General features: G+C 39.1%; 1 protein-coding gene across 3 annotated transcripts; it reads right to left on the reverse strand.

Moving 5' to 3' along the window:
- Window positions 1-3,678: 3,678 nt before the first annotated feature.
- On the reverse strand, window positions 3,679-52,910 carry LOC124616756 (eukaryotic peptide chain release factor subunit 1). Of its 3 annotated transcripts, XR_006979880.1 has the most exons (11): window positions 52,478-52,910; window positions 52,104-52,279; window positions 50,572-50,699; window positions 49,187-49,337; window positions 48,841-49,031; window positions 27,744-27,873; window positions 27,410-27,630; window positions 26,638-26,785; window positions 26,106-26,213; window positions 8,786-8,813; window positions 3,679-4,564 (listed from the first exon to the last, which is right to left on the reverse strand). XR_006979880.1 is itself a non-coding variant. In XM_047145151.1 (10 exons), the coding sequence occupies exons 1-9, from the start codon at window positions 52,576-52,578 to the stop codon at window positions 26,134-26,136; spliced, it is 1,326 nt and encodes a 441-aa protein (XP_047001107.1). In that variant the 5' UTR covers window positions 52,579-52,910; the 3' UTR covers window positions 3,679-4,564; window positions 26,106-26,133. The 3 variants fall into 3 exon arrangements, 2 of the variants coding, with proteins under 2 accessions (XP_047001107.1, XP_047001097.1); XM_047145151.1 differs by lacking the exon at window positions 8,786-8,813; XM_047145141.1 differs by lacking the exons at window positions 8,786-8,813; window positions 26,106-26,213.
- Between the last annotated feature and the right edge of the window lie 19,179 nt (window positions 52,911-72,089).

Consider the following 72,089-nt stretch of genomic DNA (forward strand, 5'->3'; position numbering starts at 1 on the left):
GTTTTGCTAATTCAAAACAAGAGAGAAGCAAATTAGAACCTGTGGAAACAGCCTATAGTTGTGTAACATACAATACACAGTCTGTGATACATTTTTTCTTTCTAAGCTCATAGTAATTGTATATTAAGCTCACCAGACAATATTAGACACCGGCTTAAGAACACACTGGTTGCTTCAAACCACTGTGGATTATGCAGAAATCGTAATGTAGAACTGCTCCCAGGCAGTCACGTAACCTGCCACTGCAGACACAAGTCATGGCAGTAAAGTGGTACGTGCCAGTTCCTTGTATAGAATGAGTGCAGTTCAGATAGCTCAACAAGGAGACATGACAACTAGGAGCCATCATACTGGGACACACATGACCACACTGAATGAAGTTGCCCAGATTCACTGGTGTAGCAAGACAGACTACCCATGTCAACAAGGAATTTTATACCACAGGCAACCAAGTTGCAGTGTGGGAATAGTGACCATAAAAATATCCTCACCAACAGACCATACGCATACACCTGGTCAATAACAGTTTCAAACCCTACAGCAATTTCCACCACTGGTGAATGCAGTTCATCTGAGATCAGTCTATGAGAACACAAGAAGGTTGTCTGGTGCCTCACAATAGGCCACTGCTCACAGAACAAAACTGCACTGCCTATGTGGTCCAAATATGGAAATGGACAGTAGCTGGTTGGAGGCATGTACTTTAGTTCAAAGAGTGACAATTTTGCTTCTCAAATGTAAGGTGTTGAGTGCAGTGACAGCCCAATCGTGCATTAAATATGCTGTGAAGGGTGTAGTTCAGGTAGGTCTGTGAATTTTTTGTTCCATGACTAGGCCATTCATTCGGATAATCAAGAAGGTGAACCAGGACATTTATTTCAACATTCTTTGTGAGAAAGTGTTGCCCTTTCCTCTACATTATTATTATTATTATTATTATTAGGCTTTGGACACCCCCCCCCCCCTCCATCTTTCAAATTGTTGACAGCCACGCTCACAGAACTGCACTTATACATTCCTGTTTTGACTAATACTGGGGCAACTTATTGCACCTTGACTGGTGCAGCCTTCCCAGGCTGTGAACCTTTTCAATTATACCGCAATACTAAGCAACGATAGAAGTGAAGCAGTCTTTAGCTATGTAACATTATTATTTTTTGACTGTTTCAAAATTTCTTCGTTAACTTTTTTAAACAAATGCATATTCCTACAAACAAATATCTTGATCTCTGGCATTATGGTTATCATCGTAGACTGACATTGTATTGTGAAGAAGCACTTTTAGTCTCTCAAACAAAGTGACTTTATAGAAGTTTTATTCATTAATTACAAATACAACAGATCAAACCCTAAAAGAAATTCTGTAGTCCTGAAGTTTCAGCACCAGCAAACAGCAGAACCTGACTAGATATTTTCTGCTCAGAGGAAAGTGACAAGACATAAAAGGAATTGATTTCCACAAAGTCCAACTGCCTTCATGCAGAATACAAATCAGAAGCCCCCAACAACAATAATGTGAAATGGGTCTGCATAAGCTGACCAAAAACCTACAGAATATTTGACTACTTGGAACAATGTTTGAAATCTGGCAACCACCTTTCTTGTTGTGTGCTGGCTCTTTGGGATCTAATCATCTATGGGCTGCTTCAGCTGGCCACTGCATACCTGAAGAAACTTGAAGGGACACTGCCTTTCCAAACTGAAGCCATTATCAAAGCTACAGCATCTCATCTCATAGTAATATCAACTGTGTAATCTCTCTGTGTTTCATAATTTTCTTTAGGTCCTCCTGTTCACTTCTTCCTGTAGGAGTTTACACCACATTCATTGTGGTTTAGGCTGTAATTTAACTTACCATAATCTGAATACAATTATGTAATGTTCCAAATGGAATATAAATAATGGGAGGAGCTCTCAATAATATCTAAGGCACAGAGTGATCAATAAGCACATAAACATGCATCTGTACATGGGTGAGCTTCAGCAACAGTACAATGTAGTTGTGCAAGTGTATGTGTGTGTGTGTAAGTATAGGTATTCAGTGCTATTTAGCTCTGAAGTATGTTGTCACCTGAAAGCTTAGCAACATTTTCATAATATTGCTTACCTTGCTGTTAACAAATATTTCATTTCATACAAACAGTACATTACAGATTTATAAAAATATACAAATAAAGGTGTTACACTTCTCAATAATCATCTCTTGTTCCATTATTACAACGAAGACAGTATAAAAGACCATCCTTTTGTAAGCCCCAATTTGTTAAAAAGTAGGTTGCACGAGTCTAGGAGTTAATGTTGAAAAGCTGATTTTTGTATTCTGTGATTGCTCCCAAATTGTTAGGGCAAACTACTCACAGAGCATACTGCATAACCTATACGTATGATAAAATTTCCATTCGGGTACATTTTACCACAAAAAGATAACATTTCAGGTCTTCGCACACTTTTAAAAAAGAAAAATACACCTAAAAGATTATTAAAAAACATCTAAAAACTGCAGCAAAACATTACAACACTGTTGCACAGCACAATATTTCTATCATCTTTCTACAGGAGTTCTTCATACGTGCGAAATCATTCTTCATGGAAGGAAGATTGCGAGTTAAAAAATCCAGCTGATGTTGAGGTCAGTAGAGGTTAAGCAAGCAATGAATACATAAGGATAGTGAAAAATATCTGAATCTTCTTAAAATGAGCCGAGACAACACTTAAGTTGACTCATTTAGAGAAACTGTAGAAAACCCAAATATGGCTCAATAGCAAGCAATTTTAACTCCAGTGCTCCAGAATGGGAGAGCAATGTCTTAACCACTGTACAACCTTGCTTGGCAACTTCATTCAATGACATTCAGAATCTCGAAAACATCTTGCTGCCAGGCATTCTTCCCCCCTGAAGTTTGTACAATGAACAAAATTACTTCAATACACACAAATGTGTGCAACGTATTTTCATCTCAAAAATTTGTATGACGTTTATGCCACTGTTCAGAGCACAATGCCACACACACCAATTATGTTTAGGCTGACTCAATGCGCAAAATTTCTACAGATGCTGTGCAAATTATGCATGGATACATGTCACTAATTGCTGATTATGACTGGATCACACACAGACCATCAAAATCTCAATTAGACATTTATGAACTTCAACTTTCTGACACTCACTTTTATTCATATGCTTCACTCAATAACAATGTTTTTAATTTCTGGTCACTTGGAGCTGGTGGGAGCAACTGCGAACATTTCTATATCACTTTCCAAATCAATACAACAAATCAAGGAATACTTTAAGTTTCTTTGTGATTAGCCATATATAGTTTAACTGCATGTCACTAATAATACCAGAAACATTTGTCCCCACATCAAAAAAATTACAGTAGTGCCAGAAATCACTCTGTATGATTTATTCTCATCTTACTCAAAAATTTAGTACAGAGTGAAAATGGGTAACAGATCAGCATTTCAATTTGCACCTATGCTTCATACTGTAGACGAAATGAAACTGCTAATTTCATACAAAATATATATTAAACTGTTGACAAACAGAATTACAAAAGCTTTTATGTACCGATTACTTCTTTTACATAGTACAACCCCATACTCTAAAACAATTATAAAGAAAGTCTAGTATCATTTATGTAGAAGGATCTAATATAAATAAATAAAACAAAAGGAGCTCCATCACATGTTTAATATTAAAGTTGTGCCAAAATGCACAAAGAAATTCATTTCCACAATATATATGTATATAGTGTCAGAAATTAAACATGACAATACTCTGCAATCAACATCAATTTACCTCCACTATCAATGGCAGTTTACAGGTTATTAGTTTAAAAACCTTAACCAATAGAATCTTTCCATAAACAGGTTAAAATAATTATCCTGTGCATTTAGAATCAGTAGAGCCTATTTCATTTGCAACACCAGAAATTCTTGAACTTTCTGATCCACAGAAATTTCCTGGTGTGTTTGTATAATAGAGCAGCTTAAATCTCAAATTTACAGCAGTGAAAGTGAAGCACAGGTACGAAGGATGCTTATCTTGGAACATTTAACATAAATAACTAAAATGTATAAACATAACGGTACGAAAAATTGTAAATAATCGTAGAATAAACATTTTCATTGTGTCCAATTCTCTGTTACAACCAAATGAAAACTCTTTGAGAAAGCACTTCAGGGTCTTAAGTCAGTACCTTGAGCATTTCATTTGTTCAGTGTAACTTGACAGTGAAGTCAACTCTGTGGTATTTACTAGAAATTTCTTATTCTTTGTCCACATGGCAGTCTTATTTTAAAGTTCCTCCACCAACCATGTTTTTAAAGACCTGACTAATGCACTCTTCCAATCAGTATAAAGGCATTCTTTATAATCACAAAAACTTTAACATTCACAAACATCAAAAACATGGTTCGGAGAGTTGGCCACCACATGCAGACGACAGTTCAGATAAAAACTATGTTACAATTGTTTCCTAGTAGTCATCAATGTCATATAGATCATCTTCCAACTCATCACACTGCATACTTTGGAAGTCTACCTTGTATCGAAGTAAACCTGTAACAATAAACAGTATTCATCTTTATGACATTCAAACAAAAGCTTCACCAGCACTCCAAGAAACAATTGTCATTTCTGTCTTACATAGCTTGCATTTTAGGTTACACTTTCAAAGTCATAAAATGAATCTCAATTGACATAATGGGCTTTCGAGCTGCCTACTGAAACAATATCATCACACTAATATCCCGTTTTCTTCATTTTAAGGTAAGGTATGAAATAGTGGAGCATATTAAACTCACAGTGAAAACTATCAGATTAGAAGTCTGAGTTAGAGAACAGCTTTTTTTTGCTGTCATGACATCGGCTAATTTCCTTCTGAAATTTTAGATCCTTTCTACAATTAGAGTCCAAATGATGAATTTCACAAATAATTCACAGATGAGACTGTTCCACATAACAGCTTTCAAGTAACAGTTAACAGATATGATAGTAATTTTATTCCCTGAAACTTCCTTGAATAAACAAGTGTTGGGAATCGAAGGAGCAGGAAACATAGCAAACATATGGAGCATCTAACGCAGATTAATCGAATAAAAAAGTTAAGCAAGTTAAGACCCAGTGACTGCAAAACTCAAGTTGATTACATTTAGGAATAACGAAAGGGAAATTCACTGCACGCACAAATGTGTTAATACTGGGTGAGTCTACAGGACACAGAATTCTGGCAAGAAAACAGCCCCAGATCACAAATAATGGCATTGGAAGCAGGGAACTCAACAGATGGCACTATGGACATGATAAAAAATCTTGAGAAATTTATACAGACACAAAAGCATCAACATGTCACACCTACTTTACATGAACAATACAGAATTGGACTATATGGATATTTATAGTGGACAAAAAAGATGACAAAAAAATTTTACTCTACTTTAATAAATCTGTATAAATCTTGCCCCAAATTTTGTATCCCATAAATCACTGAAATTTTCTAAGCAGTGGTAGCAGAAGACAAACAAAAGAAAATGTGCAGAGAATTTGGTATCCTTACTGTGATTTACAATGTTTAACTACAAGAGGAGAAACTGTTAGATAAAAGTAGTTGATATTCAAAAAACTACGACAAACTTACCCCTATATCAGTTTAGTGTTTTATCTGGCTTTAGTTTTGGAAATGGAACCATTACAACAGACTTCTCCAACATATTGTAAATATGGCTTTTGACAGAGACCACCAGGGGGCAGAACTTTAGCCTACTTAATATCAAAACAATAATATTCTGTGATAAAAATGAGGATTAATCTATTTTAAGTACTGTACTTTCCCAAAGGTTAGGCAAGTGGACCCTGCTACAATGCTGTGTAGCCTTTCAAATTGTTGCATGTTTTTTTGCTTCTAACTCATCTGACACCACAGTTATAGGGTACTACTGTATTGTTTGTATTGAATAAATTAACAGAGCCACTCTTCGACAAATGATACTTAGAGAAGCCCTTTGCCAGGATTGGTAGCAACTAAAACTACTGCTTTATATTTCTGGCATTAACATTTACAAGGAAAAGGTTTGCCCATTACTGGGCCAATATTGCAGGAAAAAGAACTGCAATTTCAGCAGTAAATGGAAAAAGATTCAGAATTTATCGCCAGTGATGGATGGTCAGATCAGGGGAAAAACGAATCGGTATTCTACCACCATTAATGGAGAGAATTTATCAACTGATGAAGAGGTTGTGCCATTGTTTAAAGACATTAAGTTAACTGACAAGGAGGGAATTTCTGGTGGACAGTTGTAGAACTGCAACAGAAGTGATTTAAATTACAAAATATTCCCAACGAAAATGACTGCTTAAAAATGGAAGCTGTGGTACCTGGATACAAGAAAAAGCATTTAGTTACTGTACTATACCAGCTTGCAGTGATTTATCTGACAAAATTTTAAGATTACATTAATAGAGAAATTGTGGAAACCTAGATCTTTCAAAAACCTAAAAAACAATCATTACTCCTACATTATACTCAAAAAAAGCATGGATGAATTCAGAAATTCTTTGAAAGCTGGTTCCAAAATGAATTTGTACTAGCTGTAGAGATATTTGAAAGACAATTTACTGCGGCAAGCTCTACTGTTGCTTTTAACATGCCTTCACATCATGCCAGTAATAAAGTCACAGATGGAGATATCAAAGCATTATTTTTACCACCAAATATGACAGCTCTTTGTCAGTTGATGGACCATGGCATACTTGTAATGTTAAAGAATAAGTATTGCCATCACCATCTCAGTTTGTCAATATCAGCAACTGATCATAAGACTGTAACCATAATGAAGAGGATTGATTTGCTAGATGTCATAAGGTGGTTGGCCGAAGCAAGGGAAGATACTAACGCATCACTAGTAAGGTCTTTGAGAATCCTTATAGGCAGTGATGATGAACATTATAACTTCGAATCCATGTGTGAAACTGAAGACAAAGATGAAAACGATACCATTTTGTTGCTCAAATACGTACTGTGCTTTGACCATGTCGATGCAGAGGAAGTCACAGAATAGATGACAAAATGAACAAGTTAGTGAACTAACTGACAACAATACTATGGAAATCGTGATGCAGGGGGAAGTAACACAAAAGGAGAGGAGGAGGAGGAAACAGATTTAGATGACATGAGAGATTTGGATGGCATGAGAAATCTCATCCCACATTCAAAAGGGTTCAGGATGACAGGCAGTGCTGCTGTGCACTATTGAGCACGAGGAAGCAATACCAACTGGTATCATCTATTTACATAAGTGGAGCAATATTTCAGAATGAAAGAGCACTAAATGAGGGGAAATGGTCATCTATCAAAGACACTCTTTAAAACTTCAAACCTGTACATTTCATCCTTTTTGTTTGGCCTGGCTTTTCACATGTGTGATCATACATTCAAGCTTTATAAGCACATCAGTTTGTTTCCCACAATCATTTTTTAGGGATGCAGCTTTTACTTCAACACTTTTAAATAACATGTATTACAGGAGAAGTCAGAAATGTTAATAAAATTGGGTTTTGGTATTAAAAAGGTGTTTTGAATGGTACAGATGGAGTCAAAACAGAGAAAAGTTATAAAACTTCAGCCTATTTTGCTTTATCTTCTGTCACATTATGCTGGATAATCTAATTTGAGGTATAAGCATTTTCTCGGTGCATGCACATTTTCACTTTTTGTCTTCTGCTTCAACTGATATCAACAATTTCAATAATTTTTCTGCTTCAACTGATATCAAAATAATTTCAATAATTTTTGTTTTTTCTACATGATGCAACATTCTGAATCAGATTAAAATTGTGTTTGATTTGAAATTTCATAAATTATTCACTGTAAATATTTACACACACACACACACACACACACACACACACACACACACACACACACACACACACACACACACACATTTACATCAGATTTTCTCACAGTATTACACCCAGAGAGGAAATCTTATTTCTGGATTCTGCTATTTCGGAAAGTCCAGCAAGTGACACAAGATGTAATGAACAGGCTACATTAGAAAAATCAATCGCATGCACAGGTCACATGTCTTAACTGAAGACCAAAGAGGAATATATATGAAATATTCTGCAACTGGATACAGTCAGGATTACGCTTGGATGAGTAAGTGTATGACAAAGACCTATTCTTCAAGAACACTCACAAACTTTTACAAAAGATTTTTCACAGAAATAATTTTGAAAGTGATACAACATGAAAGTTTTATTCACAAAAACATGCTCAAAATATCTGATACCAAAGAAAACAAATCTATGGGATTCTTCAAACTGGCTCAGCAGAAAAGCTGTAAATTTAACAGCTTTTACCATCACAGTTAACAGAAAAATTGCTCGTAACTGGTGCTACCCTGAAGATTGAATGCAGCTGACATTTCTACTTAAACATGACTAGTAAATTAGTGTATGTCATTTCACAAAACAAAAACCATCATAAACTAAATTTAGCATCAAGAGCAACGAACATTTAGAAAGGGTAATATTCTCAATTGCAACATCACATTCTGAACTTAAGACTTTCAGCTCAGACATGGCAACTGTCACACAGTAATGAAAACATGGAAAATAATATTTTTAACAAAAACTTTGGTATTTATGACATAATTAAAAATATTTTACACAATTCTTCATTGTCTTCATAATGTAAAGAAAGAGTCCTGGTTCTCAGAAAGTGACAAAATAATTGAAAGAAGCTATTTAGACAAAAACTAAAGAAAGTAAACTCACCTGTTTTGTGGGCACTTATATGAGCAAGCTGAATAATAAAAATTAAATTTTAATACTGTATAAATGTTACACACACACACACACACACACACACACACACACACACACACTTCGCACTACATCCACACATGCATAAAATTAAATTATGTCTAAGAAATGTCATTAAACACAAATTTTTCAAGTACGCATTATAAAGAAAGTACAAAGCTGATAGTTAAAACCTTGGAAATTCTCCACGCGAGTACAATAAAACTGACTTTCCTATTTTCTCAAACAACATACCAAAAACATCAGTAAATTGCCTCTGAAAAATACAATAAATTTCAGTTCATAATGACAATAACCATACCATTTTCTCTTTAAAAACTTATAAACTGCAGTTTTTATCTATTAAGAAATTTCAAAGTACAAGGAGTAACACACCAATGCAAAATGATAAATTTCTTTATAACTTCTGTCTATCTTTATAATGTTCGCTAACTGTTTACTACAACTGACAACGAAACAATAAGTAAGGTATTAGAACCAATTACAAATAATAGCATTCAAATAGCCAAACATTTGTGTGTATTGCAGAAAGGGGGCTTTGTAAACCAAGAAAACCATTTTTTTCAATAATTTAGGCACATAACATTCCAGCTGGACACAAAATGCTGGTATTGCAGTTTGGCAGGTGAACTAGGATGGGTAGCTGTGTTAGACACATGAAACTTTCCTAGCCTCCCAAAACCTGAAACACCTTGTCTAGTTCACATTCACTGGTAGCTCCATAGTATTGCCCCAGGGCCAAGATACCCTAGTGCCATTCCTCCACAACCTCAACACTTCTCCCCGTATGCCTTACTTGGTCCTCTTCAACCTGTATATGATGGCACCATGCACATGTCTCTGTATACGAAACCTACCAATACCCAGCAGTACCTGCATTTTGGTAGCTGCCTCCCTTTGCACATTAAAAAATTAATCCCTTTTAGCCCACCACTTGTTGACAGTATCTGCATGCTGAAGGTCTCAAAGGCCTATCCCTCAAACCTAGTGCCCAGATTTCTTGCACACTCCTAACTGCACCACCACAGCCACCACTCTCCAAAAAAAAAAAAAAACAACAAAGGAGCCCCCTCCCACTTATCACCCAGTACAAACAATGACTGGAGCAACTTCACCACGTCCTTTGGCAAGGCATCGACTTACTGAACATGCTGACCAGAAATGAGTAGACCACATCCACAATCCTTTCCACCCCACCTAAAATAGTGTTCTGATGTCTACCCACCCTACAGAACATTCTGGTCCACCCATATGCCACTTCCACAAGCAACCCCTTGCCACATGTGAAAGACCCAAATGCAAGACCTTCCAGATTCACCCAGCCAACACATACTAACTCCAGTCCAGTCACAGGTTTATCCTATCCCATCATAGGCAGGGCCACCTATGAATTCAGTCATATTGTACCAGCTCCGTTGCAATCTCAGCACGGCACATTTTACGTGGGCGTAACCACCAACCACAATGCATGGCTACTGTCAAACTGTGGCCAAAAAGTTGACCTCCCAGTGGCACAACAGGCTCTGCTGACATGACAGCTTCACAACCAGTGGTGTCTTGGATCCTCCCCGTCCCCCTCTTCACCAGATTTTCTGAACTATAGAGATGGGAGTTATCCTATCCACACACCTGCTGCCTCTGCATCCTGTTCTACCTTGCACACCACCTGCCTCCCTCCGAGCCTTCAGCCACCTCCTTTTAACACCCCCCACTGATTCCTTCTCCTTCTAATCTCCTCACCCAACAACCCTCAGCCCCCAGTCCACACGTGCTGTCCTGTTATCGCAGCACAGTGTGTTTAAGCACCTTTTCATTCTTTTTTGTCAGGTGAGGTGATTAGAGGGAGAAGGAATCAGTAAGAGGGGGGGGGGGGGGGGGCGGCAACACCCCCTACTGATTCCTTCTCCCTCTAATCACCTCACCTAAATACCCCCCCCTCCCCTGCCTGTCCCCACCTGCTCTCCTGTCAGTGTGTTTAAGCACCTTTTCATCTTTCGTGCATCAGACAACAAGTGGACTCCTTACACCTAAATTATTTATGCAGTTTGTCAAATAGTGGAATCAAGGACCTATCACTGATAGTGCAACAGCAGCCATCACATCTGAACCCCAACTGTGTTACAGAGAATGCTATCCTACTCTGGCTACAGAAAGTGCTCTGATCTAGTTAACAACCGTCAATCAGTAGCTAGCAAGCATTATAACCAAAATAAATCCGTTTTTTTAACTATCTTGCAGTAATCCATTTGTTAACTTTCAAAACAATTGCACTACCTTATGTATAGATCAAGTGTGTAGTTGCAATACATCCACTTCACCTGTTCACTGTGACTCAAGTAAAAGAAAACTGTCTTAAACCAATAATGTGTAAGTTTGGTTTGAAAACTTATGCTTTACTAGTCATGTTCCTATTACGGTGCTATTTTGTCACTTTTTCACGTTAGCAAGTATATGATGTGAAGCAAGCGGCACAAGAAGACCATGTATGAGACCCAACACAGAATTTAACCCCAGAATTTTGGAATTTTAAGCCAGTAACTACCCTTTAGTCACCGACCCATCCTCAGTGGCTAATGCCTTACTCCATGGCAAAGACAGCTAATTCATCCCATAAACATTGCAGCTAGAAAGACTTAGTTATATTTAATAATATGATTTCACAAAAAGTCAAATGCTTTTTTTCTGTTAGAACTGATTATATTTGTTGGAAACAATTAAGACATGCGGAGGCATTACAATAACGTTCTTGCTTTACTTCATAGAAAATGAAAAACACAACAAAGCAATACAACAACAAAATAATTTACATGTTATGTGATGAAAAGGTGTACAAAAACCCAACTTTACGTAATATCCATCATGTTACTGGATCCCAAACAAAAAAGTTTCTGCACCTACCCTTCAGCTGGATGATAAACGAGGGAAGCCACAAAGTGGTATGGATCAAGGCAGTGCTGTCGCAGTGAACATCTGAAGTAAAATTTTATCACCTCACAGAATTCCAGGTTACACACATTTGAGTACATTAATGATATTGTATGAAGATCCTACTTGAAGACTGTTTAAGAGTGCACAAAATAGTGGCCATACAACTCTGGACTGAGCAGCAACAGTTTGTTCTGCAGTGGAGCAAAAATTTAGAACAAGGAATCTACAGTATGGATAGTGAAAAGAAGCTGCATCATTTTGTATAATTGGTGTTAGAGATTAAATGATAAAGCCATTTCTAGACTTTACAATCAGCAACCCCTCCCCCCCCCCCCCTCCCCCCTCTCTCTCTCTCTCTCTCTCTCTCTCTCTCTCTCTCTCTCTCTCTCTCTCTCTCTCTCTCTCTCTCTCACACACCACTGTGAACTTATAATTCCACCATGCATGAAATTAGCATCAATTTGAAGTTGATATCCAAAGCCCCTGCATCATGGGAAAGGTGTGGAGGGGGGGGGGGGGGGGGGGGGGCAAGGTGCTGAGCTACATAGCAATCATACATTTAGTTGCCAGCAGAAATACCTGTTCAGGGTAGGTAGTCACTGCACGTGTGTTTCACAAACATGGCAACAATTTTACAGCTGCACAACGAGAGTTTCGGCAACACTAACCAGATCCTAAATTTGTAAAAGGATTGTTTGTTAAAGCACTGAAGATGCGAACTTCATTTAAAATTTCTGGATATGTTATGAAGCCAATTTTCACTTAAGTGTTTTGTCAATAATCAACTTCATAGGAACCGTTACACAATATCAGAGTTACTGAATGATGTTCATTTCCAGGCCGTGGAGTGACAAGTCGTCTTTTAAGTACGAATGAGGTGCAGACGTCACTGTGACAGCTGATCACGATGTTGACACCTTAGCAACTCCTGGTTTCAACAAGACAGATCCACCTCACACACTGCCAGACAGTCTATGGTAGCAGTGAAACATTTGGGCAACTGGGCCAGTCTTTCAATCAGACTTCTTTTTATGGAGAAGTCTGGTGAGCATCATACATCAGATTACACCAAAACACTGGCTTACCTCAAACTACAGACGAAATTGGAAATTGTCAAAGTCCCTGGGGAACACAGTGCCGCACTTAGCACAACCCACTACAATGACTTACTGGCTGTGTGCGCAAAATGGTCAGCATCTGACTGACGCAATTTTTAAAATGTGGTTTCCAGTCCTGAACAACATTTTGAATCTTGGATGAAGTTTAGTAATACTCCATTTCTGTAATTATTTCAAATTTTTTTGTTTCTCTGCAGCACCTTATATAATGTTCAGAATGATAACTACATCTGCACAGAACAACTCAGTGATGACAGTTGACGACCTGTATTCTTAGCAGTTACATTATGATTTACTCCTTGCTTCTATTATTACCACAGGCACAGATTTTCTACAGGATCACAACAGCTGGTGTTCTTATGTGGCATTGTTTGATGAAGAAGAAGAAGCATATTGAAATTATTATAAGACAGAACAAACAAATTTAACAAATATTGAGTTCAAGGAGGACACTTAAGAATTACATAACTTTGAATCCCACATTTATTTTACAATACCCAGTAGAATCAATCTTTTGTTTGCACATTCTGTGTGATATCTGAACAATAAATGCAAAACACAGTTGTGCATGACAATTGTTGACTAAGCAAGTGCACAATACTGACCCCAAAACAGGCAAACAAACAACAACGCAACTTAATGACATCAAATTTTAAAATTCCACATGTCTACTTTTGTGCACTGTCTAGACAGAAAATGTGAAAAAGAATAAGACGTATGTGATATTGTAATTTTAAATGAAAGTGGGATATGCTATTACTAGCTGAGCAACTGGGGAGGGAGAGAGAGGGGGGGGGGGGGGGGAGGGGGGGGGCACAGCTGGCACAGCTCACCAGCCTCTTGAGGTTATCACCTTAATGTCCTTCAGGCCTGAAAATCATGTTAAGCATCACAATGAAAAACTCAGGAATTTAACAGTTGTGCTCACAAGCACAACAATAGCAGGTTGAAAGACATGCCTTTTACGATAAGAGGTTAAATCCAATATTTTCGTCTTAATTCTCAGTCCCTGAAGACTGACGGCTGCTGGCATTCCGTAATTGCTAAACTGAAGGGGGAAGGGAGTGAACTATTTAGTCTGTATCTTTCAATCTTATCACAACAGTAAAAAGAGACGGGCTTGAAATACTTTCCAGAGTAAACCCATTCTTCAAGACAAATTTATTTGAGAGGAAGAGCCACTGTGAAGAAAAAGTGAAGAATGTTAACAGCAACAACTTCTGCTAAAAAGTTAGTTTAGAGTGTAATGTTTTTAGGCAGTGGTAGAACATTTGCAAATATCTTTTAGATATTATGGGGTGTTGCTTAGAAAACTTTTGTACATTGCCATTTCCACCCTTGGTAACATAATCCAAAAGGATTTTAAGAACCAACACAAAATTACTATTCATCATTTATTCAATTGTGTTTGATGAACAGCTTGGCTAGATAACTCTACAAAAACAATTTTAACCCTTTCACAGGCACATTTTTGCTAGTGACTCAGGTCAGGTTAGCTTTTTTTTAACCATATTCGAGTTGTAATCAATTTACTTTTTTTGTAATTTTGTTTTTGTGATGCAGGTGACCAAAACCTATTGTAGGAAGTATTCTTCCCACTGCCATTCTGTGATCTGTTACAGATTGTCGTTACACAAACCTTCAAAATTCTGTTTACAACACTAAACATCCACATGCTATGCCGCAGATTTGAAAATTGTGTGATTTCCATTAATTTCCCTTAGTATGCCAAGGTACAACAAATCACTGTAGAATGTAATGTAGAAACAAATCAATGTGTTCCAACTTCATAAGTGACATTAGTAATTAACTCACAACAAACCAAAACTGACTGCCGTACCAGTTTTCATACACCTTGCACAGCGTTCTACCCCAAAATGTCAAGCACATCTTGAGGAGATACGTCATCTTCCCATGAGCATAACAAAACAATTTGGCTGGAAGTACACTTCCCACAGCCCACAAAAAGAAATATTAATTTTGTTGTTAAGTATATGTCCTATGTCTCAGGGAATAACTACTTTGCCTTTAAACTTCCCAATGGCCTTGTTATTTGGTGGTATGAATATTTTCAAAAACATCAAATGCACAAGAGACATTTGGTGACAGAATTTTTATCCCAGAATGAAATTTTCACTCTGCAGAGGAATGTGTGCTGATATGAAACTTCCTGATAGATTAAAACTATGCATCGGGCCGAGATTGGAAATCGGCAAGCTTTGCCTTTCCGTTCTATCAACTCAAAGACCGAAGCATGACGACTCAGGATTCCTCACAGCTTTATTTCTGCCAGTACCAGAAGTTCGGTAGGCAGGCGATGAGGTACCAGTGCAAGTAAAGTTTTGAGGATGAGTCTCGAGTCATGCTTGGTATCTCAGTTGATGAGCACTTTCAAGCAACAGGCAGAGGTCCCGAGTTCAAGCAACAATGTGGCGCAGGTTTAATCCGCCAGGAAGTTTCAAAATCTATGTCACAACAAATGAACTACAGCTGGTGAAACCAACAACCATTAGATGTGAGGAGCATACAGAGATTTGAAGAACTTTACCACTGTCAGTAAAGGGATCAAAAATGGTCTTTGCACACACTAAAAGAGATTCAGAGCAAATTTTGTAGACTATGTTGAAAATAGATCTTTTAAAACTACATTGTATCTTATATATTATTGTCAGTCAAGTGAAATTTTTATGGCTATATTCCTGGTTTAAAACCTGATTAAAATTTCTTCAAGTTTTAACATCTTGGAAGAATAATCTGAATGAATTTTAATTCACATGTTTTTTAGGAAAGCATACCAATGACATGTAATTACTTAGGAAGTAATACATAAAATGCAAACAATGCACACCAAACCCTAGGAACACCAACTCTTGAGAGACAGAAGAGCTCCATGTTCAACTATTTAAGAAGTTTCAAATGATGATGAAATAATGGGGTAGGGGGAGGGGGTGTTCAATTTCAAAATGTCTGCATTTGAGGCAGTTCAAAAGGGGCGATTTCAAGAACAGAATTTGCCTGTGATTCCATAACATTTCAATCCACACTGCTCTGACAGTGGTGAACAACTGGATACAAGAGGATCATATGGGGCAAAAGAGTGACTACTGAGGCAAGCAATGCAACCAGAGCACAGTGTGACAACTGCTTTGTGTGCAGCAGCATGAAGTACCATAGTACTCTGACATTCCTGCCAGCTTGATGCTGAAGCAATGTGTGTAGATCTCTCTGCGTCAACAATTCTGCACTGTAGTTTACACACACGCGCGCGCGCGCACACACACACACACACACACACACACACACACACACACAAAAGCTTTCACTGGTTTCCATGTTCTGAGCCTGCAGGACCTTAGACTGAATTGAACAATGTCACTGGCCTACTGAGAAGCAAAACATACAATCTGAGAAAATGTATTTAGACAGCTGTTAATGCACATTAATAAAGGGTCACCTGTATGACATGTTTAACTATGCTGTGGACACTTTCAGTGTGGTGTCTGAATGTATATGGAGGAACAGCAGACCCTTCTTCTGCAAAAGTCGAAACCAGAGATGGGAACAATGTTGGATGCTGGGGCCTGGAACAAAGTTGACATTCTAAATCATCCCAAAGATGTTAGACAGGATTAAAGTCAGAGTCCTGGCAGGTCAATCCATTTCAGGAATGCTACTGTCCACAAACTATCGTCTCAGTGATGCCATTTAATTACAAATTGTGTTTTATGCTGACATGAACAATCACTGTCTACGAGTTGTTTCTCAACTGTACACAGAACATAATGCTGTAATACACGTTTACATCCTACTGCATTTGTGTTTCTCGTGAGTGCAAAACAGGAACCACATATTAACCATCTGCAACACCCCCACATTGCAACACCACTCTCTTCGTACTTCACTGTTGGCACTGCACATGATAGCAGGGGAATTTCTTCAGGCATTTGCCAAACCCTAATCTCTCCATCAGATTGCCCCAGGGTAAAGCACCATTGATCGCTCCAAGAACAGTCATCCACTGTCTAATGACATTGCTCTTCACATAACCTTAAGTGCAACTTTTAGCACTGACTAGAGAAATGTGTCACTCATGAGAAGCTGCTCGACCACTGTACCCCATTCGTAACTCCAAATTCACAGTCATTGTGTTAACTGGATTACTGGTAGCACTTTGAAACTTGTGCAATTCCTTCTGCTGATTAATGCAATCTTTTACAACCACCCCCTGTAATGTTCAATGGTCCTTGACCGTCTGTCAGCACATGAGGTCTGCCTGCTCATGGTTTAGGTGTTATGTCCTTTGCATTTACTTCTAATGACCACATCACAAACAGAAGACTTGGGCAGCTTTAGAAGGTTGAAATGTCCCTGATGGATTTTTGCTCCTAAGACAACTGATGACTCCTCCACATTCGAACTCCCTGAGCTCTCCTCCTCCTCTATTAACAATACAGTACTTCCCACCACCTTTTATACAGGGCAGTTCCCCTTGTGGCACTACACATCCTTCGGACAACGCATCATTCCGTATTTCAGATGGCTAGCACCCAGGGGAATATGCAAGCATGTTGAGAAAAATTGTCCGTACCATGGTGTCCTACAGCCTCACCTGACATGTTGCTCATCAGAAACATTTGAAACCAGGTTGATCAGCAACTTCGTCATGGTCTTCCAGCAACATTGTTTACTTTTACACACAAATGAATCACAGGGAGTGGCATTCCCTATAAACAAACACTGTCCGAATAGGCTTCGAAGGTCCAACAGTACCGGGTGGCCACCATGTCATCCTCAGCCCTTAGGCGTCACTGGATGTGGATGCGGAGGGGCATGTGATTAGCACACTGCTCTCCCAGTTGTTTTCAGTTTTCGTGACCAGTGCCGCTACTTCCCAATGAAGCAGCTCCTTAATTGGCCTTAAGTGCCAAATTCACCCAGCTTGTCAACAGCACTCAGCAGACCGAGACAGTGAACCACCCAAGTGTGAGCCAAGCCCGACAGTGCTTAACTTCAGTGATCTGATGGGAACCGGTGTTACCACTGCGGCAAAGCTGTTGGATTTTCCCTATAAACATATCCCATGAAATTCAGAAACTGATGGAACACAGGGGATTCACACTGTAAAGATATCTTTGAAGCCAAATGTATAGTTCTGTAATCCCAATCATTCTTTTACTGTCATATATCTAAATTGTGGTATTAAGTCAGTTTACCTTAAATTACCCTCTGATACTCTTCGCTAACAGTAATTTTACTAATTTGTGAGTGGCATGTCATATGCATATGCTATTCTATCTCCAACTTTACTATAACAAGGGGACAGCTAGCTCACAAAGAAATCACAGTAGTCATTGCCAAGAACAGAACAAAACTCTCTTTTCTTCCTGACTAGAAAGAAAATTCCTTAGGTTCCTCTCTCCAATGAAGCCCTTCTTTTAAGTATCACTCAGTAATAGAAGTGTGTTTACAGAGTGTTGCACCCTGAACAATGAGATGCACAGTAACTGTGTCTATTGATAGAGTATTTTGGTATTACAGAAGATGTACCTACAGGAGAAGAGAAAGTTATTTATGAACAAATACAGCAACAGTTGACACAAGAGGATAGCAGAGGTTACTACACATAATAGATTAACAGGCATCAAGTGAAGAAACTGACAGTGAAATGGTAGTGTGGAATGAAGCTATTTCACCAATGGCTGATTTATAGGAAAGCTGCAGCTCATCTTGTGAGTCATCTCTTCTAAGAAAATGAAGTTTCCAGAACATATTTGGATCAAGCGTACAAGATATGGACAAAGAATAACCAATGGAAAAAGATGGAAATGTTGATCCTCCCTGTCTGCATTGTCTTGGACTAGCAGCTGACACAAAACCGTGCCTGAAAATTACAAGTGTTGTCACAGAAAAGAAACATAAAAGCAAGACCGTAACAAAAGTTTGAAAACATGCTAACTCAATGTCATTCGTCAAACCCAAAAATTCTGCAAGGTATTATAAATCGTGAATTATGCGAGAATTCTATAGCAAAGAGACAGGAAACCTCAATAAAACATGACCACACCTTGAGACTTTAGGCACTGAAAATGAAGATAACCCATCCCCACAATTCACTGCAGTTCAAAGCTTCCGCTTGTGGGTAACGAACTTAAATGTAAAAATAAAATCGTCTGTTACAAAATAGCCCACAAAGTTAGCAAGCTGTTGGCTGAAATGTATGCCGACATTCTAGATACAGCTTACCAGTTTGTGAGAGAAATCAGATCTCTCACCAAAGAAAAGCACCACCTGTCATCATATCAAACAATTAACGCTGACCAATCAAGGTTCGATAAAAAGTTACAATCTGGACAGACTCTTGCAGTGAAGGGAAGCAAGTACATCTTTTGGTGCAATTGGATTCATAGTGGCCCGCGGCGCACACACACACACACACACACACACACACACACACACACACACACACACACACACACCACACACCACACACCACACACGTGTACAATAATGCCTGGGATGATGAATGATACACTGCTACCCCATTTGCATGCCTGTATCTGGGCCCACCAGCAATTTTCCTGCAAATATTGATACAAATTTACCAAATATCAAAATACTTGCTACCAAATCTACTGTAAGGCGTACAACTTTGCTTACACCATCTTTTTCCCCAACATTTGGGGCTTAAATGAAACAAATTGATTATATGTGTATCATTCGAAGTATTTTCCACAGCTGGCCACTACTTTCTCCCACCTTTAGGGCAGTGTACGAATCCTGCGTCGAAAAAATTGTTTATCTTTTGACGCGATCCACGAATCAATCCAATTTATGACATCTTCACGAGGTTGGAAGTCTTGGTCAGCCAGGCCATGCGCCATTGAGCCAAACAGGTGCTAGAGGGAGCAATGTCTGGAGAATACGGTAGGTGGGGTAGGACTTCACATTTTAATGTTTCCAAGCACATTTTGACCTCTTTTGCAACATGGGGTCAAGCATTGTCGTGCTGCAAAATCACTTTATTGTGCCTCTCGCTCTACTGCAGCTGTTTTATCTTTTAATGCTCTGCTCGAACGCATTAATTGCATTCGATAACGAGCACCTGTGATTCTTTAGCTTTGTTTTAACACCTCGTAGTACACGACACTGAGCTGGTCCCACCAAATGCAGAGCATTATCTTTGAGCTGTAAATATTTGGTCTGCCTGTCAACATGGGTGCATGGCCGGGATATCCCCATGATTTTTTGCATATAGGGTTATCGTAATGAATCCATTTTTCGTCCCCAGTCACAATGTGATGCAGAAATCCCTTCAATTTTTGCCTCTGAGGCACCTGTTCACAAACACAGCTCACACGGGACCAAAGTTACTTCTTTCTGAATCGTGCCCATAGCCTTGAGACGTTTTGAAATGGCTTACTGTGTCGTGCCCACTAATCGTGCCAATTCTTCTTGAGTTTGATGTGAGTCTTCACTCAGCAATGTCTCCAATTTTGCATCTTTGAAAACATTCTCTCTTCCACCACTATGCCAGTCTACGACGTTAAAATCACCATTCTTGAAGCATTGAAACCACTCACGAAACTTACTATCACTAGTAGCGCCCTTACCGTATGTACTTGAGAGCATTCAATGAGGCTCAGCCACTGTTTTCTTCATATTGAAACAAAATATTAACACTTCCCACAAATGACAAGAATTAGGCTCCTAAACTAACATTTTCAATCAAGAACAGCTTTATGATGCAGACACATATTGAGTAATGTTTGAAGGAGGTTATGTTGACCAAGGTCCAAGTTAACTGCCTGACATCTGCAATCTGTTTCTATTGACCACTACTTATGGTTGTCGCCACCTATTGGCAAAAGGTGGAAGCAAAGTTTTACACCTTGTAGTATGGCGAAGAGGGATTTCAAAATCTTCCTCCTAGTAGTAGTAGTAGTAGTAGTAGTAGTAGTAGTAGTAGTAATGTGGAAACAAACACAAAAACACTCAAGCCCTTCTTTTGGTTGACTCCTGAACTACATAACTTTACAGTTTCTTAAGGCATTTAATGCATGAAGAAGCTGATTCCAGCATAGTGCAATGTGCCAACATTTTCTTCTTCCATTCGTGCAATAATTTTGTGAAGTTTATCACAGATACAACGACGGTATATTCTGACATTGACATTAATATGGCAGAGAGACCACTTCTTACACCTGCAATCATATTTCCAGTTTTCAGCAGCACGATTCTCCAACTTAATCAAATTAGTATTTTTTAAATGTTGCTACAACAAAGACTTTCCTGGTGTATTTCCAACAACCTTTGAGTACCGTTTCAAAGACAGATTAACAGGAGAGTGTTTCCATGAGAACTGTGACCAACATGCTTTCATCAAATGTGCACACTGAGTGAACTGTCTATGCACTGACCATGCTGTTATTGCTGACTCACATTTTTTTTGTCTCCAATAGAGAAGTAATCTTTGAGAGTTTCACTGCATATAATTGACTACTTTTCTCAATTCATTTGTGTAATAAATCATTCATACACACAGTATTCTCATGGTAAATTTAATGACATCTCTTGCTCTAATAGTCCATAGCAGCTACCATTTTTAGAATGTATGAATACAATTTGCGTGACAACATACTGTGATACTTCCCTTGTCGGTGCACAACAGCTGAAAAACACAGATTGCTTGCAGTCATAGCATCTCTTCTAAAGCTACCCAGCAACTTCTGAAGATAATGTATCAGTCTTATGTAATAACATGCGCAACTGGGCAATAAGAATTTCCTAGTCCAGATACTAACAGAGTCTGAAAATTTACAGCAAGTCTCACTTTTAAGTGACTATCACATTTATGAGATTTCACACCTTCATATCCCAAGTTTCGAGAACTCTACACCAACCTTGATAATTCACTCAGATTATGTTATGAAAGGCTGTCTACAATTAGCTAATAAAGTCAAACAATGGAAAATCCAGGATGGAATGTAATAATATGAGAGAAGGAAAGTTGTTACTCACCACATAGCGGAGATGCGGAGTCGCAATACGCACAACAAAAAGATTCACACAATTATGGCTGTGTGGTTTCAGTTGTCATACTGCAGATATGAGTGCAAGTTGTGTTCGTGTGTGTGCGTGTGCGTGTGTGTGTGTGTGTAGCTGACAAAGGCCTTAATGGCCGAAAGCTGTCATCATCATCATCATCATCTTGGACAGTTTCCAGCCACTGGCTGGGTCTGTCGGGAACACAAGCCTCTCCATTGTGTTCTGTCTTTCCACCATTCCCCCTCTTCCACCTTCGTCCAGTTCTCTCCTCTTCTCATCACACATTCCTTCACTCCCTTCACCCATCTATCTCTTGGTCTTCCCCTGGGCCTCTTCCCCTCCAGTTGCAGATCAAACATCCTCTTTGGAATTCTTCCCTCATCCATTCTCTTCATGTGTCCATACCACTGCAGTCTTGATTTTTCTATCCTGTCCTGTACTGGTTCCTCCTTTAGTCTTTCCCTCACATACACATTTCGCAATCTGTCTCGTCTTGTTACACTCAACCTGCTCCTCTGGAACTTCATTTCACTAGCTTGTATTCTACTTTTGTCGCTTTTGTGCATTACCCATGTCTCACTTGCGTATGCCAATATGGGGACAAAGTAGGTTCGGTATATAATTCCCTTGGATTTCTGTGGCACCTCCTTGCTCCAAATAAGCCCCCTAATGCATTTGAAGAACTGCCCTGCTTTTCTGCACCTTTCATTTATTTCCATTGCGTTTCCCCCCTTACTTTCAATCATGCTTCCCAGGTACTTTAAGTTCTCTACCACTTGTAGTTTTTCCCCTCCACAAGTTATATCCACATTTGGCCTATTCTTCTTCCTTGTTGTGACAATTATTTCACTTTTCTTTGCAGAGAAATGCATTCCATATTGTGCTGCCGTTGCCTCCCATACATCTAACTGCTCTTGCACCACCTCCTCGCAATTTCCCCATAATATCAGGTCATCGGCAAAAAGCACTGCTTTCATTTTATGATCTCCAATTGCATCTGATACTTGCTGTAGGATTTCATCCCTAACAATAATAAACAATAAAGGCGAAAGTGCACTTCCCTGTCACAGCCCATTTTCCAGCTTGAACCATGCAGTACGTTCCCTCCCCACTTTCACACAACTCTCACTTCCCTCATACATTTTTTTGACTTTTCGTGTTATCTCTTCATCTATCCCTTTTGCGTTCAGCACATCCCAGAGCTTGTCCCTATAGATACTGTCATACGCCTTCTCAATATCTAAAAAGGCCATGATTAAGTCCTTCCCGTACTCATAGTGCCTTTCCTGCAGTTGCCTTACCGCAAATATGAGGTCCGTTGTTGATCTTCCCGGTCTGAAACCATACTGCTCCTCTTCCAGTCTACTTTCAATACTGCTTCTTATTCTCTTCTCCAGGATCTTTTCATAGAGTTTTCCACAGTGGCATAGCAGGGTGATTCCTCTGTAGTTCTCACATCTCCTTTTATCCCCTTTCTTGAAGATCAGGACTATAATTCCTTTCTTCCAATCCTCAGGAATTCTGTTCTCCTTCCACACCACCCTCAGCACTCTGTATAGCCACTGGGTTCCTACTTCTCCTGCTGCTCGTATCATATCCACTGTTACTTCGTCCCAACCTGGTGCCTTGCCCCCTTTCATCCTCTTTATGGCTTCTTCCACTTCATTCCAAGTTAGATCATCAATTTCCCCACTATTATAATCATCTGCTGCCTTAGGCTCTCCATCGCTGTTAGTTAAAGCTGTAATAGTGTGAATCTTTTTGTTGTGTATCGCGGCTTGGCCTCTCCGCTATATGGTGAGTAGCAACTTTGCTCCTCTAATATTATTAGCTAATAAAATTCAGATTAAAAAAATAACTGGAGAGCTCCATCTTTTCTTACATGTTTCCCTTCAGAATATTTGAAATACTACAGTACAACAGATTACTGATTAATTAAATCTAGTATTACCAAGTCTTGAACATCCAATCGGTATGCTGCTTCCAACATACCATTCCAGGTATCTCTAAGCAACAAGGAAGTTTTTCCATTCACTGCAGTCACAAGATCAGACTTTCCCCACAATTTTTTCTTGCCCTGTACTTTTGGTGAAATTCTTACAACTAGTGTCAGTAATACACTAAGTGTTACATTTTAACTGTTTGCTAAATGAACTATTTGGTATTTTTTCTCATCCCCAGGCTGTGGCTAAGCCATGTCTCTGCAATATCCTTTCTTCCAGGAGTGCTATTTCTGCAAGGTGCGCAGAAGAGCTTCTGTGAAGTTTGGAAAGTAGGAGACGAGGCACTGGTAGAATTGAAGCTGTGAGGATGGGTCGTGAGTCATGCTTGGGTAGCTCAGTTGGCAGAGCACTTGCCTGTGAAAGGCAAAGGTCCCAAGTTCAAGTCTCGGTCCGGCACACAGTTTTGATCTGCCAGGAAGTTTCAAGTTTCATTTTTTCTCACCGTTTTCATCCCACCTTACCTCCTACTACAGTCCCATCACAAGAAATTTAGGAACTATAAAATCCAAAGCTGCTCCACATTATTATGTCACTTAATGATTAAGTTCCACAACTGTTCAATGCAATGCTTCTGTTATTTAATATAAAATCCTCAAAACCATGTGTTTGTGTCTTATTACTACAGTTTGTAATTTTTCTTGTTCTCAGTTTTTGTTGCTATGCATACCATTGCTTTTCATTATTAATCAGTGCTCAGAGAGAGAGAGAGAGAGAGAGAGAGAGAGAGAGAGAATTCATCGACTTCTATTTATGGCTCATTAATTCCCTTTTAACAGTTGTTAACCACTCCTAATGCTTATTAAGAGATCAGTGCCAAATTTTACACACAAAAGCTTTATTGTGAATGACTAAACACAACTCAGCAGACAAATGTTGTCAGTTATAATAGCAGCATACTCCTGTTTTTTGATAAACAATATTCGCAGAAAGTAATTACTTTTCTTGCTGTATAACACACACAAATGTTGTTTATAACAGTTCAACATAAGTTTTGCCAACAAACAACTACATTCTACAAAATTCAGTAAAAGAAACAGGAAGCAAGTGTATCTCGAGTGTGTATATTGCCAACTAAAACTACACACTACAGATACAAGTCTACTTTATGTTAATTACAGATTCTGGGAATGACAAAAGGAATAACAAAAGCCACACTGCAGGGCAACACAAAATACTCCCACACTCTAAAAAAACTACACCACTATTGTAATAACAGCAACAAAGGAAATGCTGTCAGCCAACAGACATAATTGACATACTATCTTTGTTGGAAACACAAAAACCCACATTAAAATAAAAATACTGACTGAAGACAAGGACAGTCTGTCCACTGATTCTGAAAGGATATAGCATCACAATACAGATGGTATTTGCTTCTGCTTTGGATTAGTCAAGTTTAATTTCATAAACAACTTACAACACATACAAATAAGTCAATCATTTGTAAGAATATGTTGAATGCTTTTCTAATTTAAGAGACAAAATGCATTGAAAATGGAAATACTTCAGTCGTGCTCAACGGTTACAAAATGTGATCTCAACAAATCTATGAACCATGCAAATATAGCATGCCATACTAAATAACTCAGAAGCTTCCAACCAAAAATGAGTAAAGGACTGCAGACTAACTCTCCCCTTCAAGAAAAAGCATGTAGAAATTTGGTTTAGTCAGAAGTAAGTCCCCAGCCAAGTATCAGAAATTTAACAGGAATTACTGAAATGCATTATCAAAAGTAACTTTTTTCTATTGCTTTGAACTGTCATTCTGATACAATCATCCTGATTAAATATTTAGTGATTTGGAAGACTACTATACTTTGATAATTCATGTAAAATATTATTACAGGAGCTCATTGTCTACAGGCAAAGGATGAACCGCCCAGTAATATACTGAACATCTAAAATGACTGCAAAATCTGTAAAATAACTGAAACCTACATTCTCCAGCTAATCTGAAGTAATCTGATCTTAATTCACTGAACATTCATTTTTAAGACCAACTAACAGAAAATTTACACATTCTCATTTATATGTATATTTATAATACAAAAATAAAATGAATTTAAGAAAACTAAAAGCACAAATGCAAAAGTGCAGAAACAACAAAATGCTAAACTGTGGCAGTACAGGCAGCAGAAACTACAGCAACTATCAAGTGCGGGGCACTGCCTTAACTACCTTATGAAATGTGATCTGCCAAAAGATCTTAGTAATCATCTAGGTCGACATCATCCAAAGGCTCATCTGCCTGAAGAGACTGGAAGTCAACTTTGTAGCGCAGAATTCCTGAATGAAAACACAACATTTATCGTGACCTCAACAACTCTTCAATTTGAGCAATCACAAGGGAGAGAAAACAGTGCAAAGGTACATATTGCACTGTCAAGTCCAATAAAATTCACTGAAGAGCAACCCACTAAAAAGTGCAAAACAGACCACCTGACAAATATAAATGACAGTCCTTTAATTATATTCAGAAGTTTGTAGTGCAGTCCCTAGCTGGGCCCTTGTTTACAACTATGGAAAAATATATTAAGATATGCAGTACTATGCAGAAACCATTGTATTTTGCACCTTTTAGCTCAACACTAAGCATCAAACTTAAAGATGTGAATAAAGAGGAGAAATAATGTTATTTATGGAATTTCATTGCAATGTAAAATGTGTAATTTATGTACAGTTGTTCTGAGAAAAAGTCATTTACACATACCTCCTATGCCACCAAATCCTCTGACAAACTGAGAACCCTCCTGCGATTTGTCCGTTATAATTTCGAGTGTAGCACCAAAACTTTTGTAATTGTTTGCCAGCCATTCTAAAAGAGGTTGGCATTCTACTAACTCGAGTTCAACTCCACTCTGCAAAATATGAATGATTATATAATTACAAGAAAATTTCCACATCCTGAATGACACACTAAATATATTACATATTTACAGACATTACACAGTATAGAACTACTGCTATTAGAATCAGTGAAAAACCAGATTGGAATTCCCCATTGAAGGATCTGTCACAGCTTAACGGTCTTGCTGCTGTACGCAAAATATTTTCTGGATTTCACTCCTACAATGCTACAGGCAAGGAAACTCATTTGTGCACCATTTTGTTCAGTGGCACACTCCTGTTGCCATTTATTGATGTCTACAGTGAGTTACATTTTCAGTTTTCACTTTACAATAACACCAGACACAAACTTTTGGCATTGTTCCATCTGTGTTTCCCATACGTAGGAAATGTCCTCGACAAAGTCTGTGCACCTAGTGTCATGCCATCAACTTCAACAAAGAAATTGCCACTAGAAAATGTATTGTGTGGGCTTGTTTTACTGAATAAAGGTACATACCAATTGGTATAAACAAAATTGTTCCTCTTTCATTACATTTGTACAGCTGTACCCCCCCCCCTTCCCCCCCCCCCCCCCCCCCCAGGGTGGAATATCTGGAAGTTCAAATGCATTCTGTAAAGGAGAAATATCTTACCTCTCTGTCAGTGAAATGAGTCTTGTCTTTCTCTTGTTCTGGAGTTAAATGCAGTATTTTCTCCTCTGAGGTCACATGGTTTTTCAACACGTATCTCTGAATATCTAGGTTTTCCCAACAGATCAGAGTTTCTACAGACCCCAGCTCCAACGCTCTTAAAGTGTCTTCAACACCAAAGCAATATTTTCCAGTGTCTTGACTGATCTCATCAAAATAACGTCCTGTAAAACACGAAATACTGAAGAGCCGCCATGAATTTTACAATGGATTCCAACTTCAAGTACATTTTGAAAACCCAGATAAAAAGTAACATTTATTAAAAAATACTACATACCAATAAGCTTCTTTTCCTGAATGAATTTCACATTCTGAAGAGATTCAGCAGCTAACTCAATTGCTTGATTAAATCCATTCTCTCCTCCATATGAAACATCAACTAGCTTTATGATTTTTGCTTGAAGTCTCTGAAAATAATGCCAAATTATAACACTCGTACAAGCAGTATTACAATCACTACTTAATGAACAATAACGACTATGCGAAATCCTGTGAAACTTCATTTAAAAGTTATTGTACCTCTAATACTTTTCAAATGTTCCAAAGCATTTTGAAAGGAAGTACTGCTTTGTTGCTACTTCAACCTGAGACACCACCATAGACTGATGCCACACGTACTGGAGTCTAGATTTGAGTTTCTTGGGCAGCTGCATATCTGGAGGTCAGAATGATTCCAAATGGCAGCATAAAATATGAAAATGATTTGGATAGTCAGAGCAACATCACGCAAACAAATGATTGGCACTAACACGCTCTATGTACAATGTTCCCGGCTGATTCAAGAGTCCTGCAGTCCCATGACAGTTTAAAGAAATACAAACAGTTTCATAACACTCATTTGCAGGAGTTCTCTACGGTATGATACTTTATACGACAATCCATATAATGACCATAATCCATTCCTTGTAGTCAGTAAATTAATACAATTCCAATTAAGTACAAGAAAACCTCATACAATGATTCAAAATCACAGATAGAAGAATGTCTAGTATAGGAAGCAAACCTAATATGGAGAAAGAATGTACATCTAAACAAATGTTAAGTAAGAAATGCAGATGGTAATCAACGCTCACACACATCTATAACCAGCTGTCTTTACCACAGACTTGTGTTATTGGCATGATGATATGTACAAATCTGTACTCAACAAAGTACAAACCAAGATTGTAAACTGTATCCCGCTGTTAATTAATAGAAACATAAAAATGCTGTGGAAAGTTCTCCCAGAATGTAAATAATTCAGAGGTAAAGGTAACACTTTGCCATCAGAACTTTCCATACCACATTTATATCCATTGCTTTCACTCCTAAATTAACAATGAGTTACATATGGCCATATTTGAAACTGCTTTATAAAATTAAATACTCTAAATAATGGAACATATTTTCAGAGAGTAGCTGGACCATTTCACACCTATCAGACTATAACTCTCAAAACGACACTATCAATATTCCATCTTCTAGAGACACTTTACTACTACTGTGCAGCAATTTTTACGATGAAGTAGCTAACACGAGCTAATCTACACAGAACTTCTGTAACAAATTTTCTTTCTGTCTTTCGCGTGATGAAACTTTAATGCCACTGTGTTACATACACTCACCCCCAAGGTGTAGTGTACCTCCACACAAATTACTCACATTCATTTCAATATTTTTTCGAAGACAGCTAACCTCATGTAATGGAACAGTTACAAATTTCCACGGGCTAGAAAATCTACTATGCATTTAAAAGTATGTGATTTGTCTTTCCATATATTATGTTCTGTGATACTGTTTTGTTTTTCAGAGCTCTCACTGATATTCCAAGATATGGAAATCCTCTCAGCATTTACCAGCTCTGGTAGATGTTATGAGCAACAAGATTTTAATAAACTTAGTGCCAGACCCCAAGCCTTATTTAAATTAAAACCACCTCTGTTTATTAGGTTTACTGATTATTTCAATAGCCTGCTTAACTATGCTATCCCAGAAACTGTCATTTGAACCATGGTCTCTCAATATTTCATTTCATTATTATATTCTGATTTGTTTGGTTGTTTTAGTTGAGTGTGTTGCTGATTTTCTTTGTGTCTCTTCTCGACTGTTGTCGTAGTCCGTCCCATGTATGATATGCCATAATCACAAGGGGAATGAAAACATGCACTCACCTTACAGGGAATCAATCATCTTTAATGTTACAAAGAATACTTTTCATCTTAATTGACGGAAGCAATATAAACTGAATGTCATGTTTCCATAGGAGCCTACAGGGACAGCATAACGCAAAGAAGAAATTTTTGGCTTCTCTTGCTTGGTCTCTGGTTCAACTTCTTTCTCTGGGGTTCTTGATTTCGACTGCATCACCTGTTCAATATGATGAAATCCTCTCTGGCTTCCGGCAGCTATCTGATTTGGTGAAGACTGCCAGTCTCGCTAGCAGGATGAAAGCAGAGCTCACCATCTGCAGCATCGCCGACAGGACTGACTGCGGACCTTTGGTACAGAGCCGAGTGGAGGGTCTGAATCAGAGGCTGAGACGGTTCTGCGACCGTGTGGGCTGCAGATTCCTCGACTTGCGCCATAGGGTGGTGGGGTTTCAGGTTCCGCTGGATAGGTCAGGAGTCCACTACACGCAGCAAGCAGCTACATGGGTAGCAGGGATTGTGTGGCGTGGACTTGGCAGTTTTTTAAGGTTAGATGGCCTTGGGCAAGTACAGAAAGGGCAACAGCCTCAACGGGTGCGGGGCAAAGCCAGGACATGCAGGGACCAAGCAGCAATCGGTATTGTAATTGTAAACTGAGGAAGCTGTGTTGGTAAAGTACCGGAACTTCAAGCACTGATAGAAAGCACCGAAGCTGAAATCGTTATCGGTACAGAAAGCTGGCTGAAGCCAGAGAGAAATTCTGCCGAAATTTTTACAAAGGTACAGACGGTGTTTAGAAAGGATAGATTGCATGCAACCGGTGGTGGAGTGTTCGTCGCTGTTTGTTGTAGTTTATCCTGTAGTGAAATAGAAGTGGATAGTTCCTGTGAATTATTATGGGTGGAGGTTACATTCAACAACCGAGCTAGGTTAATAATTGGCTCCTTTTACCGACCTCCAGACTCAACAGCATTAGTGGCAGAACAACTGAGAGAAAATTTGGAATACATTTCACATAAATTTTCTCAGCATGTTATAGTCTTAGGTGGAGATTTCAATTTATCAGATATAGACTGGGACACTCAGATGTTTAGGACGGATGGTAGGGACAGAGCATCGAGTGACATTATACTGAGTGCACTATCCGAAAATTACCTCGAGCAATTAAACAGAGAACCGACTCATGGAGATAACATCTTGGACCTACTGATAACAAACAGACCCAAACTTTTCAACTCTGTAAGCACAGAACAGGGAATCAGTGATCACAGTGCCGTTGCAGCATACCTGAATATGGAAGTTAATAGGAATATAAAAAAGGGGAGGAAGGTTTATCTGTTTAGCAAGAGTGATAGAAGGCAGATTTCAGACTACCTAATAGATCAAAACGAAAATTTCTGTTCCGACACTGACAATGTTGAGTGTTTATGGAAAAAGTTTAAGGCAATCGTAAAATACGTTTTAGACAGGTACGTGCCGAGTAAAACTGTGAGGGACGGGAAAAACCCATCGTGGTACAACAACAAAGTTAGGAAACTACTACGAAAGCAAAGAGAGCTTCACTCCAAGTTTAAACGCAGCCAAAACCTCTCAGACAAACAGAAGCTAAACAATGTCAAAGTTAGCGTAAGGAGGGCTATGCGTGAAGCGTTCAGTGAATTCGAAAGTAAAATTCTATGTACCGACTTGACAGAAAATCCTAGGAGGTTCTGGCCTTACGTTAAATCAGTAAGTGGCTCGAAACAGCATATCCGGACACTCCAGGATGATGATGGCATTGAAACAGAGGATGACACGCGTAAAGCTGAAATACTAAACACCTTTTTCCAAAGCTGTTTCACAGAGGAAGACCGCACTGCAGTTCCTTCTCTAAATCCTCGCACAAAAGAAAAAATGGCTGACATCGAAATAAGTGTCCAAGGAATAGAAAAGCAACTGGAATCACTCAACAGAGGAAAGTCCACCGGACCTGACGGGATACCAATTCGATTCTACACAGAGTACGCAAAAGAACTTGCCCCCCTTCTAACAGCCCTGTACCGCAAGTCTCTAGAGGAATGGAAGGTTCCAAATGATTGGAAAAGAGCACAGGTAGTCCCAGTCTTCAAGAAGGGTCGTCAAGCAGATGCACAAAACTATAGACCTATATCTCTGACGTCGATCTGTTGTAGAATTTTAGAACATGTTTTTTGCTCGAGTATCATGTCGTTTTTGTAAACCCAGAATCTACTCTGTAGGAATCAACATGGATTCGGGAAACAGCGATCGTGTGAGACCCAACTCGCTTTATTTGTTCATGAGACCCAGAAAATATTAGATACAGGCTCCCAGGTAGATGCCATTTTCCTTGACTTCCGAAAGGCGTTCGATACAGTTCCGCACTGTCGCCTGATAAACAAAGTAAGAGCCTACGGAATATCAGACCAGCTGTGTGGCTGGATTGAAGAGTTTTTAGCGAACAGAACACAGCATGTTGTTATCAATGGAGAGACGTCTACAGACAAAGTAACCTCTCGCGTGCCACAGGGGAGTGTTATGGGATGGGACCATTGCTTTTCACAATACATATAAATGACTTAGTAGATAGCGTCGGAAGTTCCATGCGGCTTTTCGCGGATGATGCTGTAGTATACAGAGAAGTTGCAGCATTAGAAAATTGTAGCGAAATGCAGGAAGATCTGCAGCGGATAGGCACTTGGAGTGGCAACTGACCCTTAAAATAGACAAATGTAATGTATTGTGAATACATAGAAAGAAGGATCCTTTATTGTATGATTATATGATAGCGGAACAAACACTGGTAGCAGTTACTTCTGTAAAATATCTGGGAGTATGCGTGCGGAACGATTTGAAGTGGAATGATCATATAAAATTAATTGTTCGTAAGGCGGGTACCAGGTTGAGATTCATTGGGAGAGTCCTTAGAAAATGAAGTCCATCAACAAAGGAGGTGGCTTACAAAACACTCGTTCGACCTATACTTGAGTATTGCTTATCAGTGTGGGATCCGTACCGGATCGGGTTGACGGAGGAGATAGAGAAGATCCAAAGAAGAGCGGCGCGTTTCGTCACAGGGTTATTTGGTAACCGTGATAGCGTTACGCAGATGTTTAACAAACTCCAGTGGCAGACTCTGCAAGAGGCGCTCTGCATCGCGTTGTAGCTTGCTCGCCAGGTTTTGAGAGGGTGCGTTTGTGGATGAGGTATTGAATATATTGCTTCCCCCTACTTATACCTCCCGAGGAGATCACAAATGTAAAATTAGAGAGATTAGAGTGCGCACGGAGGCTTTCAGACAGTCGTTCTTCCCGCGAACCATACGCGACTGGAACAGGAAAGGGAGGTAATGACAGTGGCACGTAAAGTGCCCTCCGCCACACACCGTTGGGTGACTTGCAGAGTATAAATGTAGATGTAGATGATCTGAGTCCCTACTCCTTCAGATCACTATTTGTAGATGGTGTAATTCTTCAGCAAGGTTCATTCGTCTCAAGTGATACGAACCAGTCTTAAGCACCGAATTTCTTATCACAGATGGAGATAAAGGCCAGGGCCTATAAGTTTCCCATACACACTGACACAGGGATCTGTTCGTTATTCTCTTAACACATCGAGGAATGGTAGTTGGCTCTTTTGCAACTTCCATCATTTATTTTACATTACTATAAATAGAATTTAAATGTGCTAGGAACTCAAGTTTCTTTTTGCTCCATTTGGCCACATCGCAAATATGTCATCCACGTACCGATGGAAACACATTGGTATCAACTTGGCAGATATTTGTGTCTTTACTTCAACGTGATTACACAATCATCATACCATTGGTTATAGTTCATAATATTTTTCACCAAATAGAAAATATGTATGTCATATCATGCCTAAAAAGTTCTTTGAAACAACTGCCAAACTTATCTATGATTAGTTCCAAGGAATCCTAAAATGGAAAACTCGTGAACAGGGAGATCATATTACTTGTATCCTGGAGCCTCAACAGATGTAGTGTAATAGTCTGAAAAATTGTGAATGTGGTGTCTGAACTTCCCTACTTATCTACCAAGAATGCCATCAGGTATTTTGCTGCCTGGCATGTACGTGCACAAATATTTCTAACTACGGTTATTAGAGGAATTCCTTCCTTACGTACCTTAGGAAGGCCATATAGGCTGATGGCACCACTGCTCACGTTTTAAGACCTTAATGCTTTTACACGGTATGCCTGACTCATTGAGAAGCATCAGCTTCCTCTTTATTTTATTCTTAAGATAGGCATATGTCAGTATGCAATGTCATTCATAAGACTAAAACTTTCTTTTGTAGTCCACACGACAATAGGACCACAGCAATGCCCTTCACTGGCAGAACTACAGTTTCATTGTCCTCTTGGAGCTTTCTAAATGCTATTCTTTCTTCCTTGGAGATGTTTGATCTTAATACTGATGCCTTGTTAAATGCTCCACGTTTTGTGGTGAACCTATTCTGCCTCCATGGAGCTTATGTAATCTGCAACTAGAATAATTTTTTGGGTTGCTGCAAAATTTAGCCCTTTAGCAAGGATTTTCACTGTATCCTTGTCCACTTGTCTGTCAGTTAAATTACAGTATCACTTCCTGCAATCTGTCTTGGATTTTTCTGCAGGTGATCAAATTTCACTTTCTGGTGTACAGTTATTTTCAACTTCACTGATTCTGCTTGTGATCATGTTATATTGTCAACCCATTCCGAAGAATATGTAGTGTTTGGCTCGAATGAGTTGGTGAAGGTGAAGGAGCTTTTTAAAGTGTCATCTAGCATTCATCAGGTGTCACAAATTCCCTACTGTATTAGAGCCGGGCTTGCACGGCACATATTCTATTTGCTGCTGGTATTAACATGATGCTTTATTTTAGCAAATATAGGTGCAGCTTGTTTACCTTAACACCTTGTTATGAAGGTTAGCATACTGGGTCTATCTTTCTTCTCAAAGAGGTTATCTAATCTGTGTGTGTAATGGAACATTGCCTCCTTATAGAATGGAGTGATGTGAGCTCAGTCACTTTCTCAGTCCAACTAGTTAATGATGTGGTTCCGGGGTTATGTCAAATTGTTGTTCCCGCTTTATGCACTACATTTCAACATTTCAATGGCCAGCAAAGTCACCGCATTTAGCTGTTTTAAGTTTTGCTGTTTGTGTATTCACTACATGGACTCTAACCAGACAACTATTGTTGGACTCTCACTGCTGTTTATAGCCGAATTCGACTCCCGACACCCACTGTGTCCTTTAGCATTCTTCTCAAAGAGTCACATTTGCCATGTATCATAACGGGTCTCAAAACATGAGCAGCAATATCATCACACGTATACAGCCTTCGTAAAGTACACAAGGAAAGTATTCCTCTAAGACCCATAGTTAGAATATTGGCACAAAATCTCTGAAAACTTAGGGAAGTGTGAATACCATATTTGCAACTTTGTTAATTTTGTATGCTGCCTCAATTGTGGGTGCAGGATACAGACAGTAGGGGCAGTTCTGACGTAGTCTCCCTCTTAATGATGGTACCACTTCCTGCTGCTCGACAGAAAATATCAAGAACATGATGGTGTGGCAATGGGTAGCCCGTAATCGCCTTCTGCGATGAACTGCAGCACAAAATACTTCAAACCGAAGTCACTAGAATTGGCCAAGTTGAAACCAATATCTTTCTTTCAGTATGTGGACAACACATTTGTGTTGGGGCCACATGGACCAGAAAAGCCTTATTTCTGGAAAACTATCCATCGTAATAAAATTCATGATGGAAACTGAAAAGGAGGACCAACTACCTTTCCTTGATTTGTCAGTTAAGAGAAGAATGGACAGTTCCCGAAGTCACATAGCATACAGAAAACCTACGCACACTGACCAGATATAAAAAACCTTAAGCCATCACCATTAATGACAAAAATATTATGCTTGAGAATTTAGTCCACAGATCTCCAAGACATCCATACAACAAGAGCCTTGCAAACGAATTACAACATCTACAAATGATGTCCTGAAGGAATGGGTCCTCATATAAACTGAACAAGCAATGCAGTTAATATCAATAATGCCTAAGAAAGAGGTTGAGGGACCAAAGAAGAGAAGGCAAAAACTGCTTATCTACCTTATGCTGGCCAAATACACAGAGATATCAGTAGCTTCCAAAGGAAATATGGCATCCAGTGTATTTCGCTCCATTGGATACTTTATAATGCTAAAGATAATTCACGTCTCCAAAAGGCAGGTGTGTATTGCATACCATGCAAATAAAATTAGAAACACATCTTACTACAACCAAGCAAATCGGCTGCCACCAAGCACTCACTCAACAAGAAATGAAATACTGCGAAACTGTGGTGTAAATATAGTAAAATCATATTTTTACACTCCGCATTATATGTTTTCCCACTTATGTCCGACAGAATAGAAGTCCTATTCTCTCAGTATATCACGTTCCAGTCATTAACAATTCCATGTTACAACATTTCCAAGATTTTATGTTTTCTTTCATGTTATCACCACCTTTAGGCAAGTCCATATCAATTCAGCCAGGCTAGGAAAAAATCTTACCTTCATAGTCTCCGATGTTATTGAATTTAGTATATGTTAAAATGAAGGACTAAATAAGGAACATGCATTTGTTTGTTTCTCCAAAAGATTTCTGCTCCGAGATACAGCCTTCCAAAGATGACACTGCACATACCATGTTGAAGATGTGAATTTTGGAAAAATTTTAAAATGGTGAATCTCTGGAACATTTCTAGATTTTTATTGTTTTTTTATTTGAAAGATAACTGCTTTATGATTACAAAGAAATCCCCCATTTGGACTTAGCTGTCAAAGTTCTTTTACTATAGCATTCTGAACTTTATAATTTATGGAATTTTTCTTTTTCATAAATGCCAGTCCACAAAATTTATTTTTCTGTTGATTAGTACCATATAGTTCTACATTCACTGAAAAGGAGGGCTTCCACTTTTAGGTTGGACAGGTTTTATGTTGTTGTTGTGGTCTTCAGTCCTCAGACTGGTTTGATGCAGCTCTCCATGCTACTCTATCCTGTGCAAGCTTCTTCGTCTCCCAGAACTTATTGCAACCTACATCCTTCTAAATCTGCTTTGTGTATTCATCTCTTGGTCTCCCTCTATGATTTTTACCTTCCACGCTGCCCTCCAATGCTAAATTTGTGATCCTTGATGCCTCAGAACATGCCCTACCAAGTGGTCCATTCTTCTTGTCAAGCTGTGCCACAAACTCCTCTTCTCCCCAATTCTATTCAATACCTCCTCATTAGTTATGTGATCTACCCATCTAATCTTCAGCAATCATCTGTAGCACCACATTTCGAAAGCTTCTATTCTCTTCTTGTCCAATCTATTTATCGCCCATGTTTCACTTCCGTACATGGCTACACTCCATACAAATACTTTCAGAAACGACTTCCTAACACTTAAATCTATACTCGATGTTAACAAATTTCTCTTCTTCAGAGATGCTTTCCTTGCCATTGCCAGTCTACATTTTATACCCTTTCTTCTTTGACCATCATCAGTTATTTTGCTCCCCAAATAGCAGAACTCATCTACTACTTTAAGTGTCTCATTTCCTAATCTAATTTCCTCAGCATCACCCGACTTAATTCAACTACACTCCATTATCCTCGTTTTGCTTTTGTTGATGTTCATCTTATATCCTCCTTTCAAGACACTATCCATTCCGTTCAACTGCTCTTCCAAGTCCTTTCCGTCTCTGACATAATTACAATGTCATTGGTGAACCTCAAAGTTATTATTTCTTCTCTGTGGATTTTAATTCCAACTCCAAATTTTTCTTTTGTTTCCTTTACTGCTTGCTCAATATACAGATTGAACAACATCGAGGATAGGCTACAACCCTGTCTCATTCCATTCCCAACCAATGTTTCACTTTCATGCCCCTCAACTCTTATAACTGCCATCTGGTTTCTGTACAAATTGTAAATAGCCTTTCGCCAGGTTTTATAAACAAACGAAATTTTTACCACACATAAAACCTGTTTTATTACCACATTATCACATAACAGGCTCATAAAAATCAAAACCTAGCCTTATGTAACAATTTTAGGTTTGAAACTTGAGTAAGAGTGGTTTTTCAAGCATTTTAGGTACTTTCAAAATGTACGTGAAAGGTCCAAAGACTTAAAAGGTTTTAATTATGCAACTTCTGTACACTGTGTTTTGTACTGAAATTAGTCGGTCAATGAACTAAAAATGTGTTCCACAGCTTCAGTATCTTCCTTTGATATAGAGTGAGGCCTTTCTATTGAACCAATAGGAACTGGAGCACTACAATCTTCAAAACATCGCAAACAGAAAATTGACACCACATTCTTGACACAAGCATCTCGCTTTACATCACAGACTACTAATGACTTCACACGCCCAACCAACATGTCACGTGCTTCAGTAAACTCTTCAAAGTTACCACATGAAGTTCAAAATTTGTGCAGTACACACACACACACACACACACACACACACACACACACACACACACACACACACACACACACACACACACACACACAGTGTAACTACTCACTTAGGTCATAGTCCATAAAATTTTGATCTTCCAATATGTGAAGTTGTATAGTTCTTATAAATTGCAAAAGTTTCTTTAATACTGTGAGTCATATACCTCTTTCCTTTCACATCTTTTTGACCTTCAGCTGTTATAATGTCTTTTTGTTGGCACTCTGGCGAGAACAGTCCCATTCATCTCCCAGATAAAATGACTGCACTATTTGAACGTGAGCTGCTTCTACAGGATGACCGTAATAGGGATATGGTCTTCCAAAGACTCCTTTTGCAGACCTCACATTTATTGATTTGTCTACCATGTACTTTTGATACTGATGAAACGTGGTTCAAAATTGTTTTCTTTGAAAATATCTCTGGAATAACAGGTAAAACGCACTTTTTCACTGTAGTATGCACAATATTCAACAGGTGAATTGATATTTGTGAAAAAAATCCTGACAAGAGGTGCAGGAGTGCTTTGGTTCATTTTCTTCTGAAAATGGAATTTCTACGTTGAAGAGTGTGGTCAGGAAAAAGGAGACTTACAGCACAATAACAGGAGAAAGGAAGAACCAGAAGAACAACAGAAGGACAACCAACACTACTATGGACAAAGCAGGGAAAGAAAAACACAGAGAGAAGCAAGAAATGGGTGGAAGGGATAAAAACAAGAGAGCAGATGACTATGGCTGGCCGACCACGAGAATAAAAAGGAAAAGCCAGCCCCTCTGTGACATATTAAAACATCCACCCTAAAAGCATTAGAGTGGAGAACACAAAGGGACAAAACTTATATAGAATGATAAAACCTACCGTCACGTATAAAACGTAAAACTAAATTAGCCGATGAGGCGTTGTCTGCTAAAATTAATGGCAACGAGTCCGGTAACTGAAGAGTCCATCGCAGGGCAGCCAAAGGAGGACAGCTCACCAAGATATGGGCCACTGTCGGCTGGGCACCGCACCGACATTAAGGTGGGTCATCACAGGAGGTAGCCGGGTGTCACCTAAGTGTGGACAATGCAGAGTCGGCAGAAAAAAAAAAACAGAGTCCCTGCGAGAGGACCGCATGAAGGACTGCCACACATTCGTAGTCTCATTAATGGCATGCAGTCTGTTGTGCATGCTGAGGTTATACCATTTTGTCTGCCAAAGCCGCCAAACCTTATGGCGTAGTACTGAACGCAGGTCAGTTGCAGAGAAGCCGATCTCCATAAGTGGTTTCCACATAGCCAGTATGGCCAGCCTGTCAGCAAGTTTGTTGCCTGGGATTCCGGTGTGACCTGCAGTCCAGACAAACACCAATGAACGACCGGACAGTTCCAGGCCATAGATGGATTCCTGGATGGTCGCTATCAAAGGATGACAAGGCTAGCACTGGTAGAGAGCTTTTATGCTGCACAAGGAGCCAGTACATAGAAGAAAAGAGTCCCCATGGCATGAACAGATGTGGTCAGGAGCACGAGATATAGCCACCAGCTCAGCAGTGAAAACACTGCAGCCAGCGGGCAAGGAATGTTGTTCAATATCTCCTCCATGGGCAATACGTGAAGCCGATGTGAGTATCAGCCATCGAGCTGTCTGTGTAAACCACTTCGTGGCCTTGGTACATGTCAAGAACCTGGAGGAAGTGGCAGCGAAGAGTCGCATGGTTAACAGAGTCCTTACGGCCATGTGAAAGGTGAAAGGCACTGCCTAGGTGTACACCATGGAGGTGTACGTGAATGGATCTCAAATATAGGTGGTAGAGGCAAGGATTCCAGTTCGAAAAGAAGGGATCAGACACGAACTGCATTTGGAAGCCCAGACCTGGGCTGCCGATGCGGGAAAAGGAAACAGTGACTTGGATGTGCAGAACTACGAATCTGTGCAACGTAACTGGCCAGCAGTTGTGCACTCCTAACCTGCAATGGAGGGACTCCGGCTTCCCAAGTACACTGGTCACCAGACTTGTCCTTAAAGTCCCTGTCACTAGGCAAATGACACTGCAGTGCACTGGGTCAAGTAAACGCAACGCTGAGGGCACCGCCGAACCATAAACCAGACTCCCATAGTCAAGGCGGGATCGAACAAGGGTTCTGTCTGCATCAACATAGAGCAATTTGCACCCCAGTTTGTGCTGCTCAGCCAGTGGAGGGCATTGACATGCTGACAACTCCTCTGCTTAAAGCTGACGAAGGTGAGGATGCCATGTCAATCTGGTGTCTAAAACCAGTCCTAAGAATCGATGTGTGTCAACTACAATGAGTGGATCATCATTAAGGTAAAATTCTGGTTCTGGATGAACGGTACGACACCGACAGAATTGCATAACGCACGACTTCGCAGCCGAAAACTGGAACCATGGGCTACAGCCCATGACTGCGCCTTGCGGATGGCTCCCTGTAGGCGCCGCTCAGCAACACCAGCACTGGTGGAGCAGTACGAAATGCAGAAGTCATCTGCATACAGAGAAGGCAAGATGGACGGCCCTACAGCTGCTGCTAGACCATTAATAGCCACTAAAAATAGAGATAAATTCAATACAGAGTCCTGCAAGACCTCATTCTTCTGGGTGAAGGGGAACTATGGGAGGCACCAACTTGGACACTGAAAGTACGAAGTGACAGGAAATTTTGAATAAAAATCTGCAGCGGACCTCAGAGACTCCACTCATATAATATGCCAAGGATATGATGTCCAACTTAAAAGCGGAAGCTCTCCTTTACAGAGAACGTAGAACTACATGGTACTAATCCAAAGAAAAATGTGTAACTTTCCTGGATTGGCATTGTTCAAAAAAATTTTCTGTTAATTATAAAAAATTCAAAAGACGACAGTACAAGAACTTTGACAGATATGTCCAAACAGAGGATATCCTTGCAATTATAAAGCAATTATCTTTCGAATAAAAAACTAACAAAATATCTGAAACTGTTAAAGACATAGCATTTTTCAAAAATTTCCGAAATTCGCATCTTCAAAATGGTTGTTTGCAGTGTCACCTTTGGAGGCCCGTATCTCAGGGTAGGAATTTTTTTGGAGAAAACAAAAAATTTATGTTTATTACTTCCTCCTTAATTTCAACATATGCTAAATTGAAGGTAAACCCCCCCTGCCTGAAGTGATATGGATTATGCCTTTAACGTTTTCATACAGATTTCTGCAAAAAGTGCATTGTATACCAGTTCAAAGACAGCCTTTAAAAAAAAGCAGGAAAACAGACTATTTGTGAAGTTATTGATCACGTACATAGAGTTAGTGCGGTAAACAAGATTTTCAGTCGGCATGTTGGGGACACAACTACCTGCGTTACAGGTTCACAGTGTTTGGAATAGGAAAAATATGTTGGGTCAATGCTTTAATGATAACCATGATCTGACGATAGCGACTAGTGGCAACCTTCCTTCATTTACATGAATAAACACCACTTTTGAAGACAGCTGTATTTAATGAGCTTTCATGAATTATCACTACTTTTGTGTAATATACACTAATCTGTACCAGGCATGCAGCCTTAGGCTGATACGACCTGATGCCGGACTTAAAAATTCCCCCTTACAGTGGTCCATAACATAACAGTTTCTGCCCCCTCCTCACCCAGGACATTCCTGAACCAAGTGCCCTTATCAGCAACAAGCTTTAGATTCCGTACGCATTTTCTGTTTACACAGACTGACAACCTTTGTAAATTTCAGCCAATAGTGTTACATGTTTTATTTACCATAGTTTTAGTAATGATTATCAATAACTCTCACATTAGAATATGCATATATATTTTAATGTGTGTTTCATAAAAGAGTAAAGCTAATGCCTGTTAGAAAGAAATCATTTCAGATTTTCTTATAAGAAGGAAAATTTTGAATTATTGTAATTTTATATTTTGAACAACATAAAGAGTACAATAGGAGTCATTTATTTGTTTTCACTTCTTGTGTTTCCTATGCTTTTCGTATTTTACACCTTCATGCATTTTACACTTTTTGGATCAGTCCCCTGGAAAGTGTAAAAAGGGGGATTTTAATGTACGAAGTTTCTGGGATTGCATAATTAAGAAGTCTAACAAAATAAAGATGTAACAAAAACCTAATAAACAGGATGGAGGTTTCAATTTAAAGATGACTTGGGGTCCAGTACTGCATTTATTCACATCTTATGGGCAATCACATCCAACAACTGGAAAATGCCGAGATAATCTGCATTTTTCGGAATATCAGTGCATGCTCTGGACAACCAAAGAATGTGAAAGGGCAAAGTGAGTGCCTGCTGGAATCGAACTCTACTATAAATAGCAATGTCCGACCACACTGTCCAGTTGGACTCCAGAAAGCAAGTGCATGTAACAGCAAAACTAAGCACTTTAAGGCAGCTGGTTCAGTCATCAAAATACTACGTATAAAATGTGAACAAGTCTGCTGAACACCAGGAAGCATATCACTGATCAATTGCTCCCACAACACTCTTCTGAAAATATGGAGCGCGCGCGCGCACACACACACACACACACACACACACACACGCACACACACGCACGTTGCAACTATTTTCTCCCACAAACTGGACATATTTGCATGTAAGCAGGAGTCACACTGACCATATTTTTCCAAATATTTTGTAATGTTATCTCTAAAGGCAAAATTTCCCCTCTGATAGCTGATCATCTGCTGTTTCCTTGACGACAGGTGACTAACAAACAATGGCATTCCATACAGGCTGAGGAACAGACAGGAACGGCACTTTTCTCAATTCTGAGTGACAGTTGCAGTAAGCATACAGATGAGTTTTTCCACTTTAAGTGCATATGAAGAATTTGTTGTCTGCCACCATCTGCCAGGACAACTCGCAACAAATGGAAGAAAAATTCACTAAATAACTAGTTATGATCATGTTTATGTTCACACTGGCTATGATGTTCACAGCACAGCACAGCACAGCACAGCACTCTGACCACTACTGGGCACTCGCTGACTCACTGGCTGTCAAGAGAACACACAATGACATGTGCACAACAGGCCTAAACTCTACCGCCATAGCTCATGACCAACTATAATACTTTTTAACAACAATGAACACAATGTTCTTCCAAAACTCTAGAATAAGGTCATCAGCATAAAAAAGTGAATACTCATTCCTGAAATTCCATCAGTTTTCTGGAAATACTATTATATTTTAGTTAGAGAAGCAATTTAATAGGGTGACAAACACTGCAAATTATGCGACGTGAAAGATCGTGCACATAAACCATAACACAGACAATGCATAAATAAATGAGAAAATCCCTTGACAGTCTCTCTAACATTTGACTTGCTGTATTTCATTCAATGCTTTTGATCACAAATGTATTTAACATAAGGGAAAGGAAATCACTCGCCTAAAGCAGACTTCTGCACGTAGAACAAATGCATAACAGAAAACAGTATTCACAGTAACTATCAAGATCTTGCTCTTTTTCTATTAAAAATGTACACATCCACACAACCACAGACACCAAAACACACTCTCCTGTGGCCATGGCCACAGGGGTGTGCATTTAGGTATCGCTGTGGTTATGTGTGTAGTTAATTTAGAAAAAGCTAGAGTGATTTTTTTCTGTTACATGTTACACACCAATCTGTTACACATGAGTGGTTGCCTTTTCCTTATTTTTTTACATATTGTTCTATTCAGGAATTTCCATTATTGCTTATCACATATCTAGAAAAGAGATTTCTGGCAGAATGTAACTGAATGAGGCACTGCTGCCCACTAGGATGAACAACAACCATCAAATTGTGGCCAAGAACAAATTTACCATCCTGTGACAACCCACTGGGTAGCACAACATACTGAAGTTCAATGGCGGTTCGCAACTTTCTCCCTGGATCCCTCCCTCCAGTATAAGCTTTCTGAACAATGCAGATGGAAGCTGTATACTTGCAACACAACCTTTGCTCCCAGATGCCTGTGGCCTCTGTCTCCTCTTACCCACTGTACCCAGACCATCCAACCAACAGTTTCCTCTTCCTTTGTCCTGTTACCCCTGAGGTTTGGCATGATGTGTCACACTTGTGTACAACAGTAGCCAGGAGATACCTTCATACACGAATCATGGCTCTAGATATAGATGTGCGCTCTCATCCAGCACCAGTTTCAAAACAGTAATGGCTGTGGCTGAAACATGTCAGCATCTTACGGACTATGAATACCAATAGTCTAAACAGTGTACAGTAAAATCTCCAATTAACAAACCCACTTTTAAGGAAATACCCGAGTGAGTTTCTGATTTCTTCCCATTTCATCTCACACGGGCCAAATTTATTGTCACATGAAGTAAATGGTACACAATTCAACCAGTCGACACGTACATAGATCTTCGTCAACTATTTCCCTTGTTGCAATACTAGCAGATGCATTAAAGAATCAAATCTATTTCCATGCGACTTAAGTCAAATGATGTGACATCACAGTCACTGAGTCTACAATGCACAAAAAGTGTAGTAAGTTGTTCGTTTACTGAATTGCGCAAGTTCTCAATTTTACTTTTGTGAAGTTATGGCCTGCAAATGTTGAAAGCTTACAGTTCAGCTAAAGCTAACAATCATCTGTGCTGTGAATGGCAATTTTAACATAACATACAGCAAGAGATAGCTCATTAAATCACTCTGAAGATCAACACTGAAAATTTTAGTGCACTGAATGGCTGGTTGAATGGTTTTAAAAACAACAACCTGTCATTTCAAAGCACAAATGGAGAAAGTGAGGCTCAGGTCATAGAAAAGAGAAACTATTTGAAGAACATTACATGACCCCAGATATGTTTCCAACATTGGTGAAACTGGAGTCTTTTATAGTCTACTTTCTGCAAAATCATATTCTGTTGCGAGAGAAATGGTGACAATAACATTGTGATGGAAGTGAAAAGTTGCCTCCATTATTAATTCCCAGACATTTCCAAAACATAAAAACACTACTTTTGTTATGAATAGAATAGCAGATCCTGAAAACCTTAGAAATCAACCCGCTAGAGCAACAACTACTTTCACTACAATATTCTGGAGGGACAAAAACAAGACCTCAGTTTTTTTAAACAAAAAGATAAAGGATGCGTTCTGTGAAAAGTTTAATAACTGTATATTTACTGCATTTCAATTTGTAGCAATTAACTTTGTAATGAAGTAGCATTACCTGACATAAAACGCTTGGCATTATGATCCTAGGTGACTTCATGTACTCCAGGAAAAAACAATCCATTAAAGTAAAAAAAATGTTTGGTTACCCAAAGATTCGTTAGAAAGGGTTTTTACCATGCTTATGAAACAAAATATGTATCTTTGGTGAATATTTTATCTTCTACTAATTACTGATGATTTAATACATGTAGTTATTATTGTGAATGGTGGTGCGAGTGCGGAGAAATATATTAAATGACTGTAGTTACATAAAGTAACTGAGTAAATGATATTGTGGGAATTTTATCAATTTTCCTCACAAGGAAAGTTTGTAAAGTGCAACTAGCCAGTTTATGGTACTGGGAAAACAAACATCTAACAATAAATCAGTTTTTTGAAGAGTTATTTTTATACTTTAGGATTATATGCTTGTGTTTATTTTGTGGACTATGAGAATCGCTTTTTGAAGTCTCAGGGAGTTCGGAGCTCAGCCATCCACGTTCAGATGAAAATATAAGCAGCTCTGAATGTATGTGATAATTTTGCATATAAATGAAAAAAACTTGATTATGGAGCACTGCAAAGTAAACGCAAACAAGTGAGAAAGATGAACACATGAAATTCTGATTTTTGTGTGTAATCAGTGACTTCTAAATTAACCAAAACCTGTGTCACACAATGTGCAAGCCAGGATCGAGAACTGAACATTCAAAGGACTGAAGTGTGAAATGTTTGAGTGAGCATTCTGTGGTAAACAATCTATTTTGTAATCTTTCCTGTAATGCATTTGGTCAAATATCAAACTGGTTATTACAAGTGACTGTTTGCGTCTAAATTGTACAATATACGGAAGCTTTCACTCAAGAGCTGTCTATCCTTCAAAAGTTCAGTTAACCTGAAACAAATACCAATAGATACCATTAATGGAGCTGATTCTACTACAGCTTGTCCAGTTGAGCAACAATGACTTGTTTACAGGTTTGAGTGTGCGTGCAGAAGTGTTTTCGTGTGTGCATATTTGTACTTTAGCTCATCAAAGGATCTTTTCTCAAACCTAGCAAAGTTTTCCTTCTCTTGAGTGTACTTGTCGAGGACTTAAAGCTTTTGCTCTCAATCAGTGGTCTCCTTTATTTCAAAAATATTTTTGATCAAATTACTGTAATATTTAAACACACATTTTCCAGCAGAAATATGCTTGAGTGGCCAAATATAGTTTAACAACAAGAATAATTTTGGACAATATAACGTAACTGGATCGATAAAAAACCAATCACCAAGCAGCGGCAGGAGAAAACACACACAAAAAGGTTTTACTTATGCGAGCTTTCAGAGCCAGTGGGTCCTCCCAACAGAAGGCTTGAAGGTGAAAGAAGAGGGGTGAAAAAGGACTGGAGAGGTTTAGGAAAAGGGGTAGAGTTCAGAAAAGTCACCTAGAAGCCCTTGTCGGAGGAGACTTACTGGACGGGATGAGAAGGAAAGACCGGCTGTTGGGGAACTCCCGACTCTACCCCTTTTCCTAAACCTCTCCAGTTCTTTTCCTTCACCCCTCTTCTGCCTCCTTCAACTCTTCTGCTGGAACGAGACACCACTGGCTCCAAAAGCTTGCACAAGTAAAACCTTTTTGTGTGTTTGTTCTCCTGCCGTAACTTGGTGAGTATTTTTTATCTATCCAATTACAAATACATAGCTTGTAACATCACTGAAAATAACTTTGCCATAGATATTTCCCAATATATTTGACAGTGTACCAAGGTAATTGAAGCAGGGTCCTGGCTTTTATAAATGACTGCATAATAGGAGCCCAATAAGTCAAGCTGTCAAATATTTTACAAATTTATTTACGAAACAATAGGTATGGGCAGGAAAATTACATATGAATGATAATGCGAAACATGTTTTAGTGATTATTTTTATGAAATGTTGCATTTCACATTTTCACGATTTCCACGTACAAATGTCAAATGTGAGGACAGCATTTTTCTAATATTGGTTACTGAAACTCAATTTTGGCTCCTTTCCTCAGCCTTAAAGGGCCAGTTCATTTCCCATGTTGAAAGGTATGGCTCTAGATATGTCAAATGAAAATCCTTCCAATACTCTCCATTCGGGTAACAATATTAGGGAAACTTCGTGGCAGATTAAAAGTTTGTGCCACTTTGGAACTTCAATCAAGGTCATCTGCATTTTGCAGGTAAGTGCTTTACCAACTGGGCTATCCAAGTAAAACACACCACCTGTCCTCACAGCTGTACTTCTACCTGTACCCCTCTTACCTTACAAAGTTCAAGGTTTCCCCTGCGTAACTAGCACTCCTGGATAATGATTCAGTCTTTCGTTCTCATCCCGCCCGATAAATCTCCCTTGACCGATATTTTCGAGTGACTTTTCCAAAATCTACCCCTTTCCCTACACCTAAAGTCCTTTTCCTTCATCCCTCTTCCTTTCTCTTCAACCCTTCTACCTGAAGCAGTCACTGGTTCCAAAAGCTTGCCTAATTATAACCTTTTTAGGTATGCATTCTGCCACCGTTTGGAGAGTAGATTTTTTATCCACCCAATTACATTATTTTGTTAAAAATTGATTGTTTTCTTTGTTATGACTATATTGTGATAAAGATGTTTGCATTTTGATGCAAATAATCTCACAAGCCAGCCAATATCTTGTTTTGCTTTCACTGAAAATTTTTACATATAATTGAATCCCAACTTCCATGGCACCACTCGCTGTGCTATTGCTACATAACTATTTGATGTAACAATTACATGCCCTCATACAAGGAAATGATTGATGATCAACATGTGTCTTACGAAACAACTAATATTACAGTTATGAGGTGCCATATGCATGCCGCAACCCTTCCAATCAGAAACGACCTTAATTCATTAAAATGAAATGTGATTTACGAGTATCAAAGCAGGTCATACAACCATCTGTAATTCATGCCCAACATCCCTGTTACTCTACAAGCAATGCAATCATATCAACACAATTTTTTTACACACACACACACACACACACACACACACACATCCTGCAACAACAAAAAATATACATTAGAGTTTAACATTCTGTCAATTTGATATGGACCACAAGTTCATACTGGGCAAGGGTAGAGATGTAAACGAACTGTGTACTTTTAAAAGAAGCCATCCTGGCATTCAACTTCAGGAATTCAGAGAAACAATGGGAAAAAAAAGACTGGATTGGGATTCTAAATCTACTTCTGAATGTGAACCATAATTCAGAAACTATAGCAGACACCAGCAAAATCAGTTAAATATAGATACAAGAGATTTACATTACCTGACACTTTGATATAAGTGAAATAAAAATTTCAGTCAGAATCCTTTAGAAAAGTAAACCGAACAACTACCACCACCACAAGACAGCACACACACAATCTGATGAACACACACGAAACTGCATTTGCTCTTCATGCAAAAGCCTGTTACTTTGTTCTAATAAAATATACGTAGCAAATAACACCATACGTACTTTGGTGAGGTACCTAATTCTTAGAAGTTGGCATAAAATAAAAGATCAAAGCCAAAAATGTACTCACTGGGTCAAACATATCTGACTGACTAAGTTCAGTCTTGAAATCTGCACTGCCAGCCAATATTATTCCAGCTACATTTGGTTTATCATTCGTTATAAAAAGAGTTGTTGCAACCTCTGCAACTTTGCGCACATAATTATGTCTCTTCTCCATTCTCAATCTTGCAAATCGAAGTGCAGACTGACCACCTCTTCCTGTAAGTACAAAGTTGTTATTTTTTATTTCCATTCCAACAGATTAACAATACCTAACTGGTGTATTTTTAATGCTTGCGCTCTCTCTCTCTCTCTCTCTCTCACACACACACACACACACACACACACACACACACACACACACACACACTTACCATGTTTTTTCGGTAAATCTACCGTGAACTTGTGAAGAACTTCTCTCGTGTTTCCTTGCAATGTTCCAAATAAAGCACCATTACCATCCATAACAATGAAACCAAATTTATTATCATCCGCAAGCAAAGCTGTTAAGGCCTCTGTGTGAAACTGTAAAAAGGGCATATCTATTAGTTTTCCACATAAATCAATTGAGACTTGTGGTGAATTGAGATTTCAAAGTAATCAACATAATACCCACAAAATTAGTTCTTTCATAGTACAATATCAAAATGTTCTAAATAGTGTAGCTTAATTCTAAGGATTCTTTGGAAGTTTCACATGATTAATTATTTCTCTGACAAGCTATAATGTCTCAACCATTGCCAAATTAAGGACATTCTTATAACCATTCAATGCTTCCAATAATTAAAAGGAGACTTATTTAAATTGAAATTTCTCATATTTATCTGTTCTTCCAATAAGAGTATACACCTTCAGAAAACCAAAGAAATAACCTCATCAACTCTTATTGAAGTTATGAGCATTTCTTAATAAGGTATTTAATATTGCACTTTTAACTGTCAGTAAAAAGAATGCTGCTCAGATTTTAGAATATCTTTGACATTACATTTAGGTATTGTCAGAGTTACTTTACTTTTTGCTATATTAAGGTTAAATCACAACAATGGGAACAGGTGAGACAAAGAGTAAGGCTTTGACCTCAGTGAGCAAACTGGTTTGTACTGGATCTCACCAGTAGGGTATGTTGTACTGGATCTGACCAGAAAGATCCCAGGGATTACCAGTTCGGAGCTTGGCCATAGAGAAACTGACAAACCTGATTTGTCCTGATGGTTGCACTGGTAACAACTTTCTCTCGCTAAACCACTTTTGCAATGCACAAATCACAAAATGTCTACACTTCCAGACTTCTTCAATTAGTTTCTCATGATAACCTCTCGCGTGGAAGACCTTTACATGCCTTTAAAAGCTGTAGCAGTTTTAACTACCACATTACATACATTGGAAAATTGCATGGCCCAGAAACTAAATCTATTGTCTAACTCCTTAATTAAAAAGTTATGACAGCCTTACCAGGAAACTAATTATTCTAAGGCAACTGTTGGCTCAAATTTAACTCAATTACTGGTTAATTACAATTATAAATGAATATACAAGGCTGAACATGATTCAGTTCATAGGCAATAACCCTTCCCTGAAAAAAATGCAGATAATGTTCAGTTAACAGTCCAACTTTGTTCAAAATTAAATGTAAAATATTACACCATCCCATCAGCACACTTTCACTCATATTGCTAACCTCTAATTTATTTCCCATTAATACCAAAATTTACTTTTAGAAAATAAACTTCCTTATGGAACAAACATTTATTACTCTTACCTTATTGTCACATAAATACAATGATGTATTTATAGGTTTGAAAGGTTCAAAATCTATGTTAACTTTCTTCTCTTTGCCTTCATCAGTAACTATTGTTCCACAATATATTACCAGCCCGTTTGGTGGCACTGAAACATTGAAGAATTAATAGTTCAAATATTGTCAGTTCAGAAACATACAATCAAACATTTTCATTTCTGAATTTGGACACAAAGAAAAGATGTCTATAAGAGTAATTTATCAGTTTTCCAATTTTCTAGCTAGGAATCACAAATTTATCATTCGAGTTTGGAAAAATGGCTTGCTTGCTTTCTTTGAAACCAATGTATTCCAGTTTAAAATAAGAAAATTTCCAAAACATTTGTTTTTACATATATATATATATGTGACAATATTTCAACATCTAAGAATGCACTACAATATTTCTCACAAAATAACAAGCCTACTATTTAAAGCATCGAAAGTAATGTACATTACACAAATTTTCACATTATGGCAATAATATGGTATATGTTCCTTGATCTCTGTGTGAGCTCTATCCACAATTTAATAGATTACTCTTAAGTATTCAACCGCAAAGAAATATCAAATTACACACACAACTTCTACATCAATTCTTCAATTTATAAAGTAACATAAGTACATAAAACATCTTAATCCCAAATAGAAACTGCATGGAATTTTCTTATTCTCTTAAAACTATATTACCATGACTACTTCAAGGTAATCACATATCCAATTAAGTTTTAGTGCTTAAGTCTTAAATTTTAAATTCTTAATTACCTACACAACAGCTCTACAGGGGTGAACCAACACAGCATATGCAAAATAGGAAAAATATTTAGTCTACATCATGTGAAATGAGAATAGTTCCTCTTCCATATTATTGTGAGACACATACCCTCCAAACAAAGCAGCTATGAAAGTAGTACAAAAGCTAAATTTCTTTTACTATTATATCCATAACAGGCTTTTGAATAAAGCTAACGTTCCATACACCTATGATTTTCTGCATACCCATTAAAACCATTCAATACATTTTTTTTTAGACTGGAAACACTGTGAGTGATTAATAAAGGCCTTGGAAAGCTCTCTGGTTTCTAGTGGAGCATTTATTATGACCTCAGCTACAGAAAGGGAAGTGAAATCCACTTTCAAAGATAGTTTCAATCATAACCACAGGGAGCTTCAAATTCCTGATAATTCATCAAAATTGACAAATCTACTAGTCTATGTACACACAAATACAAAACTACCACTGAAACACAAGACTATTGCAAATTTCAGTCGTATTATAATATAGCCAAATGTTATCACCAAAGCAAAATATCTCTTTCTCCCGCGGAATATACTCCAATACCCCACAAGAATTACACTGTCATGGTTTGGCGGCCTCTATATAACATAACCAAACATGTCACACTACTGCATGATCTGCCTAAGGTCATGATCTGCCTAAGGTAAACAGGTCACCGTTACGAGGTTCTAAAGACTTCTCATAATGCTCAAAACATAATAAATGTTTTTCATACCTTTTGTATAAAGTTTTAATCTATGTTGCACGGAAGTTATAGCGCCCAACACCGACAATCTATTTACTCTAGATTTAATGTTCGATGCTGTTCCGAACTCATCAGCCAACATCTTGCTTACTCTCGATATTTGATCTTTTGGTGGTATTATGAGCGATATCATGCTGGTACCATTTCTGAAAAAGAACGAAAATGACTACACGGTAACTTGCTAACTCGATATTGGCAGCAAAATCAACTCCCCAAGTTGATATTAAAAGCAACTGACTGCACGAAGTTTCATCTTCAGCATTAATTTAAAATATCCTTTCTGAAATTTTGCGACATGTTTTGCAATATGTAAGAGCCACGTATGTGACCACATGTTTACTCACCCTCTGGCCATCTCCAGACTTTTAATTAACTTCTTTATTTTCCATATTTCCACGTTGCGATCAGAAGAACTTTCTTCAGTATTGTTGTAAGAGGATGACATCTTAAAATCACAATGGTAATACAACTAGATTACCAAATACTACTTAAATATCTACACAGTGCCTTCCAGCTCTGTGCCAAACCCTAGCAAAATGGCGCACATGCACGACAGATGGCCTTCTCGACGACACCAACAACCTCCAACGATGTGATCTGCTGTGACACAACAACACAAAACTAATTTAGATTGAACGCACTGTCTTCCTAAGTCATTAGCGACCAGCCGTTCCAAACGTGTCATTTACATATGACCGATATTTTTTAAAACACTACGCATGCTAACACTGTTCCCAAACTACTGTAATCTCTGTTCATTGCAGTTGTTCCAAAGCTTGCCGCCTGTGAAGAAAGTACTGGAAGACGATATTGAATAAAAAGTCTCTCTGAATTTATGTTGAGTCCACTCGTACGTTTCTCCGCCTACTTAGAATCAAATTAGTCAAATTAACCTAGCTCTTGAGCTACGCTGCAGATCAGGCTGTCACCACAACCAAGATTTCAGAGAGGATCTAATATCACACTCTAGTCCAATTTTCTGTAAACTGAATTCCCGATATCCTATATGATTGGTCGTGTAAATCAACACACTGTTATTTTATCCATGTAGCATCTTTTGAACTCCGCCGGAGTTAATGATTGTTGGCGAATGACGCAACCAGCCACAAATGCTTTTGAAACGTTTTATTTCAATATTGCTGTTGGAAATGCGGATTAGAGTGTCGGATTTCAGCTTCGACATCCCGATTTCGCTCTGCAAACACTTCCGCATTTCAGTTGTGGCTGGTTTGTCAGGTTGTTACTTGACTTTTAAAACTTCGGTTAATGTAAACGAAGTGATTTTTGTGAGATAAAGGAAAAGAAAAAATATTGGACTGGTCAAGAAGTTATTAATTCCGTTTGTGTATTTTTATTAGGAAGAGAGGATATGTACTGTTACATTCCTCAATTTGTAAAACATAACTGCTTGAGAAAATCCTATAAGCTGCGCAACCGCTATTTTGTAAGCTCCTAGACCTATTCGTGGTGGTGGTGTACATGGTGGACAGATCCGCTACGTTTTCTGAGTTCCTGCTGTTCGCAACCCAGTCTTGAGCTTTAATTATAATATACTCTGCTATGTTTTTGCGGGAAATTACAAAAGTTTAAATTAATTTGTTGGTTCGTCCAAAAACCTTACCAGACTGTTGGATATAGTGCAAATATTGTGTATGAAAGTGTGCACAAATATTACTATGCTCGCACACACACACACACTTACTCTTACATTAAGTGCAGAAATAGCAACATTTCAGCAAATAAATGATTTTTTGGCTTTAACTGTAGAAGGGTTTGCACTACTCGGAATAGCTGCTCACCTAGTTTCCAGTCTTATATGTTTTCTAAAAATTATGCTACCGAATAGAAGTAGTGCTGTAATAAGATTCATTGGGACTTGATATGTTTCCTTCAAGTTTTCTCATAAAAGAGGCCCTGTATCTGAAAGGGAAAGGTCACTTCACACTGGACATTGCTGGTTAAAAAGTAAAAATATTTCACAATGCATTTCATATAGCGGAAATCACACCGAACTTCAACAGAGTACGACACCAATGCCAAGTTTTCTCGAGGGTGGGTGGGGGCAGTGGCGTCGTCTGCGAAACAAAAATTTAACTTTTTCTCGCCGCGCTCACTCATGTTAGAGTTGGTCTGCAGACAACGATCCGTCTGCGCAAATAACTGCATACATAATATCTACGCAGACATACCATACTGTGTGAACAGGAAATTTGGACATATATAAGATGTGTGTAGAGGTGGTAGTTGTGGTTGGACGTTTGAGCAAAATTGCTCTAATCTGTGCGTGCAAATCATATCTGCGCAGCTGTTTGTTCAGTCTATTGTTTCTCATCTGTGTGTGCACAGTGAATCCTAAATGGCAGATACATATCTATGTTCTAGATAAATTATTGTTGAATTTATTGAAATATATGAGTCATACATGTTTGCGGAAAATTAAGAGCAAGAAACACGGCGACCGAGATAAGAACACGGGCCGTTCACAAAACTTCAACAGAGAAAATAAGGGACAATTTTTTGGAGAATATACAGAGTTTCATACACGTCTAAAAATGTAAAAATGTTACCTACGACTTGTTGCAATTGATGTAGTATGTAGTACTTTATTAGCTTTCTTGAAATTCTCCTTGGGGACAACATAAATAGTTTTTCTTGTGTTTCAGTAAATGATTGTATCGAAACAGCAGTAGAAAATTCTTTATCTGTGTAACTTCTTCCTCTTGCCAGAAATCTTAAAGTCGCTGTCAACTGCTCATCTGGAGAAATCGCTCTTGTCATATAAGTATCACTCCATACCATACCATACCAGGAGTTACGAATGTCACTACTTATTATGGCAATCAGTTGGTTTGAGTGTTTGTACATATTAGTCTTTAAATTCTACTGTGCAAATGAATGGTCATTTAACTTAATACGAAAGTGTTTCAAGCTAATATGAGCCCTCAAGAAGAGCCCTGAGAAGGAAACGTAAATATTTCTTCTGGAACTAATAATTTAGATGTAATCATGCTATATTATAATAATTTATGTTTATACAATGAAAATTCTTGCGCCTAGTTGAGGCAGTGATCCGTTAACTTTAGGTAGACATGTATCTATGATCATTTTAATGGGAAAGTTTTACGTATGTCAAAATGTAATGCTCTTTTGACTGAGACTTTCTTCATGTACAGTTTATCTTACACGTATTTTAGCACTTGCACATATTTTTCGTCTGCCATGTGCAAATGAGTCTACTTTCAAAGGATAGGCAATGCCTGTTGTCCAAGCTTATAATAATTCTGAGCCCATATAGTAATAAATTCTCAAAATTGAATCGGCTTAACCGTTATCCAAACATCTATTCACCTATTAAAAAGGTGTCATATAAACGTTTGTGCAAAGGGCAAGAAAGAAATGCAAAGATGAATGTAAAATACTAATCCCTTTGTGTAAATAATGTTAAGAGATAGAGTTAATGAGATCCATAGGGGTGAACCTGAAATACGATTGTGTGTTATAATTAACAAAACTCGAAAGTGAAAACTCTAAGTTGAAGCTGTAGTGAAGTCATTGCGTCTTTTTAAAGAACAATTAAATGTTTATGATTGAAATAAGGAATTTGCTGAAATCCCATGTTTGGCATGTGTAGTTGTGTGCAACCAGAGAATTTCACTGATGCAGGGGCTTTAAAGAACGTGAAAACTTAACTTACCTGGTTTTCATCCCGTGAGCAGCTGGTTGCTTGAGGCTCAAAACGTGGACGAGCGATGTCCATGGAAAGATTGGCGAGGCAGTCCATATAGACAGAACGTGCAAAGGCTTTGGTCACTATGCGGAAGCAGTAACTGACTGTTTAGCGCGCCCACACGAGTGATCTCAATGACATCCCCATTATGTAAGACAAACCTGACTGTCGTAACGGAGTGCCGCTCATGCGGCGCCGTTACCAACTTTTAAATGATATGACTAAAATAAATATAAAATGAAGGCTTAATATGGACATATATTGTGGCTGTTGCAAATATTGGTGGAATGTGACATCGACTAAACGCTTGTTGTATAGTGTAGTGATTAAAGAACTCGTAAAATTGCACTACAACGAAAATGAGGAGACATTATGAAAAATAAATTGTAAAAAAATCATACCCCATAATAAAACTGAGCGAATTTCTTAGATAAAGACAAAACATTTATGTATGTTTTTATATGCTTTCTAAAATGGAAATTTTGTATTCAAAAACTTTTAGTTCAGCACAACCATCATGCGTTGTGCAAAGGCATCACTGATTCTGCACTAGAACTGTTTCATGAAATCTGGCTCTTGCAAAAAAATATTCAAATGTGTGTGAAGTCTTAAGGGACTTAACTGCTAAGGTCATCAGCCCCTAGCCGGCCACGGTGGTCTTGCGGTTCTAGGCGCGCAGTCTGGAACCGCGCGCCTGATACGGTCGCAGGTTCGAATCCTGCCTCGGGCATGGATGTGTGTGATGTCCTTAGGTTAGTTAGGTTTAAGTAGTTCTGAGTTCTAGGGGACTGATGACCACAGCTGTTGAGTCCCATAGTGCTCAGAGCCATTTGAACCATTTTTTTCATCAGCCCCTAAGCTTACACACTACTTAACGTAAATTATCCTAAGGACAAACTCATACACTCATGCCCAAGGGAGGACTCGAACCTCCATCAGGATCAGCTGCACAGACCATGACTGCAGCGCCTTAGACCGCTCAGCTAATCCCGCGTGGCTCTGGCTCTTACAGAGCACTTGATGCCTGCATGAGTGACATCCCTGTTGTAACGGATCGTATTATTTTTCTTTCTTCATCTTTTCCTTTTATGTATATATAAAACCAACGGTAAAGTAACTATTTCTTTTGTGCCAGAGATAATGTTTTGAACCAAAGGAGAAGAATACACTCTTCAGTTAATTAATTTCTATATCTTCACCTGTTTGTTTCTATAAGTGGTAGCGGGCAGATGTATGACTAACTCCACCATGCTAATATTGTTTAAAAGTGTGTATTACAACCATATATTAAAAAGCATTATAAAAGTTATTAGGAAGGTAAGTTTATTCATATATATATTTGCATTAATCACATCCATCTGTTCATCATTTCGCACGCCCCGAGAATCCTGCATCAGGAAGTTCGAAGCAGACAAGAGGAATTTGCATGAGCAGTGGAGGGGTGATCCTGTATCAGCAATGTCATAATCAGCTCTATGAACAGTGGAACTAATGAGAAGAAGTATGTAACTTTAAATGACGAATATTGATCTTAAACGTATTGACATTGCAGGTCTGTTGATATTAGTACCAGTTAAAGTTCACCCAGGAAATGTGCACCTTCCAATTTCATTCAATTACTGTTTCCAATTAATTTTGTTAATTATTCAAGCAACAATTATTAATCAGTTTCCATCATTTACTTGCCCACCTATCCTCCTACTATTCACTGTCTCAGTAGAAACAAGAAACTCATCATCTTGATCCTCTCCTTCTGATTGCTATTGTCTGTCAACCTCTGTCATCTGCTGTCACCTGTCATCCATGGGTCTATGTTGTATGCTTCAGAGGGACAATGTTGACAGTCTATCAATGAAACCCATTGAGATCTCTGCTTGTGAAAAGTGAATATTTAAACTGATGTGTAATTGTTTTGTAAAATGAAGATTCAACGATCGTTTCTATCTATCTTATTCTTGAATATCAAATTTTAACAAAGTGTATCAAGATGACAAACTCTATAGACTAAAGAAAAGGAAAGCTTATTGCTGTACATGCAACCTTTCTTTTACTTGTATCAATAGAAATAGTTCGATAGTTAATTTAAATACAAATATATGCTGCAATTAGTATTCATTGAGTGAGTTCAAGGACTAGAAAAGATAGACTGACTCCATTTGTGAGAGACAGCGAATTCAACTGAGTGATTATTTGTTGACTATTAACTTGCTGAGTGATTTCGTCAAGTTATGTGGAAAACTATGCCAACATCATTCAAGGGGGCTGTATGACAGAACATTGCATAATAACATTGACAGCTTCCCAAAGACAGAGATAATATGATGTAATTTATATGTCTCATATAAAAGAGCTCTATATTCACTTTTCAGTTGTATTTTGTTTAAAGAATAAATGCTGCCACTGCGGCAACTACTACTTTCTTCACCTGGCACCACTCCTGACTGCACATTAGGCAGAAGTGGCTCATTTTTTTAAATTCTATATCTTATGATAATTACATTCTTAGTACAATTACTTACTGCTTTTAAACATTCCTTGGCCTAACCTGTTTTAAAATTTTTTTCAGCTTTCTGTCAGAGAGCTTGAATCAAGTTAGTCATTTTAATATGTTGATGCCATTCATAGCCGCTATTGTAGCAGCCTTAAATACATAACACATTATTAGTGCAAGAACCTGCCTTCATTTTAAAATTACATTACGAAGATCGATGTCACGTTTGAAGAATCGTTTTATTACAAAACAAGTCAGCTCTTAAAATTTTTTTGATTTTCCTTCCACAGTCTCGTATCATTTTACTAACGACAAACTGACAGCAACTAGTTACGCCGATTTCTTTACTGCTCACATAATTGTTATAATCACACTTTCTCCATTTGCTTACTTTATCTGTTGAAATCAACACTTAAAATCTATTACTGTAGGGAAAGAGCGATTATAAAGGGCATGTGTTACTGCCCTGTGTCATTGTAGGGGATGAAACATGGTGCTACCATTTCGAGTTTGAGAGCAAATGGTAAAGCCAACAGTGGAAACATCCCACATCAGCCGTGCCAAAGAAATCAAAAGCTGTTCACACAAGTTCTGGCAAGGTCATGATGAACTTCTTCTTTGACTGCAGGGGCCCTCATGTCATCGAGTTCCTCGAGCATGGACCCACAATCAATGTGCAGCACTACAAAGACGCTTTGCAGAAACTGCAGTGTACCACAGAGTTAACTCTTTGAAGGGCAGGCAAAACTGTAACTAACCACATATGTAGACGGTTTCAATGCCGGCCGCGGTGGTCTCGTAGTTCTAGGCGCGCAGTCCGGAACCGCGCGACTGCTACGGTCGCAGGTTCGAATCCTGCCTCGGGCATGGATGTGTGTGATGTCCTTAGGTTAGTTAGGTTTAAGTAGTTCTAAGTTCTAGGGGACTGATGATCACAGCTGTTAAGTCCCATAGTGCTCAGAGCCATTTGAACCATTTGAACGGTTTCAATGGGCGGTGGTCACTGTGACTAACCACATAATATTTTCTCCCTTTACCGCTCAGGGGCCAGTAGTCTGTCTGCCAACAACCTAATTGTTGCCTAAAATGCCGCTAGATGGCAGTGCAGGTCTTCTGCGCGAATTGTTGCCGCCTATTCAGAACAATAGTTGATACTTCTTCATTGTTAGCACTGTTCTTGGAAGCGGCGGGCAGTATTATCTGTATCTTTTCTTCATACACCTATTTTTGGTAAGTAATTGCTTATATTTAAGTGTTGAACATATATAAGTCTATGTGTAATGTAACTTTAAATTGAAATAGAATTTTCCATGTTTTACAGACAAATTTCTGTGTGGTTAGTGCTGCTAACCACCGCCCTTCTGCTCCACCCAGTATATTTTTTTCGTCTCCATCAAATATGTCTAGCTGAAAAGGAATAACTGAGGACGAATGTTACCGAATTTTATTTGAAGAAATACCTTCTAGTGGCAGCAGTGTTGACAGTGACAGCAGTGATGGAAATGACCCCACATTCACGACAAGCTGTGCAAGTTCTAGTGTTGTGTGCAGTCGTGTGTCGAGCAGTAGTGATTCTCGGCATGACAGTGAAACAGATGACGTCAGTGAAAACAATATTTTACCATCTACTGTTCCATCAACAGTCACGGTAAACTGGAGCCAAGAAACAAGTGTTGACTAAGTGCCATTATTTATTGGAGAAGGTGGTGTGATCGCAGAAATAAAGAACAAAGTGAACCTAAAGCCAATTGACTTGTTTTTGAATTTTTCGATGAAAAACTAATAAAACACACAGTGTTCCAAACTAATTTGTATGATACACAGAAAGGCAAAACTTTTGTGCCCAACCAACGAAGTTGAAATTAAGACTTTTATTGGAATAAATCTTTATATGGGTATCACTAAAAAGCCTAGCTACAGAGATTACTGGAGCACTGATCCAGATCTTGGTGAAAGTTACATATCAAAGCTGTTGCCAGTAAAACAATTTAGTTGGCTACTGAGTAACTTGCACCTCAATGATAATTTGGTCGCTCCCGACAGAAACAGTCAGAATTATGATAAACTGTACAACTTACGTCCATTTCTAGACCATTTGAACAGTAAATTCCAGTATTGCTATAAACCACATCAAAAACTTGCTATTGATGAAGCAATGGTTAAATTCAAAGGCAGATCATCTCGCAAACAATATATGTGGGGCAAACCTATAAAAAGAGGGTACAAAGTGTCGATGTTATATGATCAGTCGCCATACAACCTTAAATTTGATGTTTATACGGGAAAAGCTTCACATTCTCCACTAGTGGGGCTAGGATCGAAAGTGGTTCTAAATTTAAGCAGTGGTCTTCATGGAAAGAATCATTATTTTCATGGACAATTATTTTACATAATATGATCTGTTCAAGGACCTAAAATCCAACGGTGTGTACGCTTGTGGAACAATAAATCCCAGAAGGAAAAATGTGCCAAAAGTCAAGGAGGAAAAGGTACTGGAAAGAGGGGAATTCGATTACAAAATAAGCAATGATGGCATAGTAATCTATAGGTAGAAAGATAACAGGGCAGTCAACTTGATTTCAACATGTCACTCACCATCAGATGTGTCCACAGTAACTCGAAAAATAAAAGATGGAACAATAACCAATATCACTTGTCCAGTTGTATTGAAAGACTACAATTCCAGTATGAACTATGTGGATAATTTTGATCGACTAAAGTCAGACTATGCTATTGACAGGAAAAGCAATAAATAGTGGATGAGATTTTTTTTCACTTTTTAGACTGCAGTGTGACAAACGTTTTCATTATGCGCAAAGAAATCGAAATGGAGCAGTTCTCCAATAAAGACTTTCATCGAGAGGTGTACAGAATCTTCAGGTTCCAAAAATAGTTTCAGTGGCAGCTAACTTTGCTTCTGTATCCCAAAGTAGTATAGCAACCCAGATCAAATCACACAAACCATACGTAGACGAAAGTATTCGCCACGAAAGCAGTAAACATCAACCAATTCACTCATCATCTAGAAGATGTGCAGTTTGCAGTTCAAAGAAAAATCCAGTGTGAACAGTATGGATGTACCTTTGTGTCTCAGAGCAGGCAAGAACTGTTTCAAGAGATACCACGAAAATTAAAAACTAGTTATTTCAAAGTTCAACCACCAAATATCGAATTGGAATACTGTAATGGGGTGGTGGTTACCTGTAGTGACCACATTTAATGTTAATATTTTGTTGTTGTTTCAGTGAATGTTTACAAACTCAATGTATAAAACAAGTCAAAACAATAAAATAAATGTGTTACAAGTAAAAGAAATTTGAAATTTGCAAATAATTTTTCTTGCCCCACTAGGGTAAATTTTAGTGGTGTTTACCTGCCCCTCAAAGAGTTAAAAAGCCCAGGAATGCTGTCGGACAAAATCATCCTGTTGCACTATAATGCCCACCCTCACATTGCCAATTGGATGGGATTACACTTCAGCGATTTGGCTAGGAAACACTGCAACAGCCTCCATCCAGATTTTTCGCTGTGTGATTTTCATGCCTTTGGTGACCTGAAGAAAGATAAATGTGGACCTCTGTTTCAGGTGGATGAGAAAATGCAAAGAGTAGGTGTGATTGTGGATCTGTCAGCGGCCAACCATATCCTATGAAACCGAAATTGATCATCTCGTCTCTCAGTGGGATAAATTTCCTAAAGCATGTGGTGATTACTTTTGATTGGAAACAGTCCATGGTCCCATTGTGATGGGTGTTCATTTGACTACCCTACATAATAGACAGTTTTTACACTTTGATCCATCAAGACTTCTGCATCCAAAAGAAATTAGCAATAATTTTGAAAATGTTTTCCTAGTTTGTGGATAGATGCGTTTTATTTTGTCACAATTATTGGGCGAATCTAGAACATGAGGAGGGGGGCGGGGGGCTGCTACTGGGAAGTATAACATGTTAGTTTAAGGAAGCCTTTTTCTGAGAATATTAGAGTAAATAAAAGCAAATGGTGTTGTAAAAATTGTTTAATCCTAGAAAGGAAACCATGAAAAGATTTCCCTTGAAGTAGATTACTAATCTGTCGTATTTAAGGAATAACTAGAGGGAGAACAGATAATAACTCATTTAGAGGGGGGTAACAAAATCATTGCTGGTCCCAGAAATGACATAACTTATTAATTACTTGGTAAGGGTTGAAAATTTATTGTAGGAAGAGGAGCAAGCTAATAGAAGTTATATGCCACAGGGAAATGTAAAAACCCATCACAGTGTAAATGTAAACAGAATAGGCATGTTCCAGAACAATAGTGGGAGATGTGCAATGGGCTGGTGCATTGCTACAACAAATAGATCAATACACAGAGAGCAAGAGCCTGTTTATAACCCACATTCTCCAATACGTGACAATAATGATTTTCAAAATAGACTGCAGGTGGGGGTAAGATTAGAAAATGAGTCAGAATCAAAGAGTACGGGAAACTAGATCCCATTTGTGAAATGACTAGTATCTGCTACTGGGTAACTCTGATGTAGAAACTGAAGACCCAGAACAGAGGTTGGATCAGAGAAAGTCACAGGAGATAGAAATGGAGACACTTCATGCTGGCTGTCGCCCTGCTGAGGAAGTTGTTACATCGTATGGTGCTCCCAGACAGCCAGAAAAGTTACTGTAAGTGACCTACTGCCAGTTACGACACCTGGGCGCCTTTGGGAAGACACAAATACTTTACCAAATATGGTAACGACGAGATTCTTCGGTATGACAGATTAATGACGCCAACATCATACAGTCGGCAGGCAGCATCACATTTAAGTCTGATCCTGCTGTCATTCATCATTTGTCAGCATCATGGACCATGATGTATGATTGGTCCATGACAATCCGGCCCCCGCAGATTATGTACCTGCCTCTGCTGCCACCAGACCCTGGGCTCTTGCCCATCACCTGGATGCCTACTGCAGGAGCCACCATCTGTGCCATCAGCAACTGAGGGGACTAGACGAAGAGGTCCAGCCTTCCCTGCCCTTGCTGGGGATACGACACAAGTCTCCGCAACTGAGCTTGGAGCATGGCGCAGCCAGAGTCCTTGCCAATGCCTGCCGTGATGCGAGCCAGTGCTATGGGCCTCTCCACGACATTGCAATAACAGCTGTTATGCACAACTGGTTAACATTCAGAGGGCCTCTGCACCCAGCCCAATGGAATCAATTTTATCAGTTGTATACACTATAAATAAAGTAGCACTGCAGTTTATCAATTCCTTCTTCAATTGTTGAACTTCCTCCTTCAGCAGCAACAACCCACATGCTGCCACCCACCATCCCCGCACCTCCCACAGTAGTTTGAACTTGTTAACCATGCCCTTTGTATACAAAAACAAAGTATCAATGTAATGACAGCAGTGATACAACTGAGGCTACTGAGACAAATGATGTTAGAGTGGTCACATTTAACGGTGGCTGCAAAGAATATTTTAATAGTAAAGAACAAAGTAAACACTGCAGTACAGCTAATTTGTTGAGCGGTTTAAGTGTAAAGGACAAATTATCTGATATACAAGTAAGCATGTACAGTAAAACCAATAGAGAATTTTATCAGGAGAAAGGAGAGGACACAATGAACGATTGCCATCTCATAATTAAGGAAGTATGGAGAAGGTGTTAGAGGCAGTTAAGGAGAATTTATTTGTAGCAGATTTAGATGTGCAGACAGAGGATGATAATAATGGCAGTCAGTCAATTAGAGGAAGTGTGGAAGAGGATAACATTGTGAGGGAATCTAAGGAATTCCAGGGAGAAGAGGATGAGGCCCAAAGCTAACATGACGTACAATATACGGACATTCTCTATCCACCCCTTAGCATCCTTGTGATGATGGGTGGATGATGGTTCACTTTTCGCCTCTCAGTGGGAAATCCTAGCTCTGGCCCTTAAGTTGCAGGGGTCAGGAGGGGGCTGAGGAGAGTTACTAGAGCAGTCCTACAAATTTATGTAATCTCTAGACCCAGAGAAGGTTTTGACAGAAGGGCTTTTGTATGCTGTTTACAGGAAGAAGATTCTGAAGTCAATAATAAAGTGAAAAGACAGTACAACCAGTTACTAAGTTGACGATAAGTGAAAAAGTGCAATGATTAGCTGACATTGGCAGCTATATTTGTATTGTTAGTCAGAGCTGATTAGCTGCATTCCCTAATATGGAGGCGTTGGTAATAATGCCTGTAATGGATCCTGAAATAATTATAGCCACTGGAAATGTAAGGAAGCCTGTTAAATATGAAGTGATGTTATCTATTAAGATACATGGTATACAGTTGTGTCATAACTATTTTATAATTCCTGGCTTGAGCACTGAAATGTTGATTGGTGTAGTTTTTTTTTTTTTTTTTTCAATAAACACAAAGGAAAGATGTATTTTGATGAGGATTCTGTGATTTTAGAAATAAACAGGGAAAAAGTTACGGTGCCATTTAAAGCAAAAAGAAACTTACAGCTGAGAAAGGGGACAATATTCCTATAAGGTAATGTAGAAAACATGAAGAATTGGATGAGAAGTGTGAAGAAGTGTGAAGAGGCAGGAGCTTGGCTCATTTTCTGTTGCGAGGAACGAAGGCGAGGGGAGTGACTCATGGAAGGAGTGTCGATGTCAAAAGGCAGGCTCAAGTTATTTTTATGTGTCAAGGGAAGGTATTTGAGTGTCATTTCTTCATTGCGCTGTTGCTGAATATGGGAGCAATTCTGAGGACCGATTTTATGAATACCCATCAGGCAGCAATTGAACTGGGTGGAGGAATGATGCCTTTTAAAATAGAGGGAAGCCCCATAATGTCAGTTTTTAATGAATATGCTCTGTGTAGCAAGACTGAGGTGAGCTGCTTGAGGTTTTGTACTCGATCTGGATTGTGACCTGAATTTTATGCCCTTGTCAACTATGTTAGTGAGTTCAGCTGTCCGCAGTGCCCCCACTAAGAGCTAAGCAGCCTGGAGCCACCTGCCATGCTCCGGTGACAGCTCCATTCAAAGAGACACGACACATCTGCTACCAAGTTTATAACCTAACAAATTGAGTATAGAAGCCCTGATCACCAATGCTAATTGTAATATTTCTGGCTTATTCAGCTATCATATTAGGCTCCAGGAAACTATTCCGTGGGCAGTGGAGGTGCAAGAAGCATAGAGATGACGCAATGTGGGATGAGGTACCGGTGACAGATGTTAGATTCGGTACCATACCCGAGAGAAAGACCGCCTGTATGATGCTGCTGCTCTGTGATTGGCTGCTGTGTTCGGCGGTAGGGCGCCAAAACGTTAAACTTCAGTTGATATTATTAATTAAACCTGTCATCCAAATTACTTCATTTTTTAAATAAACATCTCTCAATAGCCAGCTATCAATCAGTCATTTCAAAATTATTAAAATCAAAGTATTACTAAAACAAAAGATTGACGAAATTACTGCCGATGCACTTCGGTGGCGTTCGGGTCACGCCTTGCTGGCTTGGTGCGAAAAAGTGTCTCGGGCAGTACGGCTCTCCAGTTCTGACCATTCCAGTAGACATACATGTTGTCTGTTATAGCAGTATTTGTTTCATGCAGTTTTATTTACTACAGTTCCGACCGTCGCTAGGTACAGACATGTTGTCTGTAATAGTAGTATTTGATTCATGTAATGTTATTCTCCAGTTCTGACGGTTCCAGTAGACAGACATGTCTGTCGCAGGATGTATTTCATGTTATTTTAGCTAGATATAATGACTGTGGAAAAATGTGTTCAATACGTTGTGATCAAGAATAGTTTCTCATGTCTATATCAATAAAAACGCGAGTGGCATCCCAAATGAGTTATAGTTTGTTCGTAGCAGCAGTTCCTTGCGAAGTTAATATCAGCCTCAAGAAAAAGAACCCACGACCTGCGTGCTGTTATCTGCGCTGGGGACATCATCATCATGAAGACAGCAGGTTAGTGAAGTGTACAAGAACTTATGTATTCCACACAGGGCAGTGGAAACAACTAGGCACCTCACATGTACTGCATGCAGACTACAAATGTGCTCAGTGACACGTCATCTGCAGTAATGCAGAGGAGGTAAAGAAGGATGAAAGTATTAACACTATCTCACTTTTATTCCTTTTTTCTTGCCGTATAATACACTGTTGTGTTAACACCACAGCCACAGCACAGCCCACATGACTCGAGTTAAAATGAAGGGGAAAGCATGAAAAATACAGGAACCACACCTGTACAGCGATAGGAAGCCAAAATTAAAAATCCACTCACCCCAAGTTTAAAGCGATGGGAAGCCTGCTGGCTGTCAAACTATAAAGCACTCATCCCAAATTTAAAACTGAACAGCTCACTCACATACCCTATGGTTGTCAAACACTCATCACTGTCCTATGTAGTTGGGGGAAAGGACTAGGAGAGGTATTTACTTGCATCTTTATTTGAACGCCGCTGCCTCCATATCGCGCTTTGCCAATCGGCAGTCAGGTTATGGATGCCGGCTTGTGTCAACTCCAACACACCTCACTGTGTTGAGCTGTGCCAGGTCATGTGCTGTACTGGATACGTCATGCGTAACTCAGCACTTGCTAGGAGTTCACAACATGATAACAAATGTCCCCTGAACTCACAGCTACAGAGAGGGTGCAATAGGTATGTATGTGAATCGGCCACCACTGCACCTATTGTCTATAGCAGTGCATTCACGCCACAGTCCATGTGCTTTTTGATGTATTCGTAAGACTACATGTTTTTACACTTAGACATTGTCTAATTTTAGAACAGGGCTGCATATTGTTGTGTAAGAGGTGTGCGATGAAATGGTTCTGAAATTACTGGACTAGCGTACATGGTTTCTGCACACTACTACACTACTGCTGTTGCCACCTTACCAGTGCTGCAGCTTGCCCGTCCCCACTAAGAGACGGCATCTGCTGACGCAATCCTCAGACAGTTACACTGCGCATTTTGTATTTAAACTGACCATTAGATTATCCAGTGTAGTCAAAATGGTTCAAATGGCTCTGAGCACTATGGGACTTAACATCTATGGTCATCAATCCCCTAGAACTACATAAACCTAACTAACCCTTGGGCATCACACAACACCCAGTCCTCACGAGGCAGAGACAATTCCTGACCCCGCCGGGAATCGAACCCGGGAACCCGGGCGTGGGAAGCGAGAACGCTACCGCACGACCACGAGCTGCGGACACTGTATAGTCCCATGTGTAACCAGCTGTTTTCATATTCCCAGTATATTTCTAGAGCACCAAGCGTCACGTCATACAGTGAGGAATGCAAACCACATCTCACGCCTTTAAGCTGCTATTGGCTGCCCATGTGCCCTGCCAAAATCGGTGTACTCTGTAATGTGAGGAAATCCATTTCTGGCACCTAGTATACATTCGCCTAGCAAGTTTCTCTTGTACTGAGTGTTCAACACAAACTTTAAGAGGATGAAACTACTTTGTACATCAAATACAACATCGATTCAGTCTAACAAAAATCATTTGTGGGTTTCCATAGGAGTACTTCATTCCTGTACAGCTTGAATAATGTTTGTGATTGCGTATAACCACAGCTCAATGTGAGCTAAATTAAAATGGGAAGTATGAGAATGCAGCATTGCACATTTGCTTCGAACTATATTGAGAAAAATATGGCAAGTTTAATATAATGTGTAGCCCACGCCTGCTAAATTACTAAATAAGAGTCTAGAACTGATCACACTAGAGTCTTCATGCTGTTTCATGTATAGTACATAAAAGCACCCTACATCACGTAAGCTTGGAAGATACTGAAACAATTTTTGGGGTGTGTGCGCTGGCGTACTATTCCCACGTTCTTACTGAAAACGATGAGGTGTTAAATTGACACAGTCGACAGCTGCACATATTTAATGCTACCTCACTTCCGCTACAATTACAAATTGACCAATAAAATCGATGCACGAAGCAAGCACACAGCATAACACAATCATCGTTCGCTCATCCAGCACACGTCCAAGCCAAATCAACTTTGTGCTTAAATCGATGAAAGTTTTTCCCAAACAAGTGAATTTCGAGTCATACCGCTACACATTCGTCTGCACGATATATAAACGTTACGATCCCAACGGGATGTCTATGATTTCGTACGATGCATCTTTGTCATGGACTAAAATTCATAGTACTAGCGTCATGCTTTACAGAACATGTCATTACTTATGTGCGTGTTCGTGGCAGGGTCAAAATTCAGCACGAATAACTGCAATGTTCAACTCTCAAACGCTGGTAGTGTTACTGGATTACAGTGTGTAAGAACCGTCCAAAAGCAGTGAAACGTACACTTCCTTTTTTGTGTCATCAGTCATCTGACTGGTTTGATGCAGCCCGCCACAAATTCCTCTCCTGTGCCAACCACGTCATCTCAGAGTAACACTTGTAACTTCCGTCCTTGCAATGGCGAGAAAACCAAGCAGTGAGAGCCTCACATCTCACTTAAGGACATCGCTAAAATATAGTCTCTCCATGGATTGGTATGTTTTACGCAAAGTGTAATGACACTGAATCTGTGACATCAGAATCGAAGCCGGCGGCGGTGGCCGAGCGGTTCTAGGCGCTTCAGTCCGGAACCGCGCGACCGCTGCGGTCGCAGGTTCGAATCCTGCCTCGGGCATGGATGTGTGTGATGTCCTTAGGTTAGTTAGGTTTAAGTAGTTCTAAGTTCTAGGGGACTGATGACCTCAGATGTTAAGTCCCATAGTGCTCAGAGCCATGGCGATGCAAGATGGCTGACCTGGAATTCTGTCTCTACGACGTCGGAATCCAAGTCTTAGAATACTGAGATAGGTTCTATGACGTTAGAATACAAGATGGTGACCGAACATGGCCGCTGAAGGCGTACTAGCACTGTCACTATCACGTCAAATCCAATTCAGACCCGTTGAGCTATTTAGAAGAGTGCGGAATTCCGGCATATTAGCCGCTCAGAGGCGTATGATCCCCACATACTGCTTCTGCTAACTGTAAGTTTGTATCTCTCTACTTTATATATTAAACAAACACTGAGGAGGGAAAGGCCTCTCCACCCACATCAGCTCGCTTTCTCCACCCCAAATTCACTTGTGCTGTACTCCAACAACACTCCACTCCCTCTTTGTATTAGAGTTTAAGCAATTATCGTTCCACACCAGCTACCATAAATTGAAATGGCGAGAAAATCCACTCTCCCAAGTTTAAAATGGACTAGAAATAACAAGCTTCCTTAAAGCAAAATCTGGAGAAAATTCTGTGGGTTCTGCTCCAGAGCGTAATGGAGCTACATACGTCGCTGTAACAATAGATATAGTACCTCCATATGCTTCTAGTAGATTGTGACGTTTAGCTCCTATTTTGCCCTCGTGCAGGTCAGTTAGTTCAAATTATTAACGGCCGCAGATGCACTGGCAGCTGCAGGATCAAGTGTGTGAAATTACACTCCAGAGAAGATACAGACTACACACCGATATTATAACGCACTGCATTCTATTAGTTAAATGTTTCTCCACTAAAGACATAGAGGGTTTTGAGTAGAGTGGTTCAGGGTACCTGAAACTCCTGTGCACTGCACTCGGAGTATTTGGTGTTTCAGATCACACCAAAGATTCAGCCTTATTTAAGATTTATCCGCTTAAGATTCAATTCTCTGGCGTGTATGACAACTGTTCTCTTGTGTGTAATGTAGCTAAGTCCTTTTAAAGACAAAGACGTCTCCATCAACAGCTTTCACCTGTGTGGGATGACTTTGACTTCTGATATCGAAGATCATGTGTCACTCTGGTGTTTCCAGTCTTATTTATAACATAAAATACCTTTAATTTAGGCGAGAACTCAGCTGAAATTTCAATGCTGTTGCTTAACATGTAATCGGAAATTGTACTTCAGAGAACTGTTGGATGAAACAGTGGGACGCTGTTCCAGAAAATCTATCCCCTACACTTTTCATTTCATGACCTTGCAAATATATGTTCATAATAGTTTTAAGAGCCCTTTACACAATGCTAACAATACCACCGCAATTACAGAGAAAACACAATGAAATTGGGTAAATTTGTAGTAAAATCCACTGCATGTACAAATACTGTGTATGAGCATTGGGTTTTGAATTGTTTAAGTCTCGGTGATGTTTTAATCCATGCCGATATTTACATCCCTTTAACCAAAATGGTTTTGGGAGAACTGCATCATTTTTCTTCCATAGACTTCCATTTAAGTTCTTGGAGCATCTCTCTCACAGTTACCGATAGAATCCCTTGGTATCTTCCTACTTTAGCGCTTCCCTCCACACAACATTGTTGTAATTGAACACCAAACGTTAACGTGAAAGTAGGTCAGATGGTTATGGCAATGGTAGGTTTGTGCACTATAAATAATGTTAGTAAGAGGTGAATTACAGGAAATAGCCCTCACAACAGTTACATCTATTGCTCCTGGCATAGAAGGTTGCTATCTATTTCTGCAACTGCGTTGTGACCTGACTACAGCCTAGGTGGTCACAATTTATAGACGAATTTATTAAGTTCCATGACTAAAGGAATACATTATTAAGCTGCTATTTGCAGCTCCTTGGTGCTGTTAGGTACACTCATGCTAATAAATTAAGGATAATTGGAGAATGTGGTGTTACACAATGTGGCACTACAAAAAACTGGCGCTAATAGCATAGGCACATAGGGAACACACACGACACAGATCTGTAAGTCCACAGTATTGGTGATAAGTTGAGAAAACCGTCCCGAAACACATGTCCTGCAAAAAGACATTGCTTCCTGTGCATGTATCCCGACATCAATATGGGATATGATCACCATGCACAAGTACATAGGCCGCACAACGGGTTGGCATACTCTGGATCAGGTGGTCGAGCAGCTTCTGTGGTAGAGCCTCCCCTTCTTGCACCAGTGCCTGTCGGAGCTCGTAAAGTGTCTAGGGGTTTGAAGACGTACAGCGATACGTCAACCGAGAGCATTCCAGGCGTGCTCGATGGGGTTTAGGTCTGGAGAACAGGCAGGCCACTCCATTCGCCTGATATCTTCTGTTTCAAAGTACTCCTCCACGACGGTAGCTCGGTGGAGCCATGCGTTATCATCCACCAGGTGGGACCCATTGCACACCTGAAAAGGCGTACATACTGGTACAAAATGACATCCCGATACACCTGACGTATTACAGTTCCTCTGTCAAAGACATGCAGGGGTGTACGTGCACCAATCATAATCCCACCCCACACCATCAAACTGTGACCTCCATACAGGTCCCTTTCAAGGACCTTAAGGGGTTGGTATCTGGTTCCTGGTTCATGCCAGATGAAAACCCGGCAAGAATCACTGTTCAGACTATACCTGGACTCATTCTTGAACATAACCTGGGACCACTGTTCCAATGACCATGTACTGTGTTCTTGACACTAGGCTTTACAGGCTCTCCTGTGACCAGGGGTCAGTGGAATGAACCTTGCAGGTCTCCAGGCGAATAACCATGTCTGTTCAGTCGTCTGTAGACTGTGTGTCTGGAGACAACTGTTCCATTTGCTACTGTAAGGTCCTGAGCAAGGCTACATGCAGTACTCAGTGGCCATCTGCGGGCACTGATGGTGAGATATCGATCTTCATGTGGTGTTGTACACTGTGGACGTCCCGTACTGTAGCGCCTGCACACGTTTCCTGTCTGCTAGAATCGTTGCCATAATCTTGAGATCACACTTTGTGGCACATGGAGGGCCC

The sequence above is a fragment of the Schistocerca americana genome, chromosome 1 (genome assembly GCF_021461395.2).
Source record: "Schistocerca americana isolate TAMUIC-IGC-003095 chromosome 1, iqSchAmer2.1, whole genome shotgun sequence".
NCBI lineage: Eukaryota > Metazoa > Arthropoda > Insecta > Orthoptera > Acrididae > Schistocerca > Schistocerca americana.

What these genes read in the sequence shown, in the direction of transcription:
- LOC124616756 (XM_047145141.1), bottom strand. Translation starts at nt 52,578, where the DNA reads ATGTCATCCTCTTACAACAATACTGAAGAAAGTTCTTCTGATCGCAAC. An exon ending in ATTAAAACTTTATACAAAAG is followed by an intron (nt 50,700 to 52,103) that starts GTATGAAAAACA and finishes TCAATGTTTCAG; the next exon opens with TGCCACCAAACGGGCTGGTA. An exon ending in AGATTTACCGAAAAAACATG is followed by an intron (nt 49,032 to 49,186) that starts GTAAGTGTGTGT and finishes TTGTACTTACAG; the next exon opens with GAAGAGGTGGTCAGTCTGCA.